The sequence below is a fragment of the Macaca thibetana genome, chromosome 3, assembly GCF_024542745.1.
Source record: "Macaca thibetana thibetana isolate TM-01 chromosome 3, ASM2454274v1, whole genome shotgun sequence".
Classification (NCBI taxonomy): Eukaryota; Metazoa; Chordata; class Mammalia; order Primates; family Cercopithecidae; genus Macaca; species Macaca thibetana.
In genome coordinates, this window is record NC_065580.1 from 39,999,915 (window position 1) to 40,072,003 (window position 72,089).

Here is a 72,089-nt window from a genome sequence, read left to right on the forward strand (position 1 = left end):
ATGCAGTAGCAAATCTCATCATAAAGTGTGCAGAATTCTGTTGCCTTCACCATGTTGTCACCTCTAATATTACTGGGTGATGGATGAAAAAACATTCACGTTTGCTATTGATTTAGGACTCTGAGCTGTTTTCCAAGTCATTCAGCATTTTGTGATAGATTATATCTAAAGTTCCCCCAAATAGTTTATTTGTTTTATTGTCCTTTTTAGGCGACCACCTATCAGATATTTGAAGAGCTCCTACTCTAGTAAATGAGATTGAAATTGCTTGCCTCAAACAATCAATTTTATAATTTTGATTGTTGAAAATTTCTAAAAGTACTGAGTTCTTGTTGTGGATCAACCATGTCTTTTCCTGTGACTTTATGTAAGACAATTCTGTGTGTGTCATTTTCCTGTGCTCTAAAAAAGGCCACAATTTCTTGTCCCGCAAATCTTACAAATGTTCGAAGCACAAAAATGTGTCTGATTGAAAAAAAAAATCATTGAAAAACTTAAAAGCAATCTGAACATTAAACTTTTATAGTTATGAAAATTATGTTTGGTCCATGATTATTTTTTGTTATCTGGGCAGTTTTACTAATGACAGCCTGCTCTACTTTAACTTCAGCTTAGCTATGTCACTAAGCCAAAGGAACATGATCAGTACTTCATAGAAACTGTATGTGTGCTCAAATTCCTGTGATACGAAAACAGTATCAGGCAAAAATGAGATAGTCTATGAGTCAGGGGTAGAGATGTCCAAGACCATGAGAACACATCTCTTGCATTATTAGCATGACATGGATGTGAGACTTAGAGTCAAAGGAGATCATTTTGGAGCTTTAAGATGTGACTCCCCCACTAGATTTCAGACTTGCATGGAGCTGGAAGTCCCTTTGTTTTGTCCAGTTTCTCCCATTTGGAATGGGTGTATTTACCCAATGCCTGTATTCCCATTGCATTTGGGAAGTAATTAACTTGCTTTTGATTTTACAGGCTCCTAGGTGGAAGAGACTTGCTTTCTCTGAGATGAAACTTTGGACTGTAGACTTTTGAGTTAATGCTGAAATTAGTTAAGATTTTGGAGGACTGTTGGGAAGGCATATTGTGTTTTGAAATGTGAGTACATGAGATTTGGAAGGGGCCGTGGTGAAATGATATGTTTGACTGTGTCCCCATCCAAATCTCATCTTGAATTGTAGCTCCCATAATTCCCACATACCATGGAGGGACCCAGTGGGTGGTAATTGAATCATGGGGGTGTGTTTTTTCCTGTAATGTTCTCATGATAGTGAATAAGTCTCATGAGATCTAATGGTTTTATAAAAGATAGTTCCCCTGCACACGCTGTCTTGCCTGCTTTCATGTCAGAGGTGCCTTTGCTCCTCCTTCACCCTCCACCATGATTGTGAGGCCTCTCCAGCCATGAGGAGCTGTGAGTCTATTAAATGTCTTTCTCTTTATAAATTACCCAGTCTTGTGTATGTCTTTATTAGCAGTGTGAAAACAAACTAATACAGTAGCCTAGGCTGGAGTGCAGTGGCATGATCTCTGCTCACTGTGGCCTCTGCCTCCCAGGTTCAAGCGATTCTCATACCTCTGCCTCCTGAGTAGCTATGATTATAGACATGTGCCACCACACCCAGTTAATTTTTGTATTTTTAGTAGAGATGGGGTTTCACCATGTTGGCAAGGCCCCACCTCAGGTGATCTGCCCACCTTGGCCTCCCAAAGTGCTGGGATTACAAGTATAAGCCACTGCATCCAGGCTGAAAAAAACTTTATGGCAACAAATTATGCAACTTTGAAAAAGTGGACATATGCCTAAAAAAACACAGAAAATACCCTACTGACTCAGGAAGTATTAGAAAATCTTAAAGACTTCTAAACATAAATGAATGAAATTAACAAGTAAACATCTTTTCACAAATAAAATTTCATTCCCAGATTTCTTCACGGATAAATTCCATCAAATGTTTAAGCAATAAATACCATTATTAGATGAAGAATTGCAGATAATAGAGGAAATTATCTGATTTGGCTAATGTTGCTTTGATACTTAAGCCAGATAATGAATGCATAAAAAATCTATAGACCAATGTCTCTTATAAACCTACATGCAAAAATCCATAAGATAATATTGGGAAACTAAATTCAGTGACACATAAAATAATTTACACACCATGGCCAAAAGGAATATATCTCAGGAATAAAAAACTAGCTTTAACATTTGAAAATCGGTTAATGTATTATGCCATATTAACTGAATAAGGAATAACTACATGATTGTATCAATACACAAAAATAATTTGATAAATTTTAAAATCCTTTGATAAAAATTGTCATCAAACTACTAATAGAGGAAAATACCTTTAACCTGATCAAAGGAATCTAGAAAAAATTATTTAGCTAACATCATATTTAAAAAGAAATAAAAAGCAAAGAATAAAAAAGAAAGCTATAATTAAACAATAAAGAAGGAAAGAAAGAAGAAACAGCTTGAAAATAATTGCAATTATGCTTTAAAAGTCTGTTTCCTAGTCTATTGTGTCTCATAAGAATTTTCTTATCCTGAATAAAATAAATTATAATAATTGCATTCCTATTTATATAATAAGCAAATAATGAGGGAGTATTTAGAGTTAACAGATAACTTCTTAACAATTTTGATTACAAAATATCTGCACATAGATTTTATGATTCAGAAAATGGGCAGAAGTGAGTTATCTTTTTGGTGTTTGTTTTGTCATTCATTCAATCATTGATTTACTCTAAAATCTTCATTCAATGACTATGACAGTTCAGCCACTATGCTACTTTGGTTAGTGTTGGTGACACAAAAGGAAATTTAGTAATTGTTCTTAACTTTGATTGTTCACAAACTCTGAGGAAATAAAAGGAGAGAAGAAGGGAAGTCAAAAGAAGGAAAAGAAGCATAAGGGAATAAAAGGAAAGAAAAACATAAAAAATATTGACAACTTACTACATTCCAAGTTCTATATGCTGTACATTCACACACTTTATTTAACTTAATTTGACTTAATTCCCACTATCTTCCTATAAATTGCCTTATTTTTTTTTTTAATTTTAGACTTGTAGAAACAGTCTCAGAGAGATTATGAAATGAGCCCTTAGTTATTCAGCTGGTAAGAGACAGATGCTTCCACTCTTTGCAAGAATAAAGGCAGATTTCCCAGGCATAAAAGGTGCCCTGTAAATATAGAAAGAACCTGCCAAATGCTGTGTTTATTAATACAAACTTGTGTAGAAGTGTTGTGGAGGTACAGAGAACAAAGCCTCTAATTCTGCATCAGGACCCAGTGGAGGGATGCTCTGTAAGAACGTAGAGAAGGATGCCCTTATCACCAGGATCAGCTGGAGCTTACCAAGAGCACAACAGAGAATTAGTCTCAACAGATACTTTTTCCATACTAAGAGGAAGTACTATGTTAGATACTGAGAAGGAAGTGGGGGAAAAGACATATATGGTTCTTGCCCTTATGGAGTTTGGAAGTCATAGGGTATCATTTTTTTAAACTTTTATTTTAATTTCAGGAATACATGTATTTTTTTTTTTTTTACATAAGTAAACGTGTGTTATGAGGGTTTACTGTACAGATTATTTCATCATCCAGGTAATAAGCCTAGCACTCAGTTATTTTTCCTGATCCCTTCCCTCCTCCCACCTTCCACCCTCTGATAGACCCCAGTGTGTGTTATTCCTCTCTATGTGCCCATGTGTTCTCATCATTTAGCTCCCACCTATAAGTGAGAACATGTGGCATTTTATTTTCTGTTTCTGAATTAGTTTGCTAACGATAATGCCTCCTGCTCCATTTATGACCCTGAAAAGGACATAATCTTATTCTTTTTATGGCTGCATTGTATTTCATGGTGTATATGCACCACATTTTCTTTATCTAGCCTATCATTGATTGGGTCTCACTTTGTCACCTAGGTTGGAATGCAGTGGCTCAATCTCAGCTTACTACAACCACCATCTCCCAGGCTCAAGTGCTCCTCCAACCTCAGTCTCTTGAGTAGCTGAGACCATAGGCATGGGCCACCATGCCCAGCTAATTTTTCATATTTTGGTAGAGACAGAGTTTCACCATGGTGCCTAGGCTGGTCTTGAATGCCTGACCTCACATGATCTGCTCGCCTCGGCCTCCCAAAATGCTGGGATTACAGGCATGAGCTGCATAGTTTCTTTTAGTCTATAATTATGATAACTGGTACCAAAAAAAGTGAAAAAAAATAGTTTGTGTAAGACACTCTTGAGGTATGTGGCTTTAATCCAATTTAAGGGGATTAGGAAAATTTTTGTGACAGAAACAAAACTTGCCTTAGTCTTCAGGGATTAACAAGAATTAGTCAAGGGAGAGAGGACCTGAAGTGTAAAAAGGATATTCCAGGCCAAAAGAAGAGCAAGTGGAAAGTCAGGGCAGAAACAGAGATAAAAATATAATAAACATTTAGAATGAAACCCATATCAACTCTCTCTCTCTATATATATATATATAACACACATAATATATAATATATAACATATATTATATATATTTTATATATATAACAGACATATTTGAACCATAATACTCTACAATAATGGGTGCTATGTAATGTGGTAGTTGCTCTAAAATCATTTCATTTCTAACACAATCCTTTGAAGAAAATATGCTATGTTAGTATTCGTGATTTCTGAGGAATTCTAATTATCTTCCACATTATGTAGGGCTCGGTATCAAATTGAAGAAACAATCTTACATATCAAGAGAGAAAATTGATTTAAAAAAAAGGTTGGGGAAAACAAGAGCAGTAGTGTTAATAGTGACAAACTAAAATTATAAATAATATTTTTCTTCTACCTAAATAATCATTGGAGATTTCGTTATTTACTAAAAAATATTCAATACTTGAGGCAAATACATATGGACGCTCATTGACTTTGCAATCTAATCTAACCTCTTAATACCTTGTTTTTGTTTTGTTTTTAATCTATTTAATGAGTGTAGGTTTTACCTACCTCAAAAAGTTATTCTATGTGAAATACAATGTTTAATTTCTGCTGCCATTTTCCTACCATAGAGCCTCATCATTCCAATCCTGGAAAACTGCAAAGACCTTCCTTTTTGATATATATTCTTTGTCCTTCTAGTTTAAACTATAATATTAGAAAACTTCCTAAATATTTATCTTAGCAACTTATTTTATATTTCAAAATCCTATATTGGATTTCCGTTGTGAGTAGAGTTATGCTTACATAGTTCTTTCTATATTTCAGTCTGTCTCTTTGTATCCAGGGAACCACTGTTCCACACCCAACCAGAGGTCTTTTTATCAGCTAAAGTTTTTCATCACACTACTGAGAACATACCATCAACATGACTGTACTCACCAAAACACTGGCCTTGTCCTTATCATCATATAAACCCTATCCATTCTTCAATATACAACTCCAGTCAACCTTTTTATAACCTTCATGACAGTTTTTGAAAACTACTACAATCCACGTTAATCTATACTTTCTATGAAGGCCAAGACTATTGATTAATACATTTGATTAAATTAACTTAAATAACAGTTTCTTTTGATTTCCTGTGCTCTACCCTCAGTAAATTTTAAGCTCCTTAAAGGCAAAGTCATATCATGCTTTTCTTCTAAATCATCTGCAATTGCAACTGCTGATCATTTATCAAATCAGTAAATATTCAGAGAATTATATGAAGCAAAATAGTTTTGTGCTAGAGTAAGTTAGGAAACATGATACTATGACCTTCTCTCTGGAATGGATCATATCAGTTCTGTAGGCTCAAAGGAAGACAAGAGTCTAGCTATCATAACCAAGTATTTCTTTCAATGGCTAAAAGTGTTGCTTTAATTTCCTGTGTTATTAGTATTCAGAGTAAACTAATGTTCAGGATTTGTGATTTTTTAAAGAAGTACAAACCTTGATCAAAAACAGTTGAGATATTTTTAAAATATCTCCTCTATCAAGAAGGCAAACCATAAATTTAAAATATAGAAAATGTTCCATAAATTTTGCTCTTTATGACAAGCTCAAATTTTTCAAAACAGCTGAATAAAAAAAGGTTGTTTTCCTCTCCAGACCTGCTGCATGCCACAGTACTATCTGTGAAAGAAGTGTCCCACAGAATTTTACTTGCCATGGCAAATGAAAGAAATTTTGCTCTTGTCATCATCTGACTTAGGGAGTTTAATCAAATACTCTGAACTAGCCTTTAGAATATCTTACATGTTTCCTTCAAAAAGAATGTGAATAGAAGTATAACAATCACTATATCGTGTCATATCATACACTATTATAGCAATTATTAAATTCTGATAAGATTACCCCCTGGCAAAGGAAAACCAATATAAATTTCAAGACGCATATATTCAGAGTCTGACTTTAAAAAACATAGAGGAAAAGCCCCATGACATTGATCTAGGTAATTAGTTTTTGAATACGACCCTAAAGACACAGAGAACAAAACCAAAAATAGACAAATAGGATTATGTCAAACACAAAACTTCTGCAAAGCAAAGGAAACAACTAACAGAGTGAAGAAATAATACATGGATTGGGGAAAAACATTTGCAAACCATATATCTAATAAGAAACTAATATCAAAAATATATAAAAATCTCAATTCAATTAAAAAATCCTGATTTTAAAATGGGCAAAGGGCCTAAACTGATATTTCTTAAAAGAAGACATATATATAGTCAACTGCTATATGATAAAATACTCAACATCACTAATCATCAGGGAAGTGCTAACTAACATTACAATGAGATACCACCTCAGACCTGTGGGAGTGATTATTATTAAAAAAAAAAAAAAAGCAAATACCAGAATATGTCAATTATTGTCAAGAACATAGAGAAAAAGGAACCTTTATACACTGTTGATCATGTAAATTGGTACAACCATTATAGAAAACAATATGAAGTTTCCTCTAAAAAACTAAAAATAGAATTGCTATATAAACTAGCAATTCCACTTCCGGATATGTATGCAAAGGAATTCAAATCAGTATGTTACAAAGTTATTTGCCCTCCTATGTTTTTGAGATGTAATTCACAATAGGCAAGAGATGGAAGCAAACTAAGTTCTATCAATAGATGAGTGGATAAAGAAAATATGGTATACATGCACAATAGAATACTACACAGCCTTATAAAAGAAGAAAATTGATTATTTCTGGAAACACAGATGAATCTGGAGGACATTATGCTAGTGAAATAAGCTAGACAAAGACAAGTACTGTAAAATCTCACTTGTATGTGAAATCTAAAAATGTCAAACTCATAGAAGCAGGGCATAGAATGGTTGTGACCAGAGGATGAAGGGGAAAGGTTGAAGAAAGAGGAGATGTTGGTAAAAGGGTACAAAGTTTCAGTTAGAGAGGAGGTATGTTTTAGTGACCTACTGCATAGCATGGTGACTATAGTTAATAATAATGTATTGTGTATTTCAAAGTTGGTTAAAATTTGACTTTAAATGTTCTCATCACAAAATAATAGTAAGTATGTGAGGTGGTGGACATGTTCATAAGCTTGATTTAATTATTGCACAATGTGTAAATATATCAAGATATTACATCGGGCCCCATAAATATACACAATTAATATTTGTTAATTAAAATAAAATCTATAACAGAGGTTTATTGTTGACTTTTTATTTTTCTAAAACCACAAATTGGCTTTATCTGTTACCTTATTTAATTTAATCTTTCCATGGAAACTGGTAGGTGGGCATGATTACATCAACTGTTTTTTCTTTTTTCTTTTTTTTTTTTTTTTGAGACAGAGTCTCGCTCTGTTGCCCAGGCTGGACTGCAGTGGTGCAACCTCAGCTCCCTGAAACCTCTGCCTCTCAGATTCGAGCGATTATATTTTTAGACTATTAACTGAAATTTAGATTCGATGTGAAATTTGTCCAAACTCATGATATTGGAAAAAAGACTCAAACACAGATCCTCTGCCCCAAGTATATTCTTTTTATTATACCAGTTGATAACAAACAATTATTATTACAATTACATCATTTCATATACTTATTATAAATTAATAACATCCAGTATCATATTTAATCTTACTAACTACACACATTTCTTAAACTTACGGAATTCAATATACTGTATTTGAAACAAACATGAGCTGGGAAGTGTTTCTTCTTTGACACACCTGATTTTCATTAAAATCTTCCCCAAAGTGTGTTGGTTACAAAAACACTTAATCGTAACCAGACACACATATTTGGTATTTTTATTATAGTATTTCTTTTCTTTTATGGTGGCAGAACTTTCATTAGCATTCCCTATAGCTCACAAATATATAATCTAAAAATATCAGAACTTTGTCAGTAGAAGTATTTAAAGGAATTTTAGGGTCTCTAATATTTTTTAAAAATTGGACTACAAAACATACATACATTTCTTTATTTTACAAACTGAAATTCTAATGGCTTGTATATAGACTAGTAAGAAAAAGAGACGTGATTTGTTTCAGCATGGAAATTATACACTACTCTCTTATGATTAATGTTGACTTGTCTCCTTGGTGATTTTGAACTATTTTTTATGAGTTTGTTTTTAAAACTGAGATCACAACCTTTGTAGGGCTAAATCCTCCAACACTGTCCATTATAAGTAAAGTCCAAATCACATGCGTTTTTGTACTTGAATGTTCTACAAAAACACTCAGAATTTTATTATGCTTTCATTTCTTATAAGAATCAGCAGATGTACTGATGCTATGGGAGGGAATTTTAGGTTCATCTGCACCAAGGATTCATATCACGACTTACAAATTAAGACTAGAACACAGTGGAAACAACAAGTTTATGAGTTTGGGTGCAAAAATAGATAAGACGTGCAAAACTATGTGATTCTGTTTTGAAGGAGCAAATGGTAGGAAGATGTAACCATTTCAGAAGTATAGTGAATTTAATGGTGCCCCCCCCAAAAAAATTTTTCTTTGGAAACTGCGAACATGATCTTACTTGGTAAAAAGGGCTTAAAGGATGTAATTAAATTAATAATCTTAATATTCCATTAGCCACTCTTCATTATTTATGCTTACATGGGAAACAAGTACATTTTAAGGTAATAACCATACTAATAAATATTGTATGTATTATCATAAATAATAATTCTGCTATACTGCAATAGACTGAAAGTGTGTGTCCGCCAACCCTAATCCCAATGTGATAGTATTTGAAAGTGGAGCCTTTGGGAGGTAATTAGGTAATGAGAGTGGAGCCCTCCTTGATAGAATTAGTGCTCTTCTAAGAAGAGGCCAGAGACCTAATGAGCTCTCTTTCTGCCATGAGATGATACAATGGGAAGTCAGCAGTCAGCAACCTAGAAATGGCCCCCCATCAACCAACCATACAAGGACTCTGATATCACACTTACAGACTCCAGAACTGTGAGAAATAAATTCCTATTGTTTATAAGCCACCCTGTCTATGCCATTTTGTTATAGGAGACTGAACTAAGACCTTCCCTGATCTCATTTAATTCTCACGGTAACTGACAAGCCAATATGGTTATCACTTCTTCACAACAGAGGAAATTGAGGAAAAGATATAATGACTGCCTAAGGCCATACAACTGGAAAAGGTAAAAAAATCAGGATTTGAATGTTGGTGTATGTTTTTCCGTGGTCTGGGCTGTTAACTATTTCACACTGCTGCTTGTAGAAATAACATATAATTAAAGACTGACTACCAATTCCCAATAAGTAATACATTTTACTAATCTGTCCATTTATCAGTTGATATCCAGAATTCCACAAACATCACAAGTGATGAGTACTTTTAAATATAGCAGGATAAACCTGGTTTGATCTAAATTATAAATTATTAGCCAAATGGAACATAACTGAAATTTAATAAGACACTTTGGACTTGATGTTCAGTATACCCATTAGTTATTATTACACAGATCATATGGAGTGTATATATTTTCAAAACAGCAAAGGTATTTCTTTGATGATTTTCAATAGATTTTTATGAAACATTTTATTGTGCTAAATAAATGAAGCACTCTCTCTGTGGTCTTTCTTTTTGCATATACATATTCTTTTCTTTATGATTTTGAGTTTTTGCAAAAATGGCATACAAACAGATGGTGGGTTTTGAAACTTTTGCCTCATGCAGTAAATGTACCTTTGTCCAGATGGACATCAGGCTTCAGTGCCAATATTGTACCTTTAACATATGGACAAGAACATTTATGGCAGAACACACTATGTTCAGCTTTGTACTTCAGCACAGATAATGTTTGATTAATTATTATCCATCATTAGTTTCTGTGGTCAAGGAATCAGGGAGCAAAAGATGGTTAAATAAAATATCAGAAACACCATCTTCAAGTCATTTAACTGTGAATTTAGCAAAATCTTTCTTACCACATTATAAATTTCAGTTCTATGAATGTGGTTTTTAAAAGTTTTATTTATATAAAAGTTATATAGGCTGGGCACAGTGGCTCACGCCTGCAATCCCAGCACTTTTGGAGGCCAAGGCAGGCAGACCACGAGGTCAAGAGATCGAGACCATCCTGGCCAACATTGTGAAACCCTATCTCTACTAAAAATATAAAAATTAGCTGGGCTTGGTCGCGTGCACCTTTAATTCTAGCTACTTGGGAGGTTGAGTCAGGAGAATGGCTTGGACCTGGAAGGAGTTTGCAGTAAGCTGAGATGGCACCACTGCACTCCAGCATGGCAACAGAGTGAGACTTCGTCTCAAAAAAAAAAAAAAAAAGTAATATATATTTTTTTAAAGTTAAAGTTATATATATATAGTTTACCAATTAGAAGTCAACCTTTTTAGAGAGATCCACAAGTTTTGCCAGGTAATATCATCATATAACCACCATCAAAATAAAGATACAGAACATTTCCATTACCCAAAATAGTTTGCTTATGTCATTTGTTAATATAGTGAATTACATTATTTTTTTTCAAATTTTAGACCAATGTGCTTTTGGGGGATAAATCACACCTGGTCTTGAGATATTGGACTTTCTCTATAGCGCTGTGCTGCATTTAATTTACTGAAATATTTAGAATTTCTGCATCTATGGTCATACAGGGATTACTCTGTAGTAGCCTTTTTATGCAATGTCTTTGTCTTATTTCAGGATCAGCCAATGAGGCCTCATAGAATAAATTGAAGAATGTCACATAACTTTTTAATTTGTGGCAAAGGTTCATGGGAAAATGGCATTTTCTCCCTTAAAAACATTTGTAGTATTCACCAGAAAAAAGTTTCTGATTATACATACTATGTCTTTAAGAAATAAAAGACTATTTGAATTATCTATTTATGTGTTGGCTTTGACAATTTGTTTCTTTTGTGAAAGAAAATTAGATGTGGGGACCCCAAACTTATTTAGCCAAAGGGAAAAGTCAAGCTGGGAACTGAGTCATGCAAACCTGCCTCCACCATTTGGTTCCTAAATAAAATGGTTAGGAGATTAAAAGCTAACCACCTTCCCCATTTTTTTGCCAACAAAGAAATTCCCAGTGAGCTGTTAAAACTTAGCTGTTAAAACTTCTCCATGACAAGGCTAATTGATAGTTTATCTTTACAGGTGCAGTAACCCAGCCTGCCAGATACAAATGCATATCATATTGTTCCCCTACCCCATTTTGTCTGTATTATCTTATGTAAAATGCAGATTCCCCACATTTTTCCTTTGCTCCTTTTGTTTGAGTGAAAACTGTGGGCTTCTCAATATCCCGCCATTTCCCTTTTAAATTTGGAGTCCTCAAAATCATCTTCAGAAAAAGGCATAGACCCATCTCCTGTACAAGTCCTTAACTTTAGCAAATAAATCTCCAAAAATGATTGAGACTTGTCTTGTCATTTTCTTTGACTGATACTTTCAAAGAATTTGGCTATTTCATCAAAGTTGTAAAATTTATTGGTATGATGATATTATAACATTACGCATTATCCTTTCAATAGTTGTAAAATTTATACTGATGTCATCTCTCTCAATACTGATATTGATATTTTGTGTTTTCTCTTTCCCACCAAACCGTAATCAGTCTGACTGGAGGTTTTTCAATTTTGTTGATATAAAAGAACTAGCTTTGGTTTAATTGATTATATATACATATATATGTAAGAAGATATACAGAATATTTGTTAACTTTCATTGATTTCTGATTTGTCTATGTTATTGTCTTTCTTCTACACACTTGGCTTTAATGTCTTCTCTGTTTCCTAGATTTTAAGGTGTAAATTGAAGTTAATAATTTGAGATCTTTTTTATTTTTTTATATATACATTTAGAACAGATATTTCTCTGTAAATACTGCTCAAGAAGAATCCTAAACATTTTGATATGTTTATTTCATTTTAATTTAGTTTTGAAATACTTTCAAATTTCCACTTCCACATTTTTTGACACTAAGGATTCCTATGATACCAAATGGATACATACATCTAATAATTAGAAATTAAATAGCACAATGACCAGATCTTTAAAACTACGTAACACAGTTTTTATTTTATTTTATTTTTTATTTTTATTTATTTTTTTGAGACGGAGTCTCGCTCTGTCTCCCAGGCTGGAGTGCAGTGGCGCGATCTCAGCTCACTGCAAGCTCCGCCTCCCGGGTTCACGCCATTCTCCTGCCTCAGCCTCCAGAGTAGCTGGGACTACAGGCGCCCGCCACCCCGCCCGGCTAATTTTTTGTATTTTTAGTAGAGACGGGGTTTCACTGTGTTAGCCAGGATGGTCTTGATCTCCTGACCTCGTTATCCTCCTGCCTCAGCCTCCCAAAGTGCTGGGATGATAGGCGTGAGCCACCGTGTCCGGCCTGTAACACAGTTTTTAAATTTCCAACAATTACTATATGAAATTTCAATACCCATCTCTCAATAAGTAACAGAACAATTAGACAGAAAATTATTAAGAATAGCGAAGATTTGAACAACACTATCAATCAATTTGACCCCATTGACATTTATAGAATATGACACTAATCATCAGCTAAATACATGTTTTCCAGTGCTAAATAGCACTGAAAATTTAAATTTTCTATTTAGTTTCCTAGATTGTGGATTGTTTCAGAGATTATTCTGTTGATTTCTAATTAAATCTCATTTTGCTCAAAGAACATACCATATTTGGCTGAAAATCTGTTAAATTAATTGATAAATATTGTATTGCCCAGAATATAGTCTATTTGTGCAATGAACAAAATATTTAGCTGTCACAGGATGGTGTGTTCAATATATGTCAATTGGGGCCAAGTGCGGTGGCTCGCGCCTGTAATCCCAGCACTTTGGGAGGATGAGGCAGGTGAATCACCTGAGGTCAAGAGTTTGAGACTAGCCTGGCCAAAATGGTGAAACCCCGTCTCTACTAAAAATACTAAAATACAAAAATTAGCAGGGTATGGTGGTGGGCACCTGTAATCCTAGCTACACAAGAGGCAGAAGCAGGGGAATTGCTTGAACCCAGGAGATGGAGCTTGTAGTGAGTCGAGATTATGCAATTGCACTCCCGCCTGGGCGACAAGAGCGAAACTCTATCAAAAAAAAAAAGTCAATTGGGTCAAATTGGTTGATAGTGTTGTTCAAATCTTCTGTGTTCTCACTTTACGTCTACTTGTTCTATTAATAATTGATAGAAATGTGTTATAATTTCAAATAAAATTGGTGCTTTTAAATTTCTTACCGAATTTCAATTAGTTTTTGCTTCATGTTCCTGGATCTATTACTAGGTGCAAAAATTTTAGTGTCATTATGCATTCTTGATGAATTACTCACTTTCTCATCATGAAATTTGTTTCTTCAGCCTAGCAGTATTTTTTTTTTTTCTGAAATGCACTTTGCCTAATATTTAAAAAACCGCGTCAACTCACTTTTCATAGTGGTTGAGTCTTAATTTTTAGTACAATCTGACAATCTCTGACAATTTAGTAAATGTTTATAGATTATTTATACTTAATTTGATTATAGATATGGTTAAGTTTAAATCTATCATCAGGATACTTGTTTTATATTTATACTTCTCTTTATTTCATTTTTTTTCTCTTTTTCTGTCATCTGAATTAATTGAATTTTGTTTTGCATTTTATTTCATTTCTTGCCATATTAGTTATAATTCATTGTTTTATTAATTTTGATGTTACCTTAAGATTTAGAGTATATATTTTTAATTTGTCAGGCCACTTTCATGATGTTCACATATAGTTGAAGAAAAATAAAATAGTATACTTCTACTTCTCTGCCAAATTTGTGCTATTGTTGTGCTTTTTATCATTAGATACGTTTGAAGCATCCTATTATACTGTTAATATTTTTTATTTAAGCAATAACTTATGCTTTCAAGAGATGTAAATAAGAATAATTATGATTTTTACTTATGTAGTTTCCATTTCCAGTGGTGATCTTTTTGAAAATTAAATGCATACAGCCTTATAGTGTTAATTTTTTTCTGCCCAAAAACTTTTTAAAACCTTTCTTGAATTATGGCTGCTGGAGATACATTCTTTATGATTTTATACCTCTAAAAAATTGTATTTACCCTTTGTTTTTGAAATGTATGTTTACTGGTCATAGTATGCTAAAATGATAGTTTATTTTTTCTTTACTACTTATAAAATGTTTCTCCATTGTCTTCACACTTGCAGTGGTTTCAATGAGACATTTACCTTTATTGTTGTTTCTGTTCTTCTGTATCTAACACTGTCTACTCTGACTGTTTTTAAACTTTTTCAATTTGATTATTGTATGATTTGATATGATTATCTTTTTCTTCATTTTGGGGTTCATTGAACTTTTTGGTTCTTAGGCTTATAATTTTAATCTAATTTCTAAGATCTTTGGCAGAGATTTCTTCAAAATATATACTTTTTTGTTTCCTCTTTCTTCTCTCCTTCAGGGACTGTGATTACATGTATATTAAACAACTTGAAATTTTTCTACATCTCACTGATACTATACTCATTGTTTTTATTACTGTTTTATCTCTTTTTTCATTTTTGATATTTTCTATTGCTATGATATACAGTTTACTAACTTTTCTTCTGTAATATCTGATTAGTCATTAATTTTGTCCACTGTATTTTTATATTCAAACTTAGAGTTTTTATCACCAGAGCTTCAGTTTGCATCATTTTATGTCCTTATGTCTCTATGTTTTGAATACAGTTATTATAACTAATTTAATTTTCTTGTATGGTAATTATGATACCTACGTTAGTTCTGGATTAGTTTTAATCATACAGTTGTAGGTCATATTTTCCTGCATTATTGAAGATCTGTAGTTTTTTTGCTGGATTCCTATTTATTTTACTAGCATCACAGCATGTTTGTGTTTTCATAAATATTATTGAACTTTGCTCTGTGATGTAGTTAAGTTAATTAAAAACAGTTTAATCCTTTTAAATGACTTGCAATTTGCTAGTTCTGAGTTGAGCCCAAAAGCTTGGGGATAATCATTCTCTACTGAGTTAAAATTTCTCTATAAATTCTATCTAGTGCTCCACAAATCTTGAGATTTTACAGTTGACTTGTGGAACAGGCACTATTCCAGCTTAGTTTGAATACCTGGCACTATTATCTTTAGTTCTATCACATAGTTCTCTCTTACCCAAATGATTTATTCACACGTGTGTTCATTAGCACTCAGGCAAATACTCAAGGGCTAATCTTAACACAAATATACAGGTCTCTATCTATCTAATCTAGTGCTGCATCCTGCATACTCTAGATTACTAGGTTTTCCTAGAATCTCATTTTAATCTCCTGGACTAACAGAATGCATTGGAGTCTACCTGGGTTCTGTCCTCTCACACCACATACCAGGGCCATTTTTATAGCAATCCATTAGAGCTATTATAGGCTTCACCTTATTTGTTTTCTCTATATGTTTCTGAGATTACTGTCATTTTTGTCTTATTTCCTCAAATTGACCATGTTATTTTTTGTAGAATAAACAAACAAACAAACAAAAAAAGCTATTGATGTCTAATAAATTTTATGCAGAATATAGGCACAGAAACACTCACAAATGATTTAAATCAGAAAAACCAAAAACGATTGAAGTCACTGTTTCAAGTTACTGGAAATCTCCTATAACTACATGTGTATTTTTGGGGCAATTAAGATTTTCTGTAAGAAGGGAACAAATTATTCACCATGGGTTTCAACTTCCTTTTTTCAAAGGGATATATAGAAAAGCTTGTTGTTTATAGGTACCTGTTTTTTATTGAGAAAAAACTTCACATTTATCATGGCATTTTTAAGTTTAGAGATATGTATTTGTTTATAATCTGAAAGATTTTTCAAATGTTCTATAAGAGAGATATTTTGTTTCTAGTTAAATATCAAAGTTCCATCCAGACCATCTCTGCTAAAAAGATGTCACATTGACTATAGAAAGAGCAAAGCCTGTATCAATTATGATAACCCATCCTCTTAAGGCTTATGGTATGTGGCAGAATGATTATACTTTAGGTTACTCTAATTTAGATTATTTGAATGTACATGTTATTTGATATTTTTAAAAAATTATTAGCAATAGAGCTATTGCAAAAGAGTTTTGAAGAGCATTATCTTAATAACATAACTCAAATGAAAACATTTTACATTCCAAATAGTAATAAATGTTTAGTAAATGATCATGGAATATTGAGACTTAAATTCTTAAAATTTGATTTTAAAATTTGCTTTTGATTGCGTTGATTTATCATTTAACAAAGTATTCTAACTTCCTTTAGCAAGTTTTCTTATAAGTTATACATTAAGAAGTAATCTACTGAATGGAACAATGAGTGATATAATAGATTTGGAAGAAAATTAAGGAGGTGAACAGGAGGACTGCAGCCAAAGGAACTATGACACGTTCATAAAATAACCTAAACCATAATTTTGTAGCCAAGTCTGACATCATCATAATCAGTGTTTATGTGGATTATTATGCATTCTACATCCTATAACATACTTTGGCTCAGTAGATGCTAAATTATTTTCAGCAATGTATTGGTGTTAATGGTTGTATCCTTGCACCATTTTGCTACACGAATAGCTATTCCCTGATTTTGTTAAGGCAGAAAATTGCCCATTCCAAAGGAATAAACCATACATCAAGACATGGTACTCCAGCAGCCAATTTCAGTAATTATTTAAAATAAGGACATTATATAAGGCACAGGACAATATGACATACAAGAATGCTGTAGGCTTCTGGGAAAGTCATTTCATTTATGATAAGGAATAGAAATATGTGACGTGAAGGCTCTCTTGCTAACAATTCTTTTCTTCCTCTGAAGACCGATGTTTTAAGGAGGTATGGTGTTTTATGCCGAAGCAGCCATAGTGTAACCATAAGGGGATAGTCAACCAAAGAACTGAAAATGGCAGACGGGCAAGGCTAAAGGATTCTGGATCCTTGATAACACTGATAATCATAAGGCCCACCTCTAAACTCTTTCTTAAAGCACATTATCATGAGTATTCTTATTAATTCAGGCTACAGACCTTTGGATTTCTCTCCTAAATAATAAAATTATATGTAATTTTTATATTTTGAAAACTAGCAATGCCTGTGTGTTAAAGAAGGAAAGTAAGCATATACCAGAGTAGGTGATTAATTAGAATGTCTTATTCCCTCTACTTTCTATAGAAAATAATTTTGACTTCTCTTTCCTTTTACTCTTGGTGCTCAACAGATTCTGTGGATTTTTTTTTCTAAAACTGACTAATAGTAAATAATTTATTTCTTAAATTTAAGGATAACAAAACCATTTCAGTTGAGTTGCTGATTGATTAGGCTCAGATTAGGATCCATGAATCTGTATTTTAAGAAACTTTCAAACAGAAATGTTTGTAACAGAAACTTGAGAGATATGAGTCTATTATAAAGCAACACCTCCTTATCTGTAGGATCTCAGATTAATGTGCGTTCCTTAAGAGCTGGGTACTAAGCTCCATTCCCTTGGGAGTATAGACAAAGGTTTTTTAGCCAACAATAATATTTTGAAAAGCCTGAAGAACTATGTGATTTTAAGTAGATTACTCAAATCTGTGCAAGATGCAGACACGTGGTGACAGCTATGGACAGAAAGCTATTAGCTTCCTATAGCTGTCTGGGCCGGTAAATCTGATTTATCCTCTATCAGTGAAAAGGAGGAGAGAAAGTCCTGAAGTTTTCAGGTGTTGGTTTTCTCTCTAACTTTGCCATCTATGAAACTGTCAGGCTTAATAAAAATGAAGTATGTTTATTATTGTAATCAAATATAACAAATTTCAAAATAAAAGTGTGTCATTATAAGTCTTGCATATTGCATGGAATGCATTTGTGTACTTAAAAAAAAGGTAATATAGAATCAACTTGGGTCCAGCATTACACAGAGTAAGCAAATTGGCCTTTATAAAATGCACGTTTATATGAATGCACTGTCCTCTATCCAAAACTCATGGAGTCCAGTGAGTTCTAAACCCCAAATTTAGAATTTGGACCATGTAATCTATATTATATAATATCTCCATCTGTAGCTGGAACATCAGTGAGTAATTACATATACAAGTGTTGCTGAAGTGAAATATACAATTATTTAAAGTAAATGGGAAAATTACCCTATAAATATTTTCATGTCACTTTAAATCATGTTCTCTTGGTTTTCTTTCCCCAAAATAAGTTATATGTCATTTACTTCCTTTCTAGAGCCTTTTGGACATTGGGGTTTTTCATAAGGGGTTATGGACCTGTATCTGTGTCAATCAGGACTCTTTAAAAAACCTACTAACAATATATATTTGTACTGGTTACTTAATGTACTCTACCTATTTTATCAAAAGAAAATAAGACAGTGATCAGATTAATAAAATATAAATCCATCTATATAAAAATGTATGGCATATATTAGTAGAGGAAGACAAAAATACATAATTAAGGATTAGCACATATTAATGGAAAAGGGATGGAGCTCGATTCTGAGAAAGGGAAACCTGAGCCAACGTTTCTGAACACCTTGCTTTATCAGGATATCCTAGTTAAATTCCTCGGGAAACCAATGCTATCCTATTGGAGCCAACCCTCGGTTCTTGTGAGATAGCATTAATAAAATTGTTATCCTGAGAATTCCTGAAAAAGTTCCAGGTATAATAATGTCTACTTGCTGCCAATTAAAGCTTAGTTGCTTAATACAGTGGCCCCCAACCTTTTTAGCACCAGGGACCAGTTTTATAGAAGACAAATTTTTCACACATGGGGAGCAGGAAGGATGATTTCTGGATGATTTAAGTGCATTAAATTTATTGTACACTTTATTTCTATACTTATTACATTGTTATGTATAATGAAATAATTATACAACTCCCCATAATGTAGAATCAGTGGGAGCCCTGAACTTGTTTTCCTGCAACTAGATGGTCCCTTCTAGGGGTGATGGGAGACAGCAAGAGATCATCAGGCATTCAATTCTTATAAGGAACATGCAACCAAATCCCTCTGACACACAATTCACAATAGGGTTCACGGTCCAATGAGACTCTAACGCCATAGCCAATCTGATTGAAGGCAGAGCTCAGGCAGTAATGCGAGCGATGGGGAGTGGCTGTAAATACACATGAAGCTTTGCTAATTCACCCACTGCTCACCTCTTTCTGTGCAGCCCAGTTTCTAGGTTTCTAACAGGCCATGGACCAGTAGCCGGGGTTGGGGACCCCTGGCTTAGCATGTTATTCTTTGTTTTGCAGATTCTGAGAGAATACCACAAAATCCACATTTTCAAGGGTATGTGATGTAGGGGGATGAAGGTGGGATCACAATTTATCTCTAGGAATAGGGAAAAGAGAACCCTCTAGCCACGTAATGCAAGTAGTTCTGAAAGAGGCTTGCTCTTCTCGTTCATGAAGGGAGCATTAACAGCAATTTGCTGTGTAGGTCTTAGACAATGATTCTCAAAGTGCGGTCTTTGGACCAGCAGCTTCGGCATCACTTGGTGACTTATAAGAAATGTACATTCTTGGACCCTACTCTAGACCTTCTGACTTAGAAACTCGGGGATGTGGCCTAAAAAATCACTTTTGGCAAGCCTGCAAGTCAATGTGACATTCTATTCCCGTTTACACTTGAGAAGGCCAGCAACTTGTTCTTTATCTCTCTTTCACACATGCACCAGAGGTGAAAGGCCCAGCCAGCCAGTTTAAAGTCTTCCAGGCCATTATTATTATTATTATTATTATTTTATTTTTATTTATTTATTTTTTTTGAGATGGAGTCTCGCTCTGTCACCCAGGCTGGTGTGCAGTGGCGCGATCTCGGCTCGCCGCAACCTCCGCCTCTCAGGTTCAAGCAATTCTCCTGCCTCAGCCTCCTGAGTAGCTGGGACAACAGGCACCTGCCACCACAGCCAGCTAATTTTTTGTATTTTTAGTAGAGATGGGGTTTCACTGTGTCAGCCAGGATGGTCTCGATCTCTTGACCTCGTGATCCACCCGCCTCGACCTCCCAGACTGCTGGGATTACAGGCATAAGCCACCGCACCCAGCGGCCATGATTCTTTCTACCTTTTGTGAAACTATCACTGCCATAGAAATTCTGAATAACCTCGCTTGCACAAATTTTGAGACTTTTGCTTGTGAAAACAAGTGAGCAGGGGAAGATCACAAGTCGTTTAGGAAGGATATAGGCAATGAAAAGAGAAATCAAGCTGACCTGGAACAGGTGGAAACTATAAGGACATAATTGGGGAAAACATAGAAGAAAAATAATTTAATATGAACTGTTAAAAAATGAGTAAAATCACATATACAACATTTCTGTACCTAGAAAACACATTTACTAAATATTGACTATTACAATAAATTGATCATGAGATTGGGTCCTATTGAAACTATATGCACTTGAGTCAAAATATGGCCCCATCATATATACTTGTAAACCAAGATTCTCTATTCAAATATTTCTTAATCATTTTGCAATGAATTTTAATTGCCAGTGTATATTCTTGATCTTGCACAATATGACAGAAATTTCACAAACAACTTATATTTGGAAAGATCACCAGTGAGACTGTGATTGCTGTATAAAATATTTTCACTTTGTTGAACTAGAAAAGAATAAGCTAGCTCAGTTCCTTAAAATTTCATGTGATCTTAAATTTGAATTGTTTAAAAAATAGATGTCTATTTTAAAATTAATGATAAAAAGTCTTGAGGATTTAAAAATTCCATTTTAAATTAGTATTGAATTTGTAAATTTCTATTGGGGAAAGTGGACAGTTTTTTTAAAAGCATAGCCAAAAGCAAGGCATCAACAATTTTATTCATAAAAAAGATGTTTACCAAAGTTTAGCTGAAAAGTGAACATTTTTAAATTCTCTCAGCCCAGTAGGGAGTAGAAGTTCTCAAATAGTGAGACTGTAGTAGTCCTAAGTATAAAGGCAAGACCACCACTGAAAATGTCCTTTTAAAGAAATTTGAGGATTAAAAATCATACCAAAATAACAAAACCAAAACCAAAACTAAGAAAAGGAAGTAGTACTTATAAATAGCATTTTACTGGAAAAGAATATTATTCTAAAACAGTTTTCTCTCATATTCTATTACTGTCATTTCATTCATAATGCTTCTGGCTGAAAGTCTAATTTGAGTGAAAGTCAAAATTATTCAAGTCAAGTTACCCAGTTATGTGCAACAACTCATCATTTATCCATCATTATCTAGGAACCGAGATTTCAGTTAAATTCTCCAGAGTCCCAACACTTTAAACAACCACAGGTAAAATATTTCTAAAACATTTTTCATGCGTGATAACATTGGCTAATGCTTCACAATTATTTCTCTTTTATGTAATATGACAATGCCTTCAAAAAATTCCTGGCCAATGAATCAGTTCGCTGAATGTTAAACTAAGTTGGTATGCTGTGGTTTTTAGTCCTGTCATGATGATTTTAAACCTTTTCTATTTTGTCCTTTGCTGAGCTATCATTACTAACTGATTCATTGCCAAAAACAGATAACAAACTTCATAGGATTTAGTAAAATGTATATTTTCATGATAGGTTTTGAGGGTTCACTTGAAACTAAAACATATAGACTTTTTATAATAACTCAGAAGTTTTCATTTTAGTGTTTTGAAGGATACTCAAAATATTTCTACTTATTTCCACATTATTCTCTTTTTTATGAGAAGTTTAGTTTAGGGCACTGGAAAGCTTTTGGATAAATAAATGTTGAAGTATTTCAAAGGCCCCAAATAAATTATATAAACACCTCCCAGAAATTTCAGTAATAATCAAGAAATAATCAATTTGGAATACTAATATGTAATAGTCTAGAAAATATGTATTTGAGTGCTTTCTCATTTAAATAATTTACTATATCCTGAAACTCAGAGTGAATCCATGACACAAAGTGAAGTAAAATAATAAATATATACAAACCAGCAAAAAAAAATAAAAAATAAAAAATCCAGGTATTCATAACGTGTCAGTTCTTCTTCAGTTACCTTAAAAGGGTGGCTGAAAAAAAGAGTTTTTATGTAATAATTCACTTGAGTTTGGGAGGCACCGATATGGTTTGGATGTAGGTCTCCTCCAAATCTTACCTTGAAATGAACCCTCCAATATTGAAAATGGACCTAGCGGGAGTTGTTTGGGTCATAGGAGCAGGTCCCTCAGGAATGGCTTGGTGCTGTCCTTCCCTTTGTAATGAATGAGTTCTCACTCTGTTAGTTCACAGGAGAACTGGTTGTTTAAAGGAGACTGGAACATCCTCCTCTCTCTTTCTCTCACTTTGTGATTCACCTGCTCACTCTTTGCCTCCCGTGGTAAGTAAAAGCTTCCTGAGGTCCTGACCAGAAACAGATGCTGGTGGCATGCTTCTACTACAGACTACAGAACTGTGAGCCCCCAAAAACTATTTTTAAAGTAAATTACCCAGCCTCAGGTATTTCTTTACAGCAAGGCAAAACAAACTAACACAAGCACCAAAACTTCTTAGGCTTAAGACACAGACTTTCTAAAAGACTGGGACCTAATTATAGGGTTATATAATGCTTCCTCTCAAATGTTACCACTGAATCAATAGGAAATCTGTAATTTACTCAATTTTTCCGTAAACCTAGAACAGCACTAAAGAATAAGGTATGTTAATTTTATCAAAGGAAACAAAGCACCATACACTTTACTCCAGGATTTATTTACAACACAGAAAAAAGGATCTATGAGAAAAGCAGAGCTGTGAACATACATAATATACATGTGAGCATTAACATAACATTTATAGGGAGTACTCTACATGACACACATATTGCATCTTATGGCTCCTATACATGCAGCCCATGGGTTAACAAAGACAATTACTTTGTACTTTTAATGTACTTTGTTGCTCATTTAGCTGTAAAGAAGAGTGCATACAAATCTTTTCTCTGTTCGAAGATAAGAAGTTTGGAACTGTAAGCTAAAATGAGGTTTAGTAATTATTTGGAGATTTGGATGTTTATATTCTCTGTCTCTAGTGAATAAAATATATATGTTTTAGTGCTCTAAATAATGAAAATGTTGAGTTTATTTGTTGCCTGTCCTTTGCTATTTTGCATGAGAACACTCTCATTTCAAAGCCAGGTAGCAGACAATTATAGAACTTCTATATTGAAACCAAAATATTCAGGCACTAGTACCTTTCATAAATCTGTTTATTTTCATGCAGAATAGCTTTACCCAGAACTCCATATAAATAAATATTATGAAAGCACATATGCTTTGGACTGAAAAAAAAAGAAAACTACAATAAAACACACTTCCTCAAAAGTCACCACTATCTTCAGATTTAAAAATTGTTATATTTATTCACTTACAGGAAAGAAAGAAGAAACAGGACAGAATACAAACAAACAAAAAGAATTCCCTGATCCTTAATTTGACACAGACAAATAACTTTTACAATTGTTTGGGGGATATTATATCCATTAATTACTGCAAAATAAAATTGGTTCTTTAGGAAAAATGAATTGTGCTCAAAAGCTTGACAATCCTGTTTAACACAATAAAAAACATCGTATTAAACCAGTTCGGGTCTTTCCAAAGAAACTGAGACAAATAGTGTGAAGTCTTAACTATTTATTTGTGGTGCTCCTAGAAAAGAAAAGAGGACATTTGCTGGTCACAATCACAATGACTGATGCTTGTTTCTTAGCTCAGCTGTAAATGAGCTAAAATCATCGCCAAAGAGTAAATATCCCACAGAAGCCACTGGGTGTAAGGTGCAGACATGAGGAGAGAGGTAGGACATCTCAAATGGAGACAGAAGGTTTAAATCAGCAGAGCATTTGGTCCCATCAAATACTAATTTAAGGTATTAATCTAAAATGTTTATAAGACAAAGGTCAGTCCTAAAATTTAGTATGGTGATTCCTCAAGGATCTAGAACTAGAAGTACCATATGACCCAGCCATCCCATTACTGGGGATATACCCAATGGATTATAAATCATGCTGCTATAAAGACACATGCACACGTATGTTCATTGCGGCACTATTCACAATAGCAAAGACTTGGAATCAACCCAAATGTCCATCAGTGACAGACTGGATTAAGAAAATGTGGCACATATACACCATGGAATACTATGCAGCCATAAAAAAGGAGGAGTTTGTGTCCTTTGTAGGGACATGGATGCAGCTGGAAACCATCATTCTTAGCAAACTACCACAAGAACAGAAAACCAAACACCGCATGTTCTCACTCATAGGTGGGAACTGAACAATGAGATCACTTGGATTCGGGAAGGGGGACATCACACACTGGGGCCTATCATGGGGACGGGGGAGGGGGGAGGGATTGCATTGGGAGTTATACCTGATGTAAATTACAAGTTGTTGGGTGCTGACGAGTTGATGGGTGCAGCACAGCAACATGGCACAAGTATACATATGTAACAAACCTGCACGTTATGCACATGTACCCTAGAACTTAAAGTATAATAATAATAATAAGAAGAAGAATAAAAGAAGGAAAGAAAATGTTATCTATATTCCAGGTAGCACTGGGCTTTGAAGAGTCTAATTTGGCTTTTTAAGTGGCTGATGAAAAATATCTCCATCTATCTAGATTATTCCCTTTGTTCTGAGACGTGAGGGTACTGGATAAACTTAAGAAAAACACGATGTTGAAACATTTCAAAAACCCCAAAATGTATTAGACGAATATATCCTAGATATTTCAAAAATGGTCAAGATATAATAAAAATTTGCAATCATCTTGGCTCATCCAAAACCAAGGACAATATTAAAATATGAATTACCCAATAGAACTAAGAAAAAATAAAGACAAAATTTTAAGAATCTATTGACCTTCTTAGAGTTTATTTACATTTGAGTAAAGCAGCCTGAGGGAGAGTGAGTGAGGGACAATAAATGATAGGCCTGCTCAATGTTTGAGTCCCACAATATGGAATGCTCCAGTGTGCCCAGAGAGAATTTGGTCCACTACCGGGGGCTCAAATGCTCTTTCATTCCTTATTTACACACTTACACACAACACGCACAACACACACACACACACATTGATGCTTCATTATCTCTTTATTTGAAGGCCATATCTGCACCTAACGACCTTGTTCTATTAGTTGTTCTATTATATCTTCTATAAACAGTTGCTACGTTTATAAATGTGCCAGCAAAATGACTGTGTAAAATCAGATTTAGTGTTCATTTCCTAAAACCACAGATTAAAAATGTATGTTTATCTTATCAAATACTTTTTCTTCTGATTGTGTTCTAATATAAAGAGGAGTTGGCCAGACACACTCTAATCAATGGCTGAAGTTAATCAAGACAAGTTTTCTAAGACCTTTAGTTGCCACAAGAAAAAGAAAGGTATGTTTGACAAATGAAAGTTATATTAAATTCTCAAATCCCTCATTTTTCAGACTTTTTATAGGATTAGTAATCTTGCAAATTATCTTATTTTATTTTACCTTACTTCCAGCTGTTCTGGGGAGAAAATATCTAAGTGTCTATGATTATAGACAGCAAACCTTTTCTTGGTCTAATTTTTATTTATAGAAACACAAAGAAAGCACTCTGCTTATTACAATATTCTCCTTAAGCAAGGCTGCTTGTAAGTAAAACTGAATGTTGTGTGTTGCCTTTCCCAACAGATCTTGTAATTTAGAATTCATTTCAACTACTGAAGCCTCTACTCATATATTGAATATCATTGAAATGGGTCACTCATTAAAATGTTTTCTCTCAGCTAGGCTTTAGCTTTTTTATACAAAAGTATGACAAAATATCCTTAAATAAATGAGCAACTAAATAAGCATCCTAATATTCTTATTACTAATGTTCATGATAACTAAAAAAAATAGAGAATCAAAAACATTGGTATAAGTAATGGATGAGTAAAACTATAGCCTCAGTTTGATATAAAACAACAACAAAAAATTACTATTAATTAACTGTCGGCCGGGCTCGGTGGCTCAAGCCTGTAATCCCAGCACTTTGGGAGGCCGAGACGGGCGGATCACGAGGTCAGGAGATCGAGACCATGCTGGCTAATATGGTGAAACCCCGTCTCTACTAAAAAATACAAAAAACTAGCCGGGCGAGGTGGTGGGCGCCTGTAGTCCCAGCTACTGGGGAGGCTGAGGCAGGAGAATGGCGTAAACCCGGGAGGCGGAGCTTGCAGTGAGCTGAGATCTGGCCACTGCACTCCAGCCTGGGTGACAGAGCCAGACTCCGTCTCAAAAAAATAAAAAATAAAAAAAAAAAAAAAAAAAAAAAATTAATTAACTGTCCAGGAAAAGTCAATTGGGTGAGGTGTAGAAGGTAAACAGGTGTTAGGCAAATCTAAGTTTGAATCTCAACTCTACTTTGGGCTTTAGTAACGTTACTTTCTCACTTGGATCCTGTCTCCTCGGTCATCAAATGATATATAATGTAGCTCTTGTGAGGGATAGAGGAGACAGCAAACTGAGAACAAAAATTATACCCATAAGCAACTATTCAGAAACAAAACAAAGTAAAATATATTAGACACGGCAGGATGTTGAATTGCTGACAGAGAAGAAAATTTTGAATTAATCACAGTAAATTGAAAAGATAAAAAAACTGAATAGTGGAGAAGGTGATTTCTCTGGAGCAATAGAGATAAACCCAAAGGATAACTAGACAGGCAGAGACAGAAAATTTAACAAATAATACAGAAAAAGTATTCAATGCAGTAATGCAGATTTTTGTGATGAATAAGTATTATATTTTTAGATGAAAAAAGTACAGTGTGTTTCAGAAAATGATGCAATTAAAATCCATAGTTAAGTCACTATATTTTAAGTATGATCAAAGAGAATCAGACATCTCAATTACAAAATTAAATTTCAGAAGACAATGCAACCATATATAGATATCAAAGAAAAATAAGTCTGATCCAAGAATACTAGAACAAGGCGTATTTGCATTTCAGTTGAAAATAATGAGGAAAGGTTGGGCACCCCGTGGCTCACACCTGTAATCCCAGCACTTTGGGAGGCCAAGGAGGGTAGATCACAAGATCAAGAGATCCAGACCATCCTGGCCAACATGGTGAAACCCTGTCTCTACTAAAAATACAAAAATTAGCTGGGCGTGGTGGTGTGCACCTGTAGTCACAGCTTCTCAGGAGGCTGTGGCAGGAGACTCGCTTGAACCCAGGAGGCAAAAGTTGCAGTGAGCCGAGATTGCGCCAGTGCACTTCAGCCTGGCAACAGAATGAGACTCTGTCTCTAAATAAATAAATAAATAAATAAAATTAAATAAAAATAATAATAATCAGGGTGTCAAAGTTCCTGGGCAAACAACTGAGAAAATAGAATCTATAGTCACTTAAAAAATGATTTGATAGAACTGGGCGCGGCAACTCACGCCCATAATCCAAGCATTTTGGGAGGCTGAGGTGGGAGGATCACGAGGTCAGGAGATCAAGACCATCCTGGCTAACATGGTGAAACCCCATCTCTACTAAAAATACAAAAAATTAGCCCAGCGTGGTGGCACGTGCCTGTAGTCCCAGAGAAAGGAGAATCGCTTGAACCTGGGAGGCGGAGGTTGCAGTGAGCCAAGATCGCGCCACTGCACTCCAACCTGGGCCAGAGAGTGAGACTCCGTCTAAAACAAAACAAAACAAAACAACATTCAAAATTTAGCACTGGGAAATGGAAATGATATACTTAAAGAGCAGGTGTCATCCTTTTGATACATGTAAAATAAAAAATTAAGTGTAAGTTCCTATAGGGATTATTTTCTTAGCAGAAATCTAAATGCTATACACTCAAAGAATTTCAAATGTTAACTTATTTGAATAAGAATTATTCTATTAATAGAATTATTCAAATATAAAAATATAATCAGGAAAGAAGATGAGAGAATGTAGCCAATTTATAATTTTCACCATCTTCCCTACTATGTAAATGTAAACCAGTAATTCAAATATTACTAACATAAATTTCACAATTATTTCTATAGCTTGAGAGGTTAATTAGAAAAAAGTTATGTTAGGAAAAATAATATTCTTTACATTAAAAGAACCATTTATAAGCATATCTTCAACTGTTTCTTTTACCTCTTTCAATTCATTAACACTAATATTTTCACTTTTAAAAGATTAAACATAGCAAGTATGTTCTCCTATTCAAATATCATCTTATTTTCTTTGCATATTGCATAGATATTTTTGATAATATTTACATAATGTTAATAATAGTTTTTTTTTTTTTTTCTGTCACTCTGGATGTCTTTTATTCGTGTCTTCTACCTTGGCTGTATTGTCTCAGTTGCTTTTAATGAATGTATTGTTTTCACTAAAATTTTTTAAATGACCAGTTTTCTTTTAAAAGTATTTTAAAAGCCCCTGTTCACACAAAAAGATAATGTAATAATTTATTACTGTGTCAGACATATAGCAATCTATCTATAAATAGAAACAAATATTAGTATATTCTAATATTAGTGATCGGTTTGACTAGTATCACTCTGTTTTCTTCATATAGATATTTTAATATATTTATCATGCTGAATTATTGGCTTTTTAAGTACTTAACTACTTTATTAGATTGTAAGCTAGCAAAGATATTTTATTTATTTCTGTATCCTGAAAATGTACCACAATGTCTGTCCAAAGAGACTTTTACTAGTTAAAAAAAAGCAAAAACTAAACCACGCACTAAAAACATAGAAACAGAGAAGGAAAAAGTAAAGAAGTGGGAATACAAATGATAATATATTTTAAAATAAAAGTCCTACTTTTTAAATACTAGGTAAAGTAGGGGGCACCTTCAGCTCAGAATGCAGCCTTAAATATATCTAGTACACCTGTTTGTCCAACCCTATTCAATTATGCACCATCTGTTCCAGAAATACTTATTGTGAACACAACCTGTTTCCTGCACTGTGCTATATGATGAAATCGAAGTGCTTCCCAAGAGTCTATGTTTATGGCTGTTTAATAAATTTTTTTTTAGAATTATAGCATTCAGTATAGCATACTCTACTTGCACATCTGAACATAGAGTAAAATGAAGCATTGGTAGGATTTTTCATTACCAAAAACTGAAAGCACTGACATTTTTATTTCCAAATCCAGTGCTCACTCCGGTATTAATAGGTTGTTTCACCTTTCTCTGAAGGCTGTGAGTTAATAAAGAAAAAATCAAACACACAAACTTTGCTTACGTTATATAATAGTGAATTAAGTCTGGAAGGAAATATAAAGGAAAGGAAAAAGATGAAGAATTTACCATGAAGTAAAGAGAAGTACTGGAACCAAAGATAATCTGACTAGATAATCTTTAATGATAAATATGAACTATAAAAATATATACTATATTAACTGAAGGAAGATTTAAATATTTAAGTACAAATTTTTATTTAAACTGCAGCAATTTCTGCCCATAGTCTACAAGCACCAAGGATAGGTGATTGATGACAACGCATTTCTTTCTCGTTACTTCCCTCAGGGTCCTTCTCAGAAAGGACTTTACATTTTTTTCATGAGTTAAATGTGATGGAAAAGCAATGTCTTCCCCCATGAACTTTCCCTGGGTGCAGCTTACTGTCTCAAATCTAAGCAGTTTGTGGAAGGCTTATACCTCTAGAGACTGAGTGGTCCCACCTGCTCTGCAGAGGTACTGGCTGTCATCTGGCAGTTGAAGAACATCTGTGGCACAGCTGTGAGATCTACAGGGAGTTATTCTGTGAACTGAAGTTTTTCAAAATAAAGAAAAGGCAACTTTCAGACTAAAATCAGTCTCCCAAACTTCAGGAAGTCTTAGGCTGGGAGAATGGAGTACAGAGAAAGAAATAGAACAAGGAATAGATAAGCTAAGCAAGGAAAACACCAAATGAGAAAAGTATGACATAGTCAAGCAAAACAAAGTCACAGTAAACACAATGGAAAACTAGAAGAAAGTATAGAAAGAGCAACACACAATGAAGGAAAACTTAGGTGGCAAGCCAAAACTTTTCTTTTATCCCTGAATTTAAATTATTTTAAATCAGTGTGTTTTTGAGTAGAGAAAGGCAATGTTCTTTTTCCAGCACTGCAGGCATATTTTCAGAGCTTCACACTAAATTGACTCTAAACATTCAATTTAAAAGACACAAAAGAACGCTTGGAGTCTGAATTCAAAGAGGAACCAATAGGGCCATCTCATTATTTTAAAAAACATGAAGTTCTCCAAATTTGAGGGCAATAGGTAAGTCTGTTTGGGTCACTTTCTCTCTCTCACTAGAAGGCTATTTGTTAGAATGCTTGATTTTCTGATTTTTTTGTCCAGGAAAATAGAGTTCAGCCAGTGAAAAGCATTATGATGTTTAAAAAAACAAACAAAAAAAAAAAAACAAAACAAGGACAATGTTGCTTTAAATCTTTGAATGCTCATGAGAAACTGTACAAATTCATTTTGCAGATGTGTTTTTATTTGTTTGCAATAGAAATAGAAAATTGCACTAGCTACTTAAAAACAGCCCCACTGAATGGAACTTGTTATAAAATAGAGCTACTTTCAAAGGTAACTTTGTACAGTTTACAGCTACCAACAGTCATTAGTGTTGTAGATAGCATAGATAAAATTGAAGGCCAGTATATACGAAGGATATTTAAGAATATACTTATTGAGTAGCAATTACAAGCAAAACTCTGCTCACTGCTAATAATGAAAAGAAGGAATATAAATACTGTCCTTGGTCTTAAGACATTTGAAATAGAATTCCTTTACATCTATCATGATATGTCATTACAATTGTTTTATTTAGAAGGTATTAAAGAAATTAAAATACAAAAGAACAAATGCTTTATTGGTTAGCACTAGAAAGATTCCATAATATATTGGCCAATGTGTATAATAGAATCTCTGATTCTTAAACCATAAAAATAGATTAATATATATTAAGAATCGTTCTGCTATACTTCCTTTCCTCCAGTTTTTTAATTGTGGTATTACATATATATTACCATCTTACTTTTCTTTTCTTTTCTGAGATGGAGTCTCACTCTGTCGCTGAGGTTGGAGCGCAATGGCGTGTTCTCAGCTTACTGCAACCTCTGCCTTCCAGGTTCAAGCAATTCTCCTGCCTCAGCCTCCTGAGTAGTTAGGATTACAGGCACTTACCACCACACCCGGCTAATTGTTCTATTTTTAGTAGAGACAGGGTTTCACCATATTGGTCAGGCTGGTCTCGAACTCCCGACCTTGTGATCTGACCGCCTTGGCCTCCCAAAGTGCTGGGATTATAGGCGTGAGCCACTGCGCCCGGCCCCCATCTTTCCCATTTTAAGCATACAGTTCAGCGATATTAATCACCCAACATTCATAATGTCATAGAACCATCCATCTCCCTAACCATTTCATCTTGTAAAACTGAAACTCTTTATCTTTTAAACAATGACTCCCCATTCTCCCTTCCTCCAGTCTCTGGCAGCTACTATTCTGTCTTTATGACTTTTACTACTTTATTAACTCATATAAGTGAAATCATAAAGTATTTAGTTGTCTTTTTGTGTCTGACTTATTTCATTTAGCATTAATGTCCTCAAGGTTCATTCATATGGTAGTGTATGCCAGAGTTTCCTTCCTTTTAAGGCAAAGAATAGTCTGTTGTATGTATATTTCACATTTTCCTTTCCATTCATACCTCCATTGACACTTGGACTATTTCTGTGTTTTTAGGTATTGTAAATAATTCTGCTATAAACATGAATATGCAACTATCTTAAAGACCTTGTTTTCCATTTTGGGGAGTATATAACTAGAAGGGAAATTGCTGATTATTATGGAAATTCTACTCTTACTTTTTTGAGAATCTACTGTAATGTTTTTCATAGAGGTTGTGCCATTTTACATTCAACCAACAGTGCTAAGGGGTCCAGTTTCTCCATATTCTCAGCAACACTTGTTACTTTCTGTTTTTTGTTTGTTTGTTTTTTATAGTAGTCATCCTAATGGGTGTCAGGTGATATCACATTGAAGTTTTGACTTGCATTTTCCTAACGACTAGTGATGTTGTGTATCTTCTCATGTGGTTTTTGATCATTTTTATGTATTTTTTTGGAAATAAGAGCATGGGTTTAAATTACATAGGGAAATTCAAAACCTAATTGTCACTTCTTATCCCTGTGTTTTAAAATCAACCTCCCGAAATTCCAGGTCCCCCAAATGTGAACAGAGTGCGTTCACTTTGTCTCAGAGAGTTGCCACAAGTGTTCCCTGAAATAAAGCATTTATCACTGTTTTACTATAAATATTTATTGAATTTGAATAAATGATACCTGTTTTTAATCACATCTACAAGACTCTAATATAAAGTCTAATTTCAAAATATTAGCTTCATAATATTTAATTATAGAGTGCTGTATTTTTCATTTTGATAGATGTAATTTATCTAAGAAGGATATATTAAATAATATTTGGGGGATAAAAGGTTAAAATGAACTTAAAAGAAATTTCCTTTCATCAAATATTTCAAATATGTTCTTTTTTTTCCAAAAATAAAAACCAATCTGGAAATTGTGATTTTGATGCAATTTCTAACACAAATTGTTATCACAGAAACAAAATGTACCAAATTAAAGATTACTTGTTGTTCTATTATATAGACATAAATCATTGAAGTTGTTTTGTTAATTACTATATATTAACTAGTACAAATCCAGTACAGTAAAACCTAAAGTACATAGAAAGACAGTATAATGGTCCATTATAGATCCACTATAATGGATTTATAATGGTAAATAAGATTGCTGTTACAGTGGTATAAGATTGCTAATATGGATCATCCCTCTTTTTTTCTTAAAGATAAGAACTAGGACCTTGATCTTTCTGTTCCTGGTGTTTCTCACAATGTTAGCAGTTGGGCCTTGCTCAATGTTTCCTGGATGTGACAACAAAATCATTTCCATAATGTCAACCCTTAATTTTATAGAATACCTTAGACTAGATAATAACTATATCCATAACTTTCAGGTTGTGGTCTAAAATAATACGTGTTATTTTTTGAATGGGCATAATTATCTGCCATTTATATATCTCACTTAAAAACAAAGAAACTTCTACAATGATGCAGGTACACTTGAAATTCAGGTATACTCTCTGTTAACAAATATGATAATTACAATCAAAATAATTAAAGAGAGATTGAGGAATAAGATAATGATATTACTCCTTATAAAATTATATTGTTTTCTTTTTAGCCCCATATACATTTTGTTCTATTGATTTTGAAATTATACTTTCTTTCTAATAATTTATATTATCTTTAGTGATTAGTATTGAAGGTTACTATGCCTATTTCTGACTACAACTGTTGCTGAAGAGGGTTCTGCTATTAGCTTAATTGTCATTCCTTTCTAATTGAAGTATATTTAATCTCTGGCTCCCATCAAGATGTTTAGGTCCTTGAACGTCTTTACAGTGTGGACTTGTTTTATTTATTTATATTTTAGAACTGCTCTATCAAAATATGATTTACATATAAAAAAACTATACATATGTAATCTGTACAACTTGATGAATTTGGGGATAAATATATACCCATGGAACCATTATCAAGAACTATCCTATAAATATGTCCATCACCTCCAAATGTTTCCTCCTGTGAAAGAAAAATAAATCTTGGGGCCCCCAAATTTCCCTGAAGCTAAAGGGAAAATTCAAGCTGGGATCTGCTTAAGACCATCCTGCCTCTCAATCTATTATTCAAAGTCACCACTCTGCTCCCTGAGACAAATGCATACATGATTACCTCCTTTGGAGAGGCTAATCAAAAACTCAAAAGAATGCAACCAGAGACCCAATTTGTCTCTTATCTACCATGACCTGGAAGTTCCCTCCCTGATTTGAGTCTTCCTGACTTTGCTTTGAGTTGTCCCCCAATGCCAGACTGAGGCAATGTTAATCTTGCACATGTTGATGTGTCATGTCTCCCTAGAATGCATAAAACCAAACTGTGCTCTGACCACCTCGGGCACATGTCATAAGGACCTCCTGAGGCTGTGTCACAGGCATGCATCCTCAACCTTAGCAAAATAAGCTTTCTAAATTAACTGAGACCTGCCTCAGATTTTCAGAGTTCACATTTTGGTAACCACAGAGGGATTCTGAGTGGAGATACTCCTGATTTTGATAAATATCCTAACAGTGCTTGATACCACCATCAGATGACTTTATAGCTCCAACCAATAAGACAATTTGCTGAGGTCTGAGAGCACCCCCTCCAGATAATCCCTGTTTTCCCCAAAGTTGGTCAAGATCTAAAGTTTATTTTGCTGTACACCTCTTCTTTTTCTGCAGTTTTACTTGTTTCCAACAAAGAAGGCAAGATTTCCTGTTTCCATGATGATAGAAGGCAAATAACTCCTTTATGGAGTTTGAGTACTTCCAACATGAAAAGTAAGAAAAAATCAGAAAAAAAACCCAATTTTAATTTTTTTCCTGTTTCTAGAATGGTAGAGAGCAGTCTACAGCAAGAGACCCATCTCTGGGAAAGTAACTGAATTGGAGTTTGTCTTGGTTAAAGTGACAACCAGATGGTCTTAATTTCTCCTTACCATTAGAACACTCAGTAATCACATAAGTTGTGCAATCATTTGTTTTTGTTTTACTTAACTGTTTTATTGTTTTTTGTTTCTGTTGTTGTTGTTTCCATCTTTTTCACACTGGGTTTGACCAACTCTATCTGACTTGATCAAATCCAAAGGAAAGTTCCAAATTATGGGGAACTAGGCCTCTAAAGTGGCTAAATTCCCTCCACCCCAAAAATAAAAGGTGGTATGGTGGGAGGAGAAAAAAGCCTGCAAAAGAAAAAAAGAAATACATATTTTTATTTTGACTACTTAAGGGATTATATTTACATAAAAGGCCACCTTTCTGCTAGCCAGGCCAAACTGAAAGAGCAATGTCTGTAAAGCCATGCTGAGGTCCTGTTTTTTTCTTTCTTTCTTTCTTTCTTTTTTTTCCACCACAACAGCCTAAGTTTGTTTCCTAAAACTCTTTCTGGTTTGATACTTGGTACTTCTGAAAGAGCAGGAATTTGTCCTAGCTTAAATATGGTAATGAGATTTAAAAGGATTTCTTTTAAGAAGTTCCATGGTTAAAAGCCAGCTTAATAGGCTCATATCCAAGATGTGTGTTTATATGTACATGTGCACGCTTGTGTATTTAAAAGACCTTCATGTTTTCTTTCTCTCCTATGACCTTGTCTCTCTTTTTTTTTTTTTTTTTTTGAGCAAAAGATTTTTTTCTTCTCAGTTCATTGAACTCTGTTTTCACCTGATTATTTGACTTAAATCATTATTGCAACAGAGGCTACTTTTGGGTTTTTAAGTAAGATAGCAGTTTATACACTTAGAAATGTCTTTGTTTAAACACAATATATTTTAATTGCACTGTAAAAGCATCACATGGTCTAGCCTCATAATAACTCTCCCTTTTTGGAGACCCAAGATTCAGTGTGGGCTCTGCGCAGAGCTCAGAGATCCAGTTAAAAAAATAGGTAGTCCTTATCTAAAAAAAATTGCTTTCCTTATACAATCCTGTGATAAATTTTTATACTTTTATGCTTGATTTGACATCCTCTTTAATCTCCCTCTATCATCACCAGACATTTTCTCTCTATATCGTGAGATATAAATTTTGCTATCTAATTTTTCATCTAAGAGTTGTTTCCTTTAATATGCAAATCGAAGGCAGTTTAGCTCACAATGCCTAGGGTAAGATATGAAAAAAAAAAAAAAGAAAAAATAGAAAGTCTTTATCAATCTGTAAGATGTACTTCTATCAGTATGCCCAGCACGTCTATATATTTATGTGTTGTGTATGCAATGTTTTGCTACTAAAAATATATAAAATATCTCTAATTAATTGGGTTAAAATAATAAAAGTGCTTAAATCAGATACTAAAAAAAAGAATAGTCAAATGCTTTTCAAGTTCATATGACTTAAGTAAAATCTTCATAAGTTGGCTTTAAAATTATTGATAAAATAATATTAAAAATGTCTTAAGAGTTTGCCAGCATACACTTATGTTTGCATTTGTTAATCAAGCAATTTTATTTTTAACCCTACCAAGTACTACAAGGTGTCAAAATTTGACAGAGGCGATACAAAACTAAAACTCATCCTGAAAGAAGATGATCTCTGCTTGTGAAATTTTTAATAAATTTCACAATTTATTGTATTGGTTTAATAAAGGACATTGTATTGGTTTAATAAACAATAGGTACATCTTAAATTTAGTAATATTACCATAACTTTAACCTTGTGGTTTTTGGTAGTCTAGCCCACAGGCAGTAAGGTTTGTTATTGCCTTTGTTTGAAAGGTAACTATGCACTAAGTTCCTCCAAAAGTTAGTTTGGCCTACACCCAGGAATGAACAAGGATAGGTTGGAGGTTAAAAGCAAAATGGAGTCAATGAGGTCAAATCTTTGCCACTGTCTCAGTTACAATTTTGCAATGGAAGTTTTATAACTTTAAATCTTGACCATCACACTTTTCATAAATAATCTAGGTAAACAATTAAAATAATAAAATTAGGTAAATGTAATGGGATAAATACTTGTAGACAAGCTTGTCGTAATTTAGAACATAAAGTTATATTAAATTAAATAATAGGCATTTCATTATTTGGGTATTTTCCAATAAAAATATATTTTAGGAAAACATTCTTTCTTTAAAAAAAGTCCTTTTTAAAAGAGTGGACATTTTTTGTCTAAATCAAAGCTTATTTAAAGGATACGCAAAAAACATGGTAAAAGGAACCAGGAAATAAGAGAGAAGTAAAAAAAGTTATAGAAATAAAAGGTATTTTTTGGTAAGAAAGCTTTAAGAGAAATGATTTTATATGAGAAAGAATTGTGTATGGTATTTTAGAGCTAGAATAAAATGACCAGTTGTTTAAGAAAGAGGGATGTTCAAGACAAACCGGAAAGTCCAAGCATGTCATGAATGGTCTGTGTAAGTCACAATAAAAGGATTTACAAAGAATAACTTACATGATCAAGTTGTCTATAATTAAAGGAAAATTAAATGGTTTTAGAGATTGGGTTTGATGTAGAAAAAACACATATATTAAATATTGTTTAGAACAATAAAATTTTCCTAAGAGATTGATTTAGTCTTAAGAAATTATAAAAGATTTTATTTTATTTTTTAACCCAAAGTTCAACTTTTATTGTGTCTCTCCATTTTTGGTTTTCTCTCTCCTTTAAAAGGGCATGAAATAGTAATGCTCTCCAAATCATTTTCAGCTCATATAATTTTTTTTCTGGAGTCCTGTTGTAGTGGCCTGATACTAATAATATTTTCTTAAAGGCCTAAAGGAAACATTTTCTGCCAACTTAATCTTCTGTGCAGCGCAGAAGGTCGTTTCTTTTGCTAACTGGCCTAAAAGATTTATGTTTTATCAAAACAATTCCTATGACATTATTATTAAGTCTTAGTTTGCTTCGAAAAAACTGACATGACATTTTTTATTTTAATTAACGTTATTACATTAGTGAATCTTTGTGTATGTGCTTTTAAATTTCTTGTGACATTGAGTTACAGGGTTTTAACTCCTGGGTCTAAAAAGGACATCAAGTCCTGAGAAATCTGAAACCCTGACAGCAACTTAAGCCTCATCTTCATGCCCAGTAGAGGATGCCAATTGGAATAAAATGCATTCCCAAGACACAAGACCAGAAATTTAAGCTAGTCAACTCCTCAAGACCCAGGGGCTATCGCAGAAGAGGTGGGCAAGTGAGAATATAAACACCAATTTTTGAAAGATAAAATAGGTTCAGTTTCTCTATAAATTAATCATGAATGTCAAAGGCACACTAATGCAAGACCAGAATATGAGCTCCTGTGTCAGATTAGATTTTATTGAAGCGTTAACTGACTTCTTGATAAAGATTATAGGGTTATAAAAGGTTAGTGGAAGTTATATCTTATAGCCAAGATTAAAATTTTATAGATTGTTAATAAAATTTTGAAAAATAAATGTAATTGGGTTTATGCTATATTTATTAGGGTTTATTGTTTGGAAAATAAGACTACTCTCTCAAAGAATGAAGGTTTTTGCCCTTTTTTCTTTTTCTTTTGAAATCCCTAAATTATCACTTTGGTTAAATGAATGACTGATTTTACAATGACCTCTGATCCTATTTTGTGATACCAAATGTTTTAAACCTTTGATATTTGACAAACTTTCCAAAATCATAAATGATAAATTATGTCTCTTTCTGACCTAATCCTTTAAGATATGAGTTTTGCTAAAGTCCAAAAATGACACAAGTTGCCTTATTAGGTAGAAATATTATACAGGAAACATTGTCAAATATGAAATGGTGTTTGGTTTTCTTTGGATTGTATTTGTATAAATGTTATTGGTATGTGTTCCAAAATCACAGGAAACTCCTATAATTCTGATATGACTTAATGTATACAATTAGGAATAATTATAATGGTTATATTAAATTATTTTGTGCCACAGAGGTAACAAATTTCTCTGTCAATTGTGTTTTTAGTTGTGGCTGTCCTAAAATCTTTTGTCATCTATGGACAATTGTCTTGTTTTGGTCTTCCTTAGAAGGTGGTTTTATAATCAGCTGTAGAATTTTAACATGTGTTCCTAATTTCAGGTTTCTGATAATTTGGAGACTGTGAAATTAGAACAGAGGAAAAACATTTCAGCAGTCTTATGGAGCGCTGAAATGTTCATGAATATCAAGCAGAAGAGGGGTTAACTGCATAAACTAAACTGGTAGAACACTAAAGTAATCTTTTTAACTTTTTTTCTTAAAATATTTCTGATCCTTTGTTTAGTTTTTCAGAGTCAGGAAAACTTTTATTTTAAGCTATTTAGAGCTTTTAGCAGTTAAGTAAGGTATATTCTTAAGAAAAAAATTTGGAGCATATCTGTTTCTCTCTACCTGATTTCTCCAAGATTTGAAAACTATTTGAGAGTATTCTTAATCTATAACAATACAGATATTTGCACAAGTGCAATCTGTTTTCACTTGTAAGAGGACACAATTGAAGAAACTGGTTATTTTACCAAGATTTTGACTGAAACGATGCACCCTCCTTTAAAGAATCAAACTTGCCTTATAGAGCCAATTAAAGTTCCCCATGGAAAAAATAAAAACTGGCCTCATACCTTTGCCTACACAGCCCCTGTGGTAGGTAATGAATGTCACTTTATGACAGGCCCAGGAGCCTCAAGGTTATCTTGGAACCTCAAGGGGAGAGTATCACCCAAGTCATAGGTATTTGATGGCTCAAATCCATGACTGGGTTAGTCTTTTGAAAAGTCTTACCTGAGATTCCTCCTATTGAACACAGTTCCATCAAAGCCAATTGAAACGACTATGTAAAAATAATTATTCTTGTTGCACTGTATACAAATATTTAGGCTAAATCTGATAAAACAAACCAGATCTACCATAATTTGTCTTTAGTAAAAATGTGAAACTGGGGAGAGAAATATTATATTTCAAAACTATAGGTCACCTGTTGTTACAGTCTAGTCTTTTCTAATGATTTTCAATTTCTATTATTTTTTACAGTTTGGGCTGAATTCTAGTTTTTCCTGCCTACAAGTCTCTAAAAATTCTTATTTTTCTTCTTTATTTTCCTGAAAAGAAACCTCATTTTTCCTAATTTGAAATCACTGAAAACTAAACTGTGCTTTTATAAAGCCCTGGATAGACAACTTAAACTTCAGAAAAAATAACAACAACCTATTTACATACATAAGCCACTTTCATACCTGCCTACTGATGTATGGACTTCACAGTAATGTGGCCTATATCAATTTTCCAGGATTATTCTTATGTTTGTTATTTTTCTCCTTTCATCCCCCTATTTTCTCTACATATGACATGAGACTTCACAACCTGCTAAAAATGAGCTTTACTAATTAGTCGGGACCTAACCGTTTAGGATTAAACCATTCTAGCTAGCAATGAGAGATTAGATGAAACCTGAGACCAGAGACTCATTTTTTTCTAAGATATTTTCCCCAAAAGATTTTAAGAAAGAAAAGCAGGGATATGTGAAAGAAAAATAAATCTTGGGGCCTCCAAATCACTACTGCTTAGGGCCAACCTGCCTCCCATTCTATTCAAAGCCACCCGTCTGTCACTGAAATAAATACATATCTACTTGCCTCTTTGGAAGAGGCTAATCAAAAACTCAAAAGAATAAAACCATTTGTCTCTTAACTACCTATGACCTGGAAATCCCTTCACTGCTTTGAGTCTTCCCTCCTTTGCTTCAAAGTTGTCCTGCTATTCCAGACCAAACTAGTGATCATCTTGCATATACTGATTGATGTGTGATGTCTTCCTAGAATGTATAAAACCAAACTGTGCCCTGACCATCTTGGCACATGGACCTCCTGAGACTATGTCACAGGTGCATGTCCTCAAACTTAGCAAAATAACTTTATAAATTACCTGAAAGCAGTCTCCAATTTTCAGGATTCACACTCTTCTTTTTACTATTATTATTATTTTTGAGAATAACATTTAACATTATATCTACCCTCTAAGCAAATTTTTAAGTATACAATACAGTATAAATGCCACTATGTGCAGATTTCTAGGATGTATTCATCTTTACTAACTTAAACTTTGTACCCTCTTTTAAAAATTTGTCTTGACTGGTATATTCTATGCTTCCTGTATTTGTGGAATCATTACTTTCATCAGTTCTGGAAATTCTCAGACATCACCTCTATGAATATTGCTTCTACTCTATTTTCTCTAATCTCTTCCTCCTAGACTCTGATTATGCACTTACACATTTTCATGTTCATGTATTTTATCACTTTTGCATTGTCCATTCCCTTGTCTTTCTATGCAGCTTTCTGGGTTACCTCTTTGTGTATATACGTGTAAACCAAAAATAAAATTCTAAGGAACCCCCAACCATCTGGATGGACTTCTTCCTCGGTCAGGTCTCTTAAAACATAACATGAAAGACTGGTTCAGGCCATGAAGGGAAGTGGGGGTTGAACATGTCTCATCATACCTCTCCAGAATTAACATCAACACAGACTTTAAGTCTGATAAGAAACATTTTGCAATATATTATCTCTGAAGCCTGCTAGCTAAAAGCTTCGTCTGCATAGTAAAACTTTTGTCTCCACAATCTCTTATCACAAACATTCCTTTCTATTGATCCCAGGTCTTTAGAAAACCCCAACCAATTACCAACCAGAAAATGTTTAAATTTGCCTATAGCCTGTAACCTCTAGTTTAAATGTTTAAATTTACCTATATCCTGGAACCCTTCCCTCCCTTCAAGTTGTCCTGCCTTTCTGGACCAAATCAATGTATTTCCTAAATGTATTTGATTGATGTTTCATGCCTTCCTACAATGTATAAAACCAAGCTGCACCCCGGCTATCTTGGGGACATCTTCTTGGGACCTCCTGAGGGCTGTGTCATGGGCCATGGTCACTCATATTTGGCTCAGAATAGATCTCTTCAAATATTTTACAGAGTTTGACTCATTTCATCAAAATATTCTTCAAAAATTATCTTTAAAATGATGTCCAATGTGTAATTTCATCTATCTAGTAGCAGTTTTCTTGTACTTTTCATATATTTTATATTTATACTTCTTATTTCAGGAATGTTTTTCTTTCCATCTGTCTGTTAATTCTGATTATTACTCAGTATATGCTTATATTTAAATGCAGCCAGTATATCTTTAAACATTTTGTATACAGCTATTATATATATTTAAAATAGGATTTTCCAGCATATACAGACTGTTGTGGCTACATCTGTTACTTGTGTATTTCATTGATTCTCCTTATGACTGCTGGCCTTTTAGCTTTCTGAATATTATTCTGTTTGCTCATTTCTTCATGTTCATTTATGTACTGTATTATGAGATTTATATAGGAACAACTAACTGCATGAGTTTATTACAATAATAATAGAAGTTTGAGAATAACCTCAACCCAGAACCATTATAGTTTATTTGAGAGTTTTGCTTCAAGAAGGAAGTTCAAGTTCAGAAGTTCAGGAACCCTACCACTGGAATCCACTCCCAAGCACCTCCACCCTACTCAGTGTCTGCTGGAGTCTCTGGCTCCCATCTATTCTGGCTACCTACCTCTGTGGTCCTGATCAGGCTCTGGAAACCAAACCCAACTTCTGATCTTACAGATTCCAATGTTGTTTCACAATGCCCCTAGCTCATATTAATTCTTTGTACTTTTAATTAATTTATTTATTTTTGGATAGTGAGGGTGTTTCCTGGATAACGTTTTTAGATTTTTTTTTTCAGAGCAGCAAGTATATTAGATTTCTTTTTTCTCTAGAATAAAAGAAACAATAAACGACAATAGGGAAGATCTATCTATCTGCACAGCAAAGGAAACAATCAACAAGTGAAAAGACAATCTACAGAATGGGGAGGACATACGTGATAAGGGGTTAATTTTCAAAAGATATAAATAACTCAAACAACTCAACAGCAAGAAAATAAATAACCCTATTTGAAAATGTGCAAATGACCTGAATAGATATTTCTCAAGACATGTAAATGGTAAATGAAAAAATGTTCATTATCACTAATTATTAGGAAAATGCAAATCAAAACCACATTAAACTATCATCTCACACCTGTTAGAATAGCTATCGTCAAAAAGACGAAGATAACAAGAATTAGGAAGGATGTGGATAAATGGAAACCCTCATCCATGTTGATGGAAACATAAACTAGTACCACCATGATGAAAAGCAGTATGAAAATACCTATAAAAATTAAAAATAAAACTATCGCATAATCTAGGAATCCAGCTACCAAATATATATCTGAAGGAAATAAAATTAATATGGCAAATAGACATCTGTACTCCCATGTTTATTGCAGCACTATTCACAATAGTCAAGATAATGACCAAACTAAGTGCCCATTAATGGAGGAATAGTATTTAAGACATAAAAATAATAAAATATTGTCATTTGCAACAGTGTGAATGAATCCAAAGAACATTATGTTAAATGAAATAAACAAGAAAAAGAATGACAAATATCCCCTGATCTCCCTCATATGTGGAATCTAAAAATGTTGATCTCATAATAGTAGAGAGTAGAAAGATGGTTACTTTTGGCTTGGGTGGTTACAGAGGATGTTGTTGGTGAAGGGGTAGGGAGAGATGTTGATCAAAGGATATATAATTATAGCTTGATAAAATAAATATATTCTGATGTCCAGAACAGGGAAATGAATGGAGACGAAAGTAGATAAACGATTGCCTGGAGTCAGAGGGTGTAGGACGTATATGTGGTGGGCGGGTGGGTGGGGAATGACTGTTAATGGCTATGAAGTTTTTTGGGGGGTCATGAAAATGTTCTATAATTGATTGTGGTAATGGTTACAAACTAAAACTGTAAACAAACTAAAAACCATTAGATTTTACACCTTAAATAAGTGAATTGTATAATATGTGAATTATATTTTAATAAAGCTGTTTTTTAAATTTATCTATTTACCCATTCATTTGAGAGAACAGAGAGAGATTTTTCAATTAAGTAGTTTACCCATTTATAGAAACTGGAAATTCTGAAATGTGGGTCAGGCTGGAAGTTCAAGGGACAGTTGATGTTACGGTCTTTAGTCTGAAATTCACAGGATAGGACAGCAGGCTGGGAACTCAGTCAGGGCTTCTATGTTGCACTCTTGAGGCAGAATTTCTTTTTTATCAGATGACCTCAGTCTTTTTCTTAAGGTCTTCAACTGATTTGATGAAGCCCCACCCACATTATGGAGATCAATTCATTTTAAAGTCTACTTATTCTAAGTATTAATTACATCTAACAAAATACCTTCACAACATCTAGACTAATGTTAGACCAAACAACCCAGAACCACAGCCTATCCAACTTGATGCATAAAATTGGCCATCACAGCAAGTCTTCAAAAACTGTGTCTAATGCGGGTCTAATTTTTATCAAGTAGAGGTTCCCTCTAAATTTCTGCTCAATTATGACACTAAAATTAAAAATTCTAGATAGATATTTTTATTAAAATTATCACTTAAGACACAGAGTATAGAAAAAAAATATGGGCAGGGGAGTATAAATGACATTTTCCCCAAAATTCTCTTGATCTTTTCTTCCTCTCATTTTACTCTCTGTTGTAACTGAATTTAAGAGTGTATTTCTAGTGGTTCATTTTTTTTAAACAACTCCACTTCTGCCTGATAATATGGCTTTATAAGAAGATTTGATAGACAGAAGTACCTAGGTGTGGGAAAATTACCCAAAGTAGCCACTGAAGAAAAGTGACATAGCATTTGTTAATAAACCTACAGGATGGAAAACACAGAAAAAAATGTGATACCACTTTTTTTCTGGTTTTATTTTTATCCAATACATGGTGGGGGTGGGGGCCGCCAATCAACCCCCAAGGAAAATCTATTGCACAGCAACCAGTAAATCAGTCCATTCAGGAGAAGGCATTTTCTACCATAAGTATTCACTCAGTCACCTTTGTAGACTTACAAATGTTCATGATATGTTCATGGGATAAATCTTGTCATGCATTTTACTCTGTCTGCAAGAAATGTAGTTCTGAGACAGTAACCCCTTATCATCTAATTCCTGTTTGTTCACATATACTGATTGCATTCTACTGTATGGACTTCACCAAAGCCGGGCGCGGTGGCTCAAGCCTGTAATCCCAGTACTTTGGGAGGCCGAGATGGGCGGATCACGAGGTCAGGAGATCGAGACCATCCTGGCTAACACGGTGAAACCCCGTCTCTACTAAAAAAAAAAAATACAAAAAACTAGCCGGGCGAGTAGTCCCAGCTACTCTGGAGGCTGAGGCAGGAGAATGGCGTGAACCCGGGAGGCGGAGCTTGCAGTGAGCAGAGATCCGGCCACTGCACTCCAGCCTGGGCGACAGAGCAAGACTCCGTCTCAAAAAAAAAAAAAAAAAAAAAAAAAAAAAAAGATATTCATGGGCCATTTAACTTTACAGCTATGTTGATATAAAGCTGAGTAGATTAAGATATTGAATTATTTTCTCCAAAATAAAATATGCTTTTATGATAAATACATTAAAACATTTTCTGTACTCCCTAGAAGTTTCATGAGCTCTGGACAAACTGTGCCCACTGTGTCTAATACAGAAATTGTCTTTGGCTTCATTTTCTCCCTAGTTTCCAACTTTCACTACTCTCCAAGCAAAAATGTTTACCTTTCTAACTTTGAGAGAAAAATAGAATGCCCAGTTTTAGAAGTAATTACAGAAAAAAAAAAACTATTTCACTCGAGTAAAAATATACTTCTCTGTGGTAATTTAAGGGATCAGACTTTTTATATGACTAGCAAAGATCTTCTGGAGGTAGAAATATAAGAAAACTTAATGTGTATATTAATAACCCACATTATCACACAATCAAGATTTTACCATGAGGCTTTATATTTAATCACTTATTTTGGGGATGCTAATTTTATATAATATAAAAGAAGATATTTTAAATCAAGTCTAAGAGAAAGGGAATTAAAAAGACTGTTGAGGTACAATATTGGATACATGTAAATATTAAGAAATATCATTTTTTATCAGGAAAAGCTATCATTGACTCTAAACTTTGATTAGAATATTTAGGAAAAACTATTAACAGTCACTTTTGTATCTTTTATTTCTTGAATTATTGATTCCCAAAGAATGTTTGTCATGTAGTTCTCAACAAATCATTTATAGATTCCCTTTCCTTAGTAGTACGTTTAAATCAACCTGATCAAGTACCCACATTTAACAGAAATAACGCAGAAGTATATCTGTAATTTAAACCAAATTTGGCATGGCAAATAAATTTACAAGAACTCCAAAGAATACCCAGATTTGTAAGAACATACATGTATGTGTCTATATGTATATATAGACACAAATGTATAATACATGTATGTGTACATATACACTTGAAATATAGTATACAGATGAAAAATGTAATATGTAAGAATATGTAAAAATATAAAAATATGAATATGGATTCATATATGAATCCACATATAAATATGGATTATCATATATGTACTTGAAGTATAGGTTATGTTTGAAGTGAAATGCAATACAATTTAGGTGCACCAGAAAACAATGTGTAAATATACACATTCATATATTATATAAAATATATAATATATAAACATATCATATATTTATAGACATATGTATCAATAACATAAACATCATATATTTATATATAGACATATGTATCAATAGTATATTAATATATATTAATATGTATAACATATTTATATATAAATAATATATTTAGACTATAGCTTATATATATGAAATATATATGAGACGTAGTTTGTATTTGAAGATTAGCTCGATTTGGGAATACAAAATAGATATGCTCTCATTGTGTATGTATAATTCTCATCTTAAATATGTGTCTATATCTACTTACGTATTTGTAGCCATACTGCTATAAAAACACCTACAGCACCACCAGTCATATAAAAGTCTGGCACATACAATTATGTGTACATAATATATTTAAGTACATAATACTTGATATTGATAGTAAACAACTATGATAATGGTTTATGTGTTTACTATACTGTAATTTTATTTGATAGTTTATTATTTATTAACATTAATACATTTACTATAAACTGTATGTTGTATTAGGCTTGCAGCAGCCTCATACATCTTGGACTACCATATCTTCTGACTGCATCAGTTTCTCTGTGCTTGATTTAATCTCTTGGTATTTTGTTCATCATGACCCTTAGCATACAAAGTCCACTGTTAATGTTGCCAGTAAGAAGCCACATCAAGTGATTGAACTGGAAACAAAATTAAAAGTGATTAAGGACTAGGAAACTGGAAAATCAGTGACGGTTATTGTTCATCAGTCAAGCATGTCCCATTCCACCATAGCTACAGTCATGAAGAACGAGGTGACATAAGCTGTTAAAAGATCTGCTTTATTGAAGAAACTAGACCAACAAAAATTTGGGCAGGCCTTTATCAGATATGGATAAACTTCTGTGGGTCTGGATTGAAGACAAGATGCAGATGTTTAACTTAACTCTCCTAGAAATAATATCCTGAAAAGACTTTCATCCAAAACGAGGCAAATGAATGTTGGGTTTCAAAGTCTTTAAGGACAAGATAAGTCTGCCTTGGGGGCAATGTTGTGACTATAAATTGCATCTCTTTGTGATCTGACACAGTGAGAATTCCAGGATCTTTGAGAATATCAGTAAACACGCTGCCAGTATACTCCAGGACCAATAAGCAGTCATGAATGGCGAGCTCCTCTTCCAAGATGCCCTCCTAAATTTCCTATGCCAGCAAAATAGAGAAATACTCTTTGGAGAATAACTTATCTTTCAAGATTTTGTTTATTGTTAGCAATGCTGCTGCACATTCTTCTTTCATTGATGATCATTATCCCAATATCAAAGTAGTGTGTCTTTCTTCAAGCACCACCTCTTTGATCCAGACAATGGGTTGTAACCCTTTCAAGTCTGGCTGCTTGCAGCTCAGAGGCCGAAAACATGAGAAGCAAGGATTAGTAAAAAGAAAGAAGCTTTGACAAAATGATAGCAGATGTGAGATGGCTGGGCTGACATCTCCAAGAAACTATCTCAGCCTTATGAGCTTACTGAGAAGGTTTAAGAAGGAAAACTTGGTGTGGAAATATGTGGGAGTGGTGCAGGAGGGTGCAGGTCTGCGTGTCTTGTTCCAATGGTTATCTTGAGTAATTGCCTATCCAGAGCTCCTGTTTGTGTCATCATGACTTCGACTTGGTAGTGGTGGAGTAACTGTTCATAACTCCCCCTAAGCAGGAAAATTCTACAGCTAGTTGACTATGCCTGGTCTGTTTCAAATTAGCCCCCAGAATTTCTAAGTGAGCATATAATCAGATACATGTGCATCATGCAAGGGAGTATCTGGTGGGAAAGGGAGAGAAACAAAGAGTTTCAAACATATGTTTCAAGGCTGAAAGTTAAAAAGGAAAAAAAAAATGTTTTAAAGAACATTTTGAAGCTAAACTACTTGGTTACAGAAAGAAGGAAGTATAGCAGCTTTTAAGGCCTACTACCTGAGGCAGACCTTTGCCCTGGGTATTGAGGCAATTGAGGAAGATTCTGAGAACACACATGAAATCTTGGAAGGATTACAACTTCTATGACTGTATTAAGAAACTTCTTTGGGCTTGGATTGATGTTACCGAGGAGTATATGAATGGCATCTGGTAAAAAATACTTAAGAGGTTTGTCCATGAATTTGAAGGATTTGTCAAGGATGCGAAGGTTGCAAACATTAACAAGACTGTGGTTAAAATGGAAAACAACTTTAACCTGGTGTGGATGAGGATGACATTGAGGAATTTCTACAGGTGGTTCCTGAGGAAATTACTAGTAAGGAGTTGTTGAAACTGATAAAAGAATGCAACTGCTGAAGAAGAGGCAGGAGAAGTGAAAACTGCAGGAGAAGATAAAGAACACCCTCCATGAATATTCACAGTGAAGGGTTTAGCAGGAGCTTTTACAGACCTCAACAAGCTCCTTAAAAAGTGTAAAAACATGGACCCCAACATCAAAATGTTTTCATTAATAGAGAGGAATATTCGTGAAGTATTATCTGCTTATAAGCAAATCTATGATAGAAAAAAAAAAAAAAATCAAGCAAACCACAATGGATATTTTTCTGAAAGAAAAAGTGACACCTCTTAAGTGCCTCAGACAGGTCCTTCAGGAGGTTTTCCAGAGGAAAGAATTGTTATCACAGAAGATGACATGCATGTTATTGCCCCTGAAGACTGTCTAGTGGGACAAGATATGGAGGTGGAAGACAGGGATTGATGATCTTGATCCTTTGTAGGCTTAGGCTAATGTGTGTGTTTGTCTTAGTTTTTAACAAAAAAGTTTTAAAATTAGAAAACTAAAAATATTAAAAATGTTAAAAGCTTACAGAATAATATAAATGAAGAAAATATTTTCAGACAATGTATGATGTGTTTGTATTTTAAGCTAAGAATCATTACAAAAGACTCAAAAAGTTGAAAAAGTTTACAAAGGAAAAAGTTACAGTAAGTTTAATTTATTTTTGAAGAAAAATCATGTTTGTTTAAATGTAATGTAGCCTAAGTGTTCAGTGTTCATAAAGTCTACAGTATTGTACATTGATGTCCTCCCCCTTTCCATTCACTTACCACTCACATCCAGAGCAACTTCCAGCCCTGTAAGCTTTATTTATGGTTAAGTGCCCTATACAGGTATACTGCTTTTTATTTCTTACATCATATTTTTCCTCTACCTTTTCTATGTTTAAATATATTTAGGTACACAAATACCATTGTGTTACAATTGCCTACAGAATTCAGTATAATAGCATGCTGTACAGGTTTTTAGCCAAAAAAACAGTAGGCTATACCATACAGCCTTAGGTATGTAGTAGGCTATACCACCTAGATTTGTGTAAGTACACTCTATGATGTTCACACGATGGTGAAATTGCCTAACAATGCATTTCTCAGAATACATTCCAATCATTAAGCAACACACGAATCTCTCTATATGTGTATGTATACACACACAGATACCAGATAGATAGATAGATAGATAGATAGATAGATAGATAGATAAATAGATAGAGTATATATAGCAAGGTGTATATATATATATAGCACAAGGTATATATATACAACAATGTATATATAGAGACCAAATATATATATATATATATATATATATATACACACACACACCTTGCTTTTCTAAAATTATTTCAAATGTGGTCATAATTTAAATTGCATCTAAATTGTATATGAACTGCAATTTAAATTGTGGTCACATTTGAAATAATTTTAGAAAAGCAAGATATCACAAAATCTTTAGGCATATTAGTGAAAAATAGTAGTTCTCAAATCATCATAATAACTTTAAATTTTGAAAATAAAACGTTACAGGATGCAGACATGTGCTTATTCATTAGAAATTAAGCCTCTTACCTTATGACTTGTTTTCTTGTTTGAAGAGTAACTTTTAAACCTTCTTGCCGTGTTAATTGCTCTCTGCTTTCTTGTCTAGAAGAAAATGACACAAAATCAGTGATATGTTTATTTTAGTTTCTGAAGCCTAGTATAAGCAAATAAAATCTACTCTGCATGAAAATACATTTTTTTTTCCTACTTTAAAAAATTAAAATACAGAGTTTTGGTGTCTCAGTTCTTGCTAATATGATTATGAAAATAGTCAAGCTATGAAACCTGAACAAAATGCATTTATGAAACAAACATGAAAAGGAGCAGTATTTTTAAACTTATAAATTATCATTTCCTAGAGAATTTAAATACAGGCGAAACTGGAAAAGTTAAATTTATGAGATTCAAACTAAATTATTTTAAACGTCTTTTACGGGGAGAAAATAAAAACTGAAGATCCATTACGTTGATACCATGTTGAGAATTACAAAATGTAACTTAGGAGAATAACATACCCTTGAAAACATCTATGTAACATAAACAATAAGAAATAAAATTGAAAAGCAAACTTTCAACAGAAATACTGTACTTTTGAGTGCTGAGATTTTAAGCAGTTTTAAAGCAAGCAAAACATCATCAAAAACAAAACAAATGACAATGTTCTGATATTTCTGAAACTGCACAATCACAGAACTTCGCTGTAGAATATTTTAGAATTCAACTATTTTCATCTTTAACCCGACTTTATTTTACTTTCCTTTTGCTCTTAGGGCTCTTAAACATGAACAATTTAGGAAAAAACACTTGCTTTCAAATTCATATAATTGAAATTTTTACAGCTCATGACTACTTTTAAACAAAATATATACAGATTGACCTAATTTATGCCAGTTTCTGTGCTACATATCCACCAAAACTTGAGTAATTAAATGAGAAATTATTTGTTTTATTTAAACGCAGGACTCACAATAAAAAACAAAATTTTTTAAAAATGCGATTTCACCATCTCTATATTAACATATTGCGATGAATAATATATCAATTCGCAATAAATTTTTATTTATATAACCTTAATCCTACCTAAATAAACTCTCAGTTTGAACCCAGACTTTGTTTTTAAACATTAAAGTGATAAAGAATATGCAGAAATAAGTTTTACAAATTTGTTGTTATACAATGCAAACCTCCTCAGAAAATAACAATTAAAATAAGAAGAAAATTCATGATTTGATAGATTAACAACACACACAGTGATACAGATTGCAATTGAGCCCAGAAAAACAATTTCTGAATGAAACAAAAATAAGCACCATAGTAGCCCGGAAGAATGCTGTGGCTAGGTGGTTTTGCTTGGGGTGATTTGGGAAAAATAACGCTTATTTGACAAACAATAGCAGTTCCTGGAAAATATTAAAAGAGGCATTTAAAAATTATACATCTCTACCTCTAAGTTTTGATATTTGGGAACTATTCAAAACACTTGCAGACACTTTTAAAATATCATGATAATTATATTAGCAAAATCATACCAGTGATCATCACGTCCCTCAGGTAGTCAAAATCACTTCCTTCTATTTTGAATATTTCTAGTGTCCAACAAAGATTATCTCAATCAGGAATAACTGTATTCATAATGCTACTTAATTTCCTACTAAATTTTTGGAGAAGGTTATAGGGAAATAATTATTAACTTCCTTTGAATTTGAATTGTTCATTTTTCTTACCAAAAATAGTCTTTGCACAGCTATAAACACTTATCTTGGAGCTAATCTTCAGAGAGTTCCTTTATTTCCATTTACTTGTGAAAGTAATGAAATTCAATTTCTGTGTACAGCTATACCTCTGCAGTACAGTCTTCAGTTAATATGAAAGCAAAGCAGGGAGGTATGTGGGTAAAAGGGGAGAGAGAGCAGGCAATGGGTGTAGGATAGATGGACATGGGAAGCTGGGCTTATATACCTGCTTCACTAATGTCTTAAGCAATTTTCTGTTGTTTATAATAGAGTACCTAAAGCAGGATAATTTATAAATAAATTTTACTTTTATAGTTTTGGAGACTGGAAAGGTCGAAGTTAAGGGGCATATCTGGTGAGGGCCTTCTTGCTGATAGGAACTCTGCACAGTTGAGAGGTGGCTCAGGGTATCACATAGAGGGGACTGAGTGTGCTAAATCAGGCACCTCTTTATTCTCTGATAAAGCCACTAATGCCACTCCTATGATAATCCATTTTTCCATTATTTGTTTTATTTTTTTAATTTTATTTTACGTTCTGGGATACATGTGCAGAATGTGCAGTTTTCTTACATAGGTAAATGTATGCCATGGTGGTTTGCCCAACATTTCTCCATTATTTATTAATCCATGAACAGATGAATTCATTCATAACCCAATCACCTCTTAAAAGCCCCATCTCTCAATATTACCACACTAGGGATTAAATTTCAACATGAGTTTTTGAGGTAACACTCATCTATAGCATTCTGCCGCAGCCACCCCAAACTCATGATCTTTTCACATGCAAATACATTTATTCAATCCTCATTGCCCCAGTGTCTCAATTAATTCCAGCACCGAATCAAAAGTCCGAAATTCACAGTCTCATCTGTGTACCTTATCTCATCTTTAATCTGTGTAATTAAAGCAAGTTATCTATTCCCAGTATACATTGGTAGAACAAGCATACAAAAGATATTCCCATTTCAAAAGGGAGAAATAGGCAAAAAGAGAGAAAGCCTGGAACCCAGAAGGACAGGCATTAAATCTTATAGCTGGAAAATAATAGCTTTTGACTCCATGTACTACCTCCTGGACAGAATGGTATGGGAATTTGGCCCCCAAGGTCTCAGTCAGCCCAATCTCTATTCCTTTACTGGGTGCAACTCATATGGCTGCCCATACAGGTTACAGTTCAGTGCCTGAAGCTTTCCCAGGGGAGTCTAGAAGATTTATAAAATGCTTTCTGGGTCTTCCATTTTCTTGAGAAATAGCATCTGGCTCCCTTCTATTTATGTTAATCTGCTAATCTCTTCACCAAAATGTCACTGTGCTACAACCTTCGTTTTCTCTCCTAAACATAATTTTTCACTCTCATGGTCAGGATGAGAGTTTTCCAAATGTCTTTGCTCTGCTTCCCTTTTGATTACAAATTATGTCTTTAAATTATTCTTTTGTTCTCAAATCTCAGTAAGTGGCCAAAAGTAACCATGCAACTCCTTCTACATTTTGTTTAGAAATTCCTTCTGCAAGATACCCTAGTTCCCCATGCACAAGTTAGACCTTCCACAAAGCCCTTGGGCATGGACACAGTTCAGTCAAGTTAATTGTCAACTTATAACAAGAATAGCCTTTACTTTAGTTGCTAGAAAATGTCCTTTATTTTTTCCTCAGTTTATCTGAATCCTTGTCAGAATAACTTTTACTGTTTATATTTTTATTAGTGCTCTGGTCATGACTAGTTAATCAAGCTCTAAGGAGTTCTAAACTTTCCCAGTCTTTATCATCTTCTAAGACCTATTTAGAGTCTAGAACTTTTCTATCCCACTTCTGCAATTATCCCCACCTCTGCCCGTTACCCAGTCCTAAAACTGCTCTGACACTTTGAGGTGTTTATTATCAGCAACATCCCACTCCCAGTACCAATTTTCTATCTTCATTGGTTTTCTGTTGCTTAAAACAGAATACCCAAAACTTTGTCATTTATAAAGAAAAGAAATTTATTTCTTACAGTTCTAGAGGCTGGGAAGTTCAAGGTCAATGGGGAACATCTAGTGACGGTCTTCTTGCTGGTGACGACTCTGCAGAGTCCAAAGGTGGCACAGAGCATCACATGGCAAGAGAGATATACATGCTAGCCCAGGTCTCTGTTTCTTCTCTTATAAAACCACTAATTCTACTTCTGTGATAACCCATTAATCTATGTATAAATTAATAAATTCATAAGGATGAAGCTCTCATGATCCAATCACCTCTTAAAGCCCCCATCTTATTTCTACGTGAGTTTTTTGAAGTAATAAACATTCAAACCATAGCACCCATAAAACACACAGTTATCATATTTAGTAGATTGAAATACTCAAGGTGAAATTTGCATTTATATGTAAGACTGGCTTTAGCAACTTTCTTTGAAAATGTAAATACCACTGAGTGGTTTAATAGTTCAAATGGACATTGAGTTTTAAACACTTCAACATTCACTGGTTGGTTAGCATCCTCTTTCCTTTAGGTGACATCAGTGTTATGAACTGTCAGTATTAGGAGAAACAGAAAGGCTAGGTATGGAAGGTGGTCACTGCAGAGAATGAACAAGCAGGAATGGAATACCACAGTAGGAGCAGATTCAACAGGAAGCAAATGAAAGATAGGAGATACAAGAAAAGTAGCCTTAGACAGTTCACTCATTGTGTGTTTTTTCTCCTGTATATTTAGTCTTATGCTAAGGGTTGTCAAAGCCACGGCATAAACATAGCTTATCTTCATAAAGCATTGATTATATCCCAGCTTTTGGAGGTAGAGATCAATAATTTGACCAAGTAATTTAAATATCTATATGTTAAATACCTATATGTTAAATCCAAATGAAAATATTATTTACAAGAACACATACATTGTGTGTTGTTTTAGGTTGAAATAGGAATTTCAAAACATCTTGAGGCTTTAGGGTGGCTATTCTAAATTAAATCCCAGCTCTGTGGATAGACAAGTTTTATTACCAGCACTTTAGATGAAAAGTTTGAAAAGCACCACTATCTAATCTTGCCTGGTCTATACCTAACTTACATCATTATTATGCATAGAAAACAGTCTGACACTGGTAAAGCTGTTCAAAAGAGAATGTAACTTAACAACACAGACTTTTAAAAAAGTGATAAATAAAAATGAAGAGATGTGATGCTTCTTTATATAAAAGGAACGTATTATACTTGTGGGAGGATTTGTCTCAGCAATAATGTGATACCATCAAACGTCTTAACAGAGATGAAAAAGAAATAAAATGAATAAGCTGCTTGACAAAGGAAGTCATTAAAAATTTTTGGCTCCTCAAAGTCTTCTCTGAGGTACCATCATTTAAGGCCTTTCTAGAAAGATATCGTATCCTTTTTTTAAGAAGTCATATTTCTTCACTACATTCAAAATAGGAATACATACACCTGAAAATATAGATATTTTATTAATTTTGGATGTACACGATGCTTGATTTATTCATTATAGCCATTCTTTCAAGAGCACCTGTGCACAGCTCTCACGGAGAGGACACAAAAGGGCTGGCGAACACTAACCCTGCAGGTCGATCATCTGAGAAACCATGTCGGGATCCTTCAGGGCTGTGGGGGAGCACATACAACAGAGAGGAAGGAAGCTGGGCACCAGCCTGTCTGAGCTCAGATTTTCCCAATAACTCCATGGCTTTGGAATTATTTTTATGATCATTTTACGGATGAAGAGAGGAGAGTTTTTTTTTAAAGGTTATGCAATTTGATAAAGTCACACAGGTCGTGAGTTCTAGAGCCAGGGTTCATCCACATAAAATCTGGTTCAGAGTTTGTAACCACTATGCTATAACCTTTCTCCAATTAACACACAGAACAAACTAATGGTTTTCCTATATAAGATTTTTTCCCTCATGCACATTTCTGTTTTTCTTTGTGGATTTCTAGGTCCAAGAAAGTCTCCTTAGATATCAGTAAACACAAAAACTTAAAAAAAAAAAGCTTAATAAATATGTAAGTTAGAAATAGCTATAAAACTAAACTAGTATTTTTGTAAACTAAATGAAATTCAGATAATTTCACAAGCCATGGAAATTCTATCTACTCAGGTGCAGTGACTTGCATCATTACCTAGCCAGCTTTTCTCAGAGCCTTTACATGGTGCTAAGGGAACTGTTAGCTTGGCCTAAAAGTGTTCATTTGTTACCCAGTGATGACAATTACCTGTCTCCTCCTCTTCCATAGACTCTTAATCTCCAAATGGAAAGTGCTGCCAGCCAAATTTATAGAGATCCTCATTTAAGGCAAGGACATCAAATTCAGAGATTATGTTGAGCAGTATGTATGTCGGCAAACCAAGCCCACAGCATCAAAAGTATATAACACAGAACAGTGCCCAACAGGCAGCAAAGTCAAGCGATGACTGCCAAGTAATGGTTGTTTGGTCAAAGGCAGTGGGCCAGGTTTCCAGGATCAGGTTAGAATTAAATGATTAACTCACAGGGTTGAAAGAGCTCACTAGGATACCAAGTAGAATCCCAGTGCCCTAGAGGGACCCCCACAGACTGAAACAGCTGCTGCTTCTGCTACAAGCCTAGATGCCAGTAATACAAAGACTAAATTCGCTTCTATTTCTTCAGCTTTCTAACTGTATGAAACACATGCCATCTTTTCACCCATGTTTCATCAAAACATACTTGGATTAGATTGCTTCTTTTTATTCTAAAGTTTAATTGTTAATATGTTTCAGAATTTCTCAATATGATGCTAACAACAGCCTGCCTGTCTCACTCACGTGGAGTAGACTTCAAGCTAGTACATTTTGGCCACCTTCTTCACAGGGTATTTTAGCCAGTAATATTATGACCTTCTGGAAGGGCAGGGACGTCACAGCATATGCCCTGCTTTTCTTTCCCAAGTTCCACTTGTCTGAGAGTCTGTCTTATGCTGCTCCACCCTGCTCTAAAAGCTTTAAAACAAGATTGCATTGCCAGTCTATACCACAGTATAAGCACAATATAAATAGTGGTTAGCAGTTTTCAAGGTGATATCACCTTATTTTCTCATTTCAGCTTTAAATCTGCTTTAAATTTAAATCCACTTCAGATTGCGGAATTATTGTTGTTGTCATTGTAGAGATGAGAAAAGGAAGCTCAGAAGTCTGAAAGTTGGCTGGGCGCAGTGGCTAACGCCTGTAATTCCAGCACTTTGGGAGGCCGAAGCAAACAGATCACGAGGTCAGGAGATTGAGACCATGCTGGCTAATACAGTGAAACCCCATCTCTACTAAAAATACAAAATATTAGCCGGGCATGATTGCGGGCACCTGTAGTCCCAGCTACTCGGAAGGCTGAGGCAGGAGAATGGCATGAACCTGGGAGGTAGAGCTTGCAATGAGCCAAGATTGCACCACCTTACTCCAGCCTGAGCAACACAGCAAGATTCTGCCTCAAAAAAAAAAAAAAAAAAAAAAAAAAAAAAAAAAAAAAAAAAAAGACTTCAAGGGCACATAGTTAATAAGAGAAAAGCAATGCTTGACCCCAAGTCTGCCATTTGCACCTCCCAACTTCTCTTGTTGCTTTGTGTAGTTATAATATGTCCTTCTCCAGAATATAAGCTAGGAGGCTCTGCATCTCCTCTGGCACTTAATTACGTAAGATACACGTAATACATAACCAACAATCTGTAAAGTATCTGAATTACCATTCCAGAAATACTATCATACAAATGGAAAATTCATTTCTTAAGATCAACAAATATAAAATTTAACTGTAAGCAACGTAAGTGACTTTGATTAGAGAAAACCACAATATTAGTGTCAGAGAAAGAGACCAGTTTTCCTTTTCTTTTTAAATTGAAAATGTAATACATTATTGATGCCCTGAACCTTAGTTGTCTGAAAAACAAAATAACATGAAGAGAGTGTCTCTATATTCATTCATTAAACTGGCATCTATCAAGAACCTACTTGGAAAAGGCACCACTTAGGCCGACACAGGAACATTTGTAGGATGTAGAAGATGCAAGGAAGAACAAGTTCTACTACTCCCCTCTTTTGAGGGGCATAAACTATCTTGTGAGCAAAAACTTGAAACATAACCAGAACATTTTATATACCTACTGTGTGCAAGGTATGTTGTTGAATACTTAATAGGCCTTTATTTTATAGTTCAGTAATCTGAGCACAAAAATTAAATCAAACACCAAGCCCAGTTGCCTTGTGGGGAAGTCAAAATGAGTTTAAGTCAAAATATACTTAAGGCAAAACAAAATAAACTGATGAAGCACACCTTACTGGCCCCTTGTCCCAAGTTATTTGCTTCTTATGTTTTTTTTTTCAGTATATATATATATATTTTATAAAATATATATATGCCACCAAAATGTTAACAGCCCTATGCATTTTTGGCATAAAAGTGTTCATTCGTTACCCAGTGACGACAATTACCCGTCTCCTCCTCTTCCATAGACTCTTAATCTCCAAATGGAAAGTGCTGCCAGTCAAATTTATAGAGATCCTCATTTAAGGCAAGGACATCAAATTCAGAGATTATGTTGAGCAGTTTTATATATATATATATATATACTGCTCTCTCTCTATATATATACATTTTTTGTTTGTTTGTTTTCTTTTGTTTTTGTTTTTTGAGATAAGAGTCTCACTCTGTCACCCAGGCTAGAGTACAGTGGTACCATGCCTGGCTAATTTTTGTACTTTTAGTAGAGATGGGGTTTTGCCATGTTGGCCAGGCTGTTCTTGAATTTCTGCCTTCAAGTGATCCATCCACTGCAGCCTCTGAAATTGCTGGGATTACAGGTGAGAGCCACTGCACCTGGCCCTACATTTATTTTCTATACAGTCAATCATAAAGCCCCCAAATATTTTACAAATAAACTAGTAAGGGTCACCAAACTAGGAGAACAAGAAATAGTCCCCCAAATACGTATGAAAAAGTGATTCTTTTAACAGCTGTGTTTGTCATTCTTAATCAGAGAGCGCAAAACTGAATCTGATTCACTAAATGAAATACTGTATGACAAATATAAAAGGAAAATATTCCTTACCCAATATTTCCTGTGTGTGCAGAATGAGGATCATTACAGCAGGGAATGTAGGAAAGAGGATGGAGATCAATACAAGAAGAGTTCTAAAGATCTTCACAGGGATAATTATGCTAGAGAACAAGGACGGACAAGCAGCCTCATCACCAGGACTTCCATATCCCATTATCACAACACAGCACCCTTGTCCTGACAGCATCAATAGTTGTGTAGTTGCCATACAGAAGCCACTATAAATATAGCCATACCTCATTAATCAGTAAGAATATCGGCACCTATTACTCATGTAGGGAATAATGATTTAGCAGCTGTGCATACTAGAATAAGGTATGTGTGAGAGTTAGAAAAATAGGGTTAATGCTTATATCATTTTGACAGAGACTCAAAGTTTTATGATTTATTCTACACCCTCTAGGAATAAATACAAATGATCTCTCCTGAAGAAAGTAAATAATTGCTTTTTTTCCATTAAAAAAAAAGCACAGGGCTGTTAATAATTGCTTTTTACCTTAAAAAAATGCACAGGCTGTTAACATTTTGGTGGCATATATTTTGTTAATCAATAAAATAACTATAAAATAAATTGCTTCATTGCTGTAGTTTCATTTAAAGGTTTTCTCTGGCTTCAAAACGTACATCAGTTCAATAGATTTTTTTTTTTTTTTGAAAGTGGCAGCCCTTTTATTTGCAAATATGCACACACTCTCGGGCGAAGTTCTCTGGTCCTCGGGTGTGGGGGGCCAGGGAAGTCGCGCCAGCACTCTTGGGTGATGTTCTCCGGTCCACAAATGCGGGGGCCAAAGAAGTCACACCGGCTCCTGCCGGCTAGATTTTTTAAATAATGCAACTTTTCTATGATTAAATCTCCAGTGATCTCCATTGTCTTATTGAGGATCAATGTTTTGTGGTACCGAACCAAGATAAGAGCCAGACTACCTGAATTCAAATTGTAGTTCTGCAATTCATTGCTGTGGGACTTTTTTTTTTTTTTACTGAAATTTTTCTGTTTAACATGAAGAGAATGTCTTTATGTTCATTCATTCAACAGGCATTTATCAAGAACCTACTTGGTATAAGCACAACTAAAGCCTGTACATGACACATTCTATGATGTAGAAGATGCAATGAAGAACAAGTTCTACTCCCCTCTCTTTGACTTCCTCATTCCTCAGTTCCTTCACTTCGGTATTTTAAAGTTGTCCACTTTCTCTCTTCAGTAAATAAAACTCATTCCTGCCCCAATTCATGTGACTATACTCTCCATCTCACGGGATTCATTCACAGCCAGACTTCCTGAGTGATCTGTGCTCATTATTCTTCTTCCTCTGGACTTTCCCAATCCTACTTAGGCCAACCTGGCTTCTGCCACCACCATTTCACTGAAAATATTTTTATGCTTGTCCACAAAACCTCCAGGTAAATTATCCAATGGACATTTTTTATTCCTCACCTTATTTTTCATGTGTCACCATTTGGCAAAATGTTCTATTTCTTGCATTCTTACTCTCTCAATTTCCATGACAATATGTTCTCTTAGTTTTTCTGCAAAATTAATTTGTTGTGTTTTTCTCCTTCGTTCCTTATTAATATATTATTGTCTTAGATCTTTCACAGGTAAAGTTATTTAGAAGAGAACACTGAGATGAAGACTGGAACGAGGTGCTATTTAGGGATCCTTGCCTGTGATAAGAAGGGGAGAATGCAGCATTGTATAGATGGGTAGAAAAGGAATGGCTATAAAAACTATTAATGCATACAGAGGTGGGAGGCGGTGTTAAGGTGACATACTACAAGCAGCTCATGTGCACAGCTCTCATGAGGAGGAAACAGAAGGGCTAATGAACGTTGACCATACAGACAGATCATCTGAGAAACCATGTCAGGATTTATTAGGTCAGCAGGGGAGCACATCGCACAGAGAGAAATTACAGAAAGGAGGAGGAACTCTTTCCTAACTCATTCTATCTGGTATCACTGTGATAGCAAAACTTGGCAAAGACACAATAAACACAGAAAATTTCAGGCCAATATCCTTGATAAACATAGATGCAAAAATCCTCAACAAAATACTAGCAAACCAAATCCATCAGCAGATCAAAAAGCTAATCCACCACAATCAAATAGGCTTTATACCTGCAATGCAATGTTGTGAACATCAGAGTGAACAGGTAACCTACAGAATTGGAGAAAAAGTTTGCAATCTATCCATCTGACAAAGGGCTAATATCCAGAATCTACAAGGAACTTAAATTTACAAGAAAAAACGAACAACCCCATCAAGAAAAGGGGAAAGGGTATGAACAAACACATCTCAAAAGAAGACATTTATGCAGTCAAGAAACATATGAAAAAAACCTCTTCATCACTGGTCATTAGAGCAATGCAAATCAAAACCACAATGAGATACCATCTCATGGCAGTTAGAATGGTGATCATTAAAAAGTCAGGAAACAACAGATGCTGGAGAGGATGTGGAGAAACAGAAACACTTCTATACTGTTGGTAGGAGTATAAATTAGTTCAACCATTCTGGAAGACAGTGTGGTGATTCCTCAAGGATCTAGATCCAGAAATGTCATTTGACCCAGCAATTTCATTACTGGGTATATATTCAAAGGACTATAAATCATTCTACTATAAAGCACATGCACATGTATGTTGATTGCAGCACTATTCACAATATCACAGACTTGGAACCAACACAAATTCCAATCAGTGATTGACTGGATTAAGAAAATGTGGCATATATACACCACAGAGTACTATGCAGCCATAAAAAAGGATGAGTTAATGTCCTTTGCCGGGACATGGATGAAGCTGGAAACCATTATCCTCAGCAAACTAACACAGGAACAGAAAACCAAACACCGCATTGTCTCACTCACAAGTGGGAATTGAACAATGAGAACATATGGGAATAGACAGGGGAGTGTCACACACTGGGGTCTGTGGGGGGTGGGGGGAAAAGGGGAGGGATAGCATTAGGAGAAATACCTAATGTAGATGATGGGTTGATAGGTGCAGCAAACCACCATGGCCCATGTATACCTATGTAACAAACCTGCACATTTTGCATATGTATTTGAGAATTAAAGTATATATATAAACAAATTTAAAAAATCAGTGCACAAAAATTAGTAAAATTTCTATACACAAACAACATGCAAGCTGAGAGCCTAATCAAGAATGCAATCCCCTTCAGAATAGCCACAAAAAATACCTAGGAATATAGCTGATCAAAAGATCTCTACAACGAGAATGCTGAAAGAAATCAGAGGTGACCACATTTTCCACGACTTGTTGTAGAAATTATTTGCCTTTTGTTTGCCAATGACTTGAATGACAACATTGAACTTCCTTTGCTACTGGCTCTCAAATATAGAAAATTCCAAACTACTCTGTTTAACATAGTTACTTGAAAGAAGGCTACCTATTTTCTTGTCTAGAGGAAATGAGAGTTTTCTTTACAAATAAATTTGTAATATACTTGCAATCATAGTTTAATTAAGTAGAAGCTAAATCCTATGGAAAATTGTTCTCACTTTAGAGGATGATTCTTTCCGTCCTTCTTTGTAACAAACTGTATTGCACCAGCAAGCACATGTATCTCTTTGTGGAAAAAATGCAGAAACTAAAAAAAGGAGGAAAATAGTATTCATTGAATGACCTCATGTGAAATACTCATTTATATTGGAGCTACAAAATCACATATTAAAAACATGCTTCATCAGTTGAATTGTTTAAAATAGTTTATCATTTCTAATGAGCCTTATTCAGTAATAAAGTACAACTTACAGAACATTCAACACCACTTAGAGCCCACAAATGGTTATGTATTTAGCCAGTATAATTTCTTCTGAGGTTTACATAATTTATTGTAAACTTCAGGGGTTTATAAAGGTAGAATCAATTATGCTTGTAAACCCTACACATTACACACAGTAAATGAAGGGGTGGCCTGCCCCTCCACATCTATGGGCATTTCTCGTTAGGTGGAACGAGAGACTTGAGAAAAGAAATGAGACACAGAGACAAAGTATAGAGAAAGAAAAAGTGGACCTAGGGGACCCGCGCTTAGCATACAGAGGACCCACGCTGGCACTGATCTCTGAGTTCCCTCAGTATTTATTGATCATTATCTTCACCATCTCAGAAAAGGGTAAGTGGCAGGACAATAGGATCATCTAGGGAGAAGGTCAGCAGTAAGACATATGAATAAAGATCTCTGTGACATGAATAAGTTTAAGGAAAAGTGCTGTGCCTTGATATGCATATGCAAATATCTCCATAAACCTTTTTAGTGCATAAAGAGCAGCACTGCCGCTAGCACTAGCACGTCCCACCTTCAGCCCTAAGGAGGTTTTCTCCTTTCTCAGTAAATAGAACATACAATCGGGTTTTACACGGAGATGTTCCATTGCCCAGGGATGAGCAGGAGACAGATAGTTATCTCTATCTCAACTGCCAAGAGGCCTTCTTTCCTCTTACACTGGTCCTCCTCAGCACAGACCCTTCACAGGTGTCAGGCTAGGGGACGATCAGGTCTTTCCCTTCCCACGAGGCCATATTTCAGACAATCACATGGGGAGAAACCTTGGACAATACCTAGCTTTCCTAGGTAGAGGTCCCTGCCACCTTCCGCAGTGTGTGTGTCCCTGGGTACTTGAGATTAAGAGAATGGTGATGACTTTTAACCAGCAAGCTGCCTTCAGGCACTTGTTTAACAAAGCACACCCTGCACAGCCCCAAATCCCTTAAACCTTGAGTCACCACAGCACATGTCTCTTCAAGGACAGGGTTGGGGGAAGGGTTACAGATTAACAGCATTTCAAATACAGAACAAAATGGAGTCTCTTATGTCTACTTCTTTCTGTATAGACACAGTAACAGTCTGATCTCTCTTTCTTTTCCCCACAGTAAATAATTGACAAAGAACGTACAATAGAAAATTTTGTAAGTCCAAAATTATCTAATATTTTTTCATTGGTCACAAACGTCTGGCTCTCTGAACGTATTTTCAAAACAAATTCAATGTATATACATATCCAAATCACTACCACCAGATGTATGCAGCACAGTTGCATTCAAAATATTATAATCCCATCAGTTATAAAATATCTGCATATATTTGTATATTTTTATGGAAATAATTGATGAATAATTATTAAATGAATGAATCTATATTGAATGAATATGTAGAATGCTGAAAAATAAAAAAGAACTCAAATTTTATTTTGGCTTATAGCAAATCAATTACCAAATCACTGTAAGGTACACTGGTAGAAAAAATAAAATAATTTATATCCTAGAAAAAGCACATAAAATGTGGCATGTTGGTACAAGTTGTAAATTTTACAAATTGTATTATTTATAAAATTATTTATAATTTTACAATTGTAAATTGTAAACTTTTATTACCTTTTATTGTTTTAAAATCTTAAGAATACACCCCTCCACCATAACAAATAAACAAATAACATGCTTCCAACAACATAACTGAAATTGCTCATAAACAAAATTTATAGGTAATTGAGGTTTCAGAAAATGTGTTTGACTACCTCTCTTAAGAAAACCACCATTTTCAAAGAAAATAACATCTTTTTGGATATATGTTATCTATATGTACTACATATTATAATTACATATCATGTACCATGTATTTGGATTACATATGTATATATTTTAATCAGCCCTACATTTCAATGTACTAAATCTTTAATAATTCAAACTAAAATTATGTAAAATGAAGAATATTTATTGCATTCTTAAATAGCTATAAGTCATTTACATTTCTACCTGTACTATATACATTACAAAATACTTAAATAAACATAATCCAAATAATTATATCACAGCAGACTATGAAATTTTATCCCAGAATACTACAAACCCGAATTAAAAGATGTTGACAGACTATATATTCTATTAGCAAAGGAAATTGACAATTAGGGTAATTGCTTGATTGAAAGAAAACAACTGTGATCTGAGATAATGTACTGAGCATAATTTATTTTAATCTTAATTAAAAGACAAGTATTTTCATAGAACACAACGATGTATTTTCAATGCTGTAAATGCAATTTAAACATAAAAGAGGCCATATAATAGTGGATTGGATTTTATTTAAGATTTTACATTTTTAAGTGTAATTTTAGCTTCACAGCAAAATTGAGAGGAAAGTACAGAGAAAACCCATATGGTCCTTCACCACATATGCAAAGCCTCCTTATTATCAGTATCCCCCACCAGAGTGGTGTATTTGTTACAATTTATGAACTTAAGTAAAACATCATTATCACCCAAAGTCTATAGTATTTATTAGTGCTCACTCTTGGTGGTCTACTTTCCATGAATTTGGACATGTTCTTAATAATGTTTATCCACCATTATATAATTATATAGAGTATTTCGATTTCCCTAAAGATTCTCCATGCTTTACCCATTTATCCTTCCTTTCCTCCAACCCCTGGAAACCACTGATCCTTTAGGCGTATCTATAGTTTTGCCTTTTCCATAAAGTCATATAGTTGGACTCATATACTATGTAGCCTTTTTAGATGAACTTCCTTCATGATATGCCTATAGCTACATGCATTTAAGTTTCCTCTGTGTCTTTTCATGACTTGATAGCTCATTTATTTTTAGCACTGAATAATATTCCATTGTTTGGATGTACCACAGTTTATTTATCCATTCACCTATTGAAGGACATCTTGGTTGCTTCCAAGTTCACTAATTGTAAATAAAATCGCCATAAACAGCTGTGTGCAGGTTTTGTGTGGAAATTCCCCCAGTATCTAAAGTACATGAAGGAATCTATAGATACTCCTGACCCATGTTTATACTATGCACAATTTCTTTCTTTCCCCTTTTCACAATTTCACAGATAGAAGACTCATTCTTACTATAGATCTTTGTGATTTCAACGTGAAATTATTTTTCCTTACTGTGTACAATGCCTTCACTTTTTTACTTAAAACACTTTACAACATTGTTTTCACACATCTCAGTTGTCAGCATCACTACTCTTAAGTTTTGGAGAGTTTATTAAGTAAAATAAAGGTTTCTTGAACACCAGCACTGCAATGCCAAAGCAGTTGACCTAATAACCCAAATGGCTATTAGCAGGCAGGTAGCAAATATAATGTGGGTACACTGGACAAAGGAATAGTTCAGGTCCCAGGCCGAAAAAAGTGGGATAGCATCACACTACTCAGAATGACTCACAATTTACAGCTTACAAATTATTTCAAAAAGTTGCCATTTAATATTTTCAGATTGAGACTTAGCTGAACTGAACCACAGAAAGTAACACTGCAGATAAGGGGGAACTGCTTTATCTTCTTTTAATTTGCATTTCTCTGATGACATGTGATGTGGAGAGTCTTTCATATACTTGGTGCCATCTGTATATCTTATTTGGTTAAGTGTCTGTTTAGATTTTTGGCTCATTTATTAATCAGGTTGTTTTCTTATTGTTGGGTTTTAAATGTTCTTTGTATGTTTTGGAGAAAAGTCTTTTACATGTGTTTGCAAATATTTTCTCCCAGTCTGTGGCTTATGTTTTATTATCTTGACAATGTCTTATGCAGTACAAAATCTTTTTAACAAAGTCCAGCTTATCTATTTTTTAGTTTATGGAGTACGCTTTTGTGTTGGAGGTAAAAAGTCATGAGCAAATCATAGGTCATCTAGATTTTCTCCTATGTTATTTTCCACTGGGTTGTGGTTTTAAAATTTACATTTACATCTGTGATTTATTCTGAGTTAATCTTTGTGAAAGTGTAAAACTTGTGTCTAGATTCAGGCTTGTGTGTGTGTGTGTGTGTGTGTGTGTGTGTGTGGATGTCTAATTGTTCCAGCACCATTTGTTGAAAATACTATCTTTGTTCCATTGTTATGCCTTAGCATAATCATGATAAATTGAGTATATTTATGCAGCTGTACTTTAGGGCTCTTTATTCTATTATATTGATCTATTTGTCTATTCTTTTACCAATACCCCACTATTTTGGTTACTCTAGCATTTTTGTAAATCTCGAATTTAGGTAGCGTCAATCCTCCAACTTTATTCTACTTCTTTAATATTTTTTGGCTATTCTTGGTCTCTTATCTTTCCATATAAACTGTAGAATGAATTTGTTGTTATCAATTAAGTGAATTGCTGGTATTTTTATTGGGATTGCATTATATTTATGGATAAGTTAGGAAGAGCTTATATCTTGACAATATTAAGTCTTCCTATTCAAGAAATATCTACTTATTTGATTTCTTTCTTTAGAGTTTTTATATATTTTTTCAGATTTATCCCTAAGTATTTAATTTTTGTGGTGCTAATGTAAATGACATTATATTTTAAATTTCAAATTCTACTTGTTCATTTCTGGCATATAAGAAAGTGATTTGCTTTTGTATATTAACATTATATAATGAAACTTTGCTATAATTGTTTAGGCTTGTTTTATTTTTCAAACTTTTTTTTCCTAAAAATATAAACTAGTGTTTCTTCCTTTTATAAACTATACTATAAAAAGACACTTCCAGCTACCCAATAGACTTTTAGTTTCAAGCTAATATATTTCCAGACTTTAAAGAAATCATTTTTCTTAAAACAAGAGTAAACATTCCTTATCTTGATATAAAGGGCTTCAAATTAAAGATGATATAAAATGATCAATAAATAAAAGAGTTCATATTTTAGGGATTTAAGGGAGTGAATAAGGAAAGTACATAAACATGTATCTGTAAATGTTCTTCTCAACATTGGTTACAACAATAAAAAATGTAATGCAATTCAATTGTCAACACTAGAAGACTGATAAAACAAATTATTTCAATACCCAAAAGGGGTTAAAATATGCTAATAAATATTTACAAAGGTAAATAGATTCACATTTTATTTAAAGTATACTTCATCAGTTTGAAGAGTGTTGAAAAGCAATGTTTAAAATATAATGATTCTAAACCCAGGAAAAATAGCTTAACCCAGATGTTTTCCTTAACCCAGGAAAAACACCAAAGTTGGCACAAGCATGAAGCAAGGCTTGGGCAAATGACTCTATTACATATATCTAGCAATAATATTAGCTACTTTCAGAGATAACTCCCAAAAAATTCAAAACATTAATGATTAACTGTTAAGCAAATATGCCATATTTTGCTTGTACACAGGAGCGAGAAATTACAACATATGTTTCTAATTTATTTAATCTTTGTTTATTAAAAGCATACCTCTATCTTTTCTGAAGGTTATTTTCATAAATAGATTTTGTGGAAGCACCCTATAAGAGATTGTCACCCAATGATTCATCATACAATTCCAGTAGAAAAACTAATTCATTTAATCTGTGTTTTCTCCTGTCTGACCATGAACCAGAGATAATTACTATTTCTTGCAAATGAGGTTCAGTTCTAAAAGAGGAATAGTCTTTCCAAAGGCAGAGAAACTTTGAGAGTGCAACATTCCCCATTCTGGCTGTGAACGTCACCCTCTATAAGCAAATCTGACAAATAAACCTGGTCTCCAAGCTATCTACTTTCCTGACCATCTGTTTGTATGGCATGGTGCCCTTACTGAAAGGGCACTGCCAATTTTGTTTTGAAAAATAAAATATAGTCAAGTTAAGGTGACTAAAATTGCCTCTGCAGAAGCAGGATCTATATTGCATAGATATGCATACTTGGTTTTGTTATTTTTGCTCTTGCATCTCCTTTACTAGAGGAGAGGAGAGGGTATACTAAATGAATACTCAGATAACATGGGGAGAAAAATAGACTCGGAATAAAATAAAGTATTACTTTCTCAATAAAACCAGCAATGTGTGAAATTACATGTATCAGTATATCAATGTGATGGTCATTCTCAACATCATCACCCACATTTACCAACTCACACTCTTTAAAAAACAAAAAAAACAAAACACCTTAAAGAAAAAATAAATGAGAGTGAGATTAAGAGAGCCCACGCCTTGCTTCACAAAACACTTTGCAATTAGAGATTAGGCAAATGAAGAACACATTGGTAATGTGCCTATGAGATAATGGAGTCAACCAGCAGGTACTTCATTCAAATGAAATCCCTTGAAAGACATCACCATATAATCTAATATTCACAGAGAAATAAAAGTGATCTTGACCATATGCCTTTTATACTATTATTTTGATTTCACAACTTTTTTCCAAGAAGTTCAAGTTTATTGGTTAATAAGCAATAAGAGTACAAACCTTAGTAGATCACTAAATTTAATTGAGTTTGGTTTGTTTCTTTCCTCTTTCAGTATATCGGTCTTATTCTAAAAATACAGTCCCATTAAAATCAAACACATGCTTTCCACAAGGCTTTCTGTTTCTACTTATACTATGCTTACAGAATATTGGCATTATACACTTTCATTATTGAGAAACAGGACAAATAACTTCTCACTAGTCTTTCTTCTCAGAGGTGTGGAAGGTTGTAGACCAATCTTTACATATCTGTCATTCATATGCTACCTACAATAAAATGCATATGACTTTTTCTCAAGAATCTCAAGAATTTATATTGTACAAGAACACATGGACACAGGAAGGGGAAAAACACACACCCAGTCCTGTCAGTGGTGGGAGGGGTGAGGAGAAGGAGAGCATCAGGACAAATAGCTAATGCATGCGGGACTTAAAACCTAGGTGATGAGTTGATAGGTGCAGCAAACTACCATGGCACACGTATACCTATGTAACAAACCTGTAAGTTCTGAACCTGTTTCCTGGAACTTAAAGTAAAAAAATAATAATAATAATAATTTTTAAAAGGTCATCCTAAAACAAACAAATAATCTATATCGTAAATAGGAAAAAAATTTTTGCTAAATGTTGCTTTCTTCATAATGTATACTTTTGATATAGGCTCCCTATTTCCCTCAAGGTATATATCTTGTGTTATAGCTCAGTTAGAGATACTTTTAGATATAATTTTACCATTTACTGTTTTTACTTAATACAACTATACAACATATAATCAAATATGTAATATACATAATTGAAGACACACATGGAGATTATATAATAAATAACTATATTTCTAAATCTTAACATGTTTTTATCAATGTTGTATTTGAAACTGGCAAATGCCAAAATAACAATTTTTCACTCTGTACCACTTAACCCATCCATTTATCCATCCATCTATCCATGAGTCCATCCATACACCACTTCACATTTCTTTAAGCCCTACTGCCATGGACTGTGAAGAACATCCTGATAGTACGCAGTGCTTGTTGAATGCTGATGAGAATGATGCAGTGGTAGACTGCTGACCTGAGAGAGTTTAGGAAGATTAAAAAAAGTAACTAGGCCGGATGTGGTGGCTCACGCCTGTAATCTCAATACTTTGAGAGGCAAACATGGGCAGATTACCTGAGATCAGGAGTCTGAGACCAGCCTGGCCAACATGGTGAAATCTCTACTAAAAATACAAAAAATTAGCTGGGTGTGGTGGTGCACACCTGTAATCCCAGTTATGCAGGAGGCTGAGGCAAGAGAGTCGCTTGAACTCAGGAGGCAGAGGTTGCAGTGAGCCGAGATTGTGCCACTGCACTCTAGCCCTCCAGCCTGGGTGACAGAGTGAGACTCCATCTCAAAAAAAAAAAAATGTATATAAATCCCTGAGAAGGTTAATATGGATGTTTTCCACAATTAAGAACCAATTTATTCATTGTAAAAAGAGGAAAAGAAGTAAAGATAGCACAATTGTTGGATTACAAATTTGACTATGGAAAGTTAGGGAAACAGTTCTCTAACACCTTCTATTTGCTCAAAGAAGAAAGATTGAAGGCCATCAACTAAAATTTATATAGGACAAGAGATGAGTGAAAAAATTGGAATCAAGGTGTGAAAAAGTGTTGTGAAATAAGGCAGAGTGAATTTACTACAGAAAAACAAAAGGGATCTCAGGGCAGTATTGAGATCATTTGAGTTATTATCAGAATAAAGTCAGGACCACCCACCTTTCGGGTTACGTGTTTTTCTGTAGCAACAATTAGCTACTTGGACAGCTGGTTAAACCAAGCTTAGGTTTTGTCAAGTAAATGCAACAGAGTTGAGAGCATTTGTAGAAGAGTTACAATAATTATCAACAAGGAATCCAGACTAGATTAGAAAGGAATACAATAAAGGCAACAAAGGAGTTAGTCTCATGAACCTTGTGTAACATTTGCAGTGCCCATAAAACATAGTAGATATTGAATAATAATGTAAAATGCATCCTTTTATGGTTGTTTCTGCATTAAGTTCAGTATTGTTTTTTGTCTGTACTAACGAGCAACATAGGCATACTTAAAGGCAAAGATTCAATTGCCCATCCACATTCCAGGAGTTTTGAGAAGCTATGGGTAGCTATATGAACCCATGTATGTATGTGAGCATGTGCTACACAGCATGTACACACGTGTGTAGTATTTAATCAATATGTCTCAGCACACATGCTAGACTAACATTCAAAAAACCCACAGCTGTTCATAATTCAATATTCATTAAATTATGTATTTTCTTTTTTGCCATTTAGGTAATTTTATTATTTTAATTAGCACATAATTTTACACATTCATAAGCTACAGTGTAATATTTTGATACAAGTATGCATTGTGTACTGATCAAATAAAAGTATTCAACATATCCATCACATCAAACATTTATCATTTCTTTGTGGTGGAAACATACAAAATCCTCTCTTTAGCTATTTTGAGATATACAGTATCTTATCAATTACTATAGTTACCCTACTGTGCATTAGGACATCAGAACTTACTTTTCTTTTTTAATTAAAACTCATACCTGTTAATCATCCTCTCCACATTCTCCTCTCAAACTTCCCTCCCATTCTC